We start from the raw sequence: 70260 nt of genomic DNA, 5'->3' as shown, positions 1-70260 counted from the left end.
ACATAAATCCAAAGTATTGTTATTAAATTCCAAATTTAGCCCTTGGGATCAGTGAGTCCTGACGGATCTGAGCTGGGAGCAATCCCAGCTGTGTGGACAGGAAGTTCCTGTAAAACCAGAAGCCATGATGTACAGGCTTTGAGGGTCAAAGGAAACCCTAAAAAATCCCCCCGGCTTACACCTCGCAGAAGGCCCAAAGAGTGTCTATGGCAGGCCCACAAAGGAAGCAGCTAGAATCTGCTTGGAAGCCACCAGTGACAGGAAGCTCACTTCTCACCAAGGCAGCACCTGACTTCTTCCATTAACTGCATTTTAAAAACTTCCTCCTGTCCAACCAAACCATTTCGCCATGTGTTTCCACACTCAGGCACAAATCTCACCCTTTTCCCACAGGGTAGCCCTTCACCAACAGCACCTCTCTCTGCCGTTATCCAGGGAAATATGCCCAGACCTTTCCAACAGGCCTCTCTCATAAGCCATCATCTGAAGGCAGGCCACCATCCTGATGCTCTTTTCTGAAGGGGCTCCACTTCACGGCTTCCCCAAAATGCCATATCGTCCAGGAGTGGTCCGGCAGGGGCAGAACAGTACCCACCATTTTTTCACTCTGGGTGCCCACTTCCTATAAAGGCAGCTGGAGGCAACAATTTGTTTTGTGTTTTAACATCTAAATCACATGGTGAAATTATGTAATCTACATTTAGGTTTCAGGCCGTAACTCCTGCCACACATGCATCTATATGGCTAATCATGGCCTCAAAGAACCCCAGAAATGGCGCCCAAGCTGGTGGGACCTCCAGGAAGCAGAGAACCACAGCAAAGGGACAAGCCCAGGCCTTGGAGCCACACTGACTGAAGTTCAAGGACCAGCTCTGCCACTTACTGAGTGACCCTCAGCGAATGGCTAAACTCCGGAGTTTCAATTTGCTTATCTCTGAGCTGAGGAGAATAATAATTCTTGACAGTAAACCTTGCAAAACCGTTATGAGCACTATATATATCTATATCTATATTCACAATATTAAGCACATTTTATACATATATTTATTTTTATATATATTATATTTATTTATATATATAAAATATAAAATGTGCCTAGTACCATGATAGTAAGTGCTTCATAAAAGACATGATTGTTACATTCAAAGTATCGTGGGAGCCCTGACAGCAGTTTCCAAAGACAAAACACCCAGCAGGTGGCAACACAGTCCCCTAATTTCCCACAAGGATGCCAATACAAATCAGCGGGGAAAGAACAGAACAAGTGGTGCCGGGTCAAGTGAGTAGCCACATGCAGAAGAATGACGTCAGACCTTTCTCACACCATAAACAAACATTAACTCAAAATGAACCACAGACCTAAACATAAGAGCTAAAACTATCAAACTCATAAAATAAAACATAGGTATCTTTGTGACTTTGAGTTAGGCAATAGTTTCTTAGGTAAAACATCAAAAGCACAAGTGATGAAACGTAATTTGGAATTCATCAAAATTTTACACTTTCGCTTTTTAAAGATTACCATCAAGAAAGTGAAAAAACAACTCACAGAATGGGAGAAAATATTTGCAAACCATATATCTGATAAGAGACTAATATCTAGAATATATGAAGAACACTTACAACTCAACAATAAAAAGACAAGGAACCCGATTTTAAAAGAGCAAGAGGCTTAAATAGACATTTTTCTAGAGACATATAAATAGCCAATAAGCACATGAAAAGAAGCTCAACACCATTAATTATTACGACGTGCAAATCAAAACCATAATGAGATACCACTTTATACGCACTTAGATGGCTAAAGTCAAATGTACAGATAATAACAAATGTTGACAAGGATGTGGAAAAATTAGCACCCTCATACATTGCTGGTGGAAACATAAAATGGGACTACCTCTGTGGAAAACAGTTTGGCAATACCTCAAAATGTCGAACACACAGTTGTCATACAACCCAACAATTTCACTCCTAGATATATATCCAAGAGCAACAAAAACATATGTCCACATAAAAACTTCCCCACGAATGTTCATAGCAGCATTATTTTTAATAGCTCAAAAGTAGAAACAATTCAAACGTCCATCAGCTGATCAATGGATAAACATGGTACACCCCTATAATGGAATATTTGACAAAAGAAATGAAGTACTTGAGCATACCACAACATGGATAAACCTAGAAAACATTATTATGCTAAGTGAAAGAAGCCAGGGACAAAATCATACACGTGGTACAATTCCATTTATATACAATGTCCAGAACAGGTTAATCTATAGAGACTTTGAAGCAGATTAGTGGTGCCAGGAGCTGGGGGGAGGGTGAGGGAGGGATGGGACGGGGGAGGGAGAAAGTGCTAATGGGTAGGAGGTTCCTTCTTTGGAGTGATGAAAAAGTTCTAAAATTAGTGGTGCGTGTTACACAACTCTGTGAATATACTAAAAACTATTGATACCCTTGTAGGGTGAATATTATGGTATGTGAATTATATCTCAATAAAACTGTATTTTTAAAAAGTAATGGAGTACTGAAACATATTACATTATAGATGAAGCTTGAAAACATTAAGTGAAAGAATCCAGTCACAAAAGACTATATAGTATATAATTGCACTTATATGAAATAAGTATATCCAGAATGGGCAAATCCATAGGGACAGAGAGAGTCCAGGGTTGGAGGGCAGAGGCTGGAGAAAACCTGGAGTGATTGCTAATGGGCACAGAGTTCTTTTCAGCGTGATAAAAATGTTCAAAAATTGATGGTTGCATTAACTCTGCAAATACACTGAAGCCCACTGAATTGTATACTTGAAAAGGGTGAATATTTTGGTATGTAAATTATATCTCGATTTTTTAAATAAAGTTGATAAAAATTAGTTTGTTTTGTTTTTTAAGTGGCAACCAGTCTGGGAGTGAGGAGAAAAGGCAGAAATCTTAGCAACAGGGGCGGCTGCCGTGGACACGTCAGCAGCCCTCTTTGTCTTCACCCCTTCTCAGCAAGTGCTCCCTCAATCCCAGTTAAATGGAAAGTGGGCTCCGTGAGCTGGCCGGACCAAGAAGGGACCCCTCTCCTGGACTGGGCCAGTCAGTGTCTCCTTCCTGGGGAGTGACAAGTAGGACACAGGGTCTAATTAATGTTGTTGGAGTCTTGGAATGGGAAGTAATGGGAAGCCTGGTGTGGTAGGCGTGGGAAAGGAAGCAAAAGAAGCCAGCCTGCAAAGAAAGAGTGGAATAGCCTGGGCGAGGAGGAAGGAGGCAAGGAGGGAGAGCTGATTTGTTCTGGAATACTTTCCAGTCCCAATCTCAGGGAGGCTGCCAGCATGCCTACATTTTGGTTGTTCAACACCTCCCAGCTTTCTAATAAATTCTCCCGTTTGCTTAAGAGGCTTCTGTTCAAAGGATCCTTATGAAGCATCCATTTGCTTCTTCTTGCTGTGGCAAAGACTGGTAGTTGTCCCCCAAAACCATTCTCGGAACTTTGCCTGGGCTAGAGCTGGCCTACGTTTCCCAGCCCCCCTTGCAGTTAGGTGTGCCAGGAGACTAAGTGGCAGCCAATGGAATACCAGCAGCGACAAGGGCCGACTTCTGGTCAGGCCCACCTCCACCTCGTTTCCATTCTGCCAGACAGATGCAGGTCACCATGAGGCCCTAGAGATGGCAAAGGCACAGGACAGAAGGAGCCTGAATCACCACGTGCAGAGGAAAGCTTCCTGCTGACCATGAATACCCTGCTGTGGACTACTAGGAGAGTTAGGAGTAAATGGGTACCATGTGTGTGCCAGTCGCATTTAGGGGCCTATTTCTTACAGCACTTTTGCCTGCTAGGAGTGAACCAGGGCAGGAGGGCAGTGTCTCTCCCACCAACGTGGAGGAGGGCAGTCAGCCCCAGGGCCAGGACTAGGCTGAGGTACACTGGGGCTCAGGATAGCACTAACCCTGTGCTTTACCAGCCTGAGCGGACGCCTCCTTGGATTTCACGTCCTAGGCCTCTCACTGCCCCCCCTAGTGCCAACCCTGCCAGGCTCCACTGGAACTGGCCACCACCTTACAGAATAGGGCCAACACCATGAGTAGCAGAGCAGAGAGAGAAAATGTCTAGGTTGTGATGACATCTTGAACTGCTGCACGAGTCCCCCGGAAGTCCTCTGTGCATCTAGGTGGCTTCCTACGTAAGGGAACCAATGTCCTCACTATGACGGCAGTTGAAGTTGAGCTCTCACTGACCTGCAGGCTGCAGGTCTCCTACCTCACACGCCATCTAAACCGAAGACAAAGCCTGCTCAAAGAGGACCAGTTGTAGACATGTGAACTCTCGGCCTCCAAGGGACAGTTCTGTCCCAGTGTCATTCCGTGAGACAGCACAGGGGAATGAGGTGAACAGCATGGAAAAATACCCCAGACAACTGCAGGGCTTTGTAACCTTACAAATAGGAGGAAAATGGTGTTAGAAAGCTGGATAGCCACATGCAAAAGAATGAAACTGGACCTCTGGCTTGCACCATACACAAAAATCAACCAAAATGGATTACAGATTTGAACGTAAGACCTGAAACCAGAAAGCTGCTAGAAGAAAGCATAGGGGTAAGCTCCTTGACATCAGTCTTGGTGATTTTTTTTGATTTCACACCAAAAGCGAAGGCAACACAAGGAAAAATAGACAAGTAGGACTACACCAAACTAAAACGCTTCTGCATAGCAAAGGAAACCATCAACAAAATGAAAAAGCAACCTCTCGAATTGGAGAAAATATCTGCAAGCAATATATTGCATAAAGGGTTACTATCTAAAATATATAAACAACTCATACAATTCAATAGCAAAAAACTGAACAATACAATTTTTAAAAAGGGCAGAGGAACTGAATAAACATTCTTCCAAAAGAAGGCATACTGATGGCCAACAGGTACAGGAAAAGGTGCTCAACATCACTAATCAGGGAAACGCAAATCAAAACCACAGTGAGCTATCACTTCAACCTGTTAGCGTGGCCGTCATCAAAAAGACGAGATGACAAGTGTTGGTGAGGATGTGGAGAAAAGGGAACATTTGTGCACTGTTGGCAGGAACAGAAATTCCACTACAGAAAACGGTATGGAGGTTTCCCCCAAAATTAAAAAGTATCGTGTGATCCAGCAATTCCACTCCTGGGTATACATCCAAGGAAATGAAATGACTCTCTCACAGAGACCTGTACTCCCATGTTCATGGCAGCATTATCTACAGTAGCCAAGACATGGAAACCACCTAAGTGTCTGTGAATGGATAAATAGATAATGTGCGCGCGCACACACACACACACACACACACACACACAGAGGAATATTATTCAGACACAAAGAAAGAAATCCTGCCATTTGTGACAACATGGATGGACCTTGAGGGCATTATGCTAAGTAAAATGTCAGAGAGAGAAAGATAAATATTGCATGATCTCACTTATATGTAAGATCTTAAAAAAGAAAAGCAATAGAAACAGAGAACAGAGTAGCAGTTGCCAATTGAGGGTGGAAGGTGGGTGACATGCGTCCAAAGGAACAAACTTCCAGTTATAAGATAAATAAGTTCTGGGGATGTAACGTACAGAATGGTGACTATTATTTAGCAATATTGTGTTGTACATTTGAAAGTTGCTAAGAGAATAGATCTTAAGAGTTCTTCTCACAAGAAAAATGAAAATTTGTAACCATGTGAGGTGATGGATGTTAACTTGACTTACTGTCATAATCATTTCACAATATATACATATATCAAATCATTATGCTACGTACCTTAACCTAATGTCAATTATATCACAATAAAATGAAAACACCTAAGGGTGGAATATTAAAAAAAGAAAACCAAAAAAAAACGGAAATGGCACCTGAGCAGCAAATGACTCACCTGCTGTCAGAAGGGGAGCCAGCTCAAGGTGAAGAGGCTGGAAGCTCAGTCCTCTCCCCACCACTGATGGGCTGAGGTCCTGGGGAAAAGTCAGCTGACCCCCGTGCCTCAGTGGCCTCATATACAAACAGAAAAAACAAAAACAAAAAACCCCAATGCAGTGCTAACTGCATGCAAAATAGCTGTCACATCAACCAGAGAGCTTTTTCTCCTTCCGAGGCCTGAAGGAAAGAGGCATCCTGTTTCACATCTCCTCCACCAAGGAGAGCAGCAGCGTGATCGCATATGCCTGCGGGTTGGGCAGTTTCTAACCAAACTCTCTGAATATCACCGTGGACACTAGGAGCCAGCAGAGGGCTGGACCAGACCCTGTCTCCAACCCCCTCTGGCTCTGCGATGTGGACACCTACAGCTTTCTGAAAACACAATTCCAGAGACTAACTGCCCGGGCAGAGTGGCTCAGCTGGGTGAGCGGTCACCGTGAGGTGTAGGACGCCAATCCTTGGACTGAGGTGAATGCGAAGCCCCCACACCCTCCGTCCAAAGCAATATATTATTACAAGATATATACACTGCAGCTGAGCGAGGGAGAACAGGGTGTAAATCTTTATTTCCTCCCAGCAATGCAGAATAGAAATCCATGGAGGCAAATCCTTGATGTCCAAAGACCTGGACTTTTTTTAAAAATCCAACGTGTGGGTTCCACCTTACTGCCTTGCATCGTCCCTGCCAAGGCTCACTTAAAGGGACACACGAGATGGATGGCACACAGCAGTGCTCACAGCTGCCCGGCAATCTGAGCACCTTGAATAGGACACGTCTGTCTCAACTCCCCAGAGCAGGATTCCACGCGTGGAGAAAGATGCGGAAAGCCACCTTCTCAGTGCCTTTCCCTTATCTTACAGTAGGAAACTGAGGCCCAGAGAAGGAAGGGGACTTGCCTGAGATCACAAAGGACTGTTGGGGAAGAGCTAAGGCTTGAAGATAATCTTGTGACCCAGCACTCTGCCTGCCCCCCCAAACTGTCCAGAGGCATTGCACTAAAGGGAGAACACTAAACCAGAACTGGGCCTCTGGGGTCTAGCAGCCTTCCTCCTGGAGAAACCACAGCCCCTTGGCTGGGCGGCTACAAGAGGAGGCTGTCTGCACAGGTCTGCGGAGACATAGCAGCCCAGATGGGCAGACATGGCCGCGCACATGTGAACAGCAGAAAGCCCTGCCGTTCAGCTTCCCTACAAGGGCCGAATTCTACAAACAAGATAATCACCCCTAGACCTTCTCGGAGAAGAAAGAGTGACCTCTCCAGCTGATGTGGCATCGGGCTTTTTCACACTTCCATAAGGCTGTCAGCCGGAACAACAAAGCAGGCGGCATCCAAGCCTGTGCCCACAGTGCCCTCTCGTGGGAGTCTGTGCGGCTCATCAGACCTCTGTGCCACCACAGGCAAGGCCAGGGATGGGGGTACCGCCATTCCTGGTTCACACAACTATCCCTGCTGGGATGTCTTCCCCTCCCTCCCCCCAGCTCAGTGGTTCTCCAACTTCAACCCCATCAGAATTCCCTGGAGGCGGGGCCCGTTTCTGATTGAGTAGTTCTGGGGCCTGAGAGGTTGCATTTGTAACAAGTTCCTAGATGATGCTGATGTTGCCTATTCAGGACCGCATTGGGAAAACCACCGCCTAGCCTACCTCTCTGCACCCATCAAGGCTCAGTGCAACTTCTCGCTCCTCAGTGAGAAGTTCCACAAATGTCCCCAGACATATCATAGAATGACAAAGCTGTGCAATTCTGACCAAGTTCCTAACCTCTTTGAGCCTCCATCTCTGTCTGTAAAATGGGGATACAGTACCTACCTCATAGTTATAAAAGGTAAATGAGATAAAGTATGCAACATGCTTACTATGTACCTGGCACATAGAAAACTATTCTGCCGTCATTACTATTTTATTAGAATAATAGTGTGTCTGGGGGCTGGCCCGGTGGCTCAGGCGCTTAGAGCTCCGTGCTCCTAACTCTGAAGGCTGCCGGTTTGATTCCCACGTGGGCCAGTGGGCTCTCAACCACAAGGTTGCCAGTTCAACTCCTCGAGTCCCGCAAGGGATGGTGGGCTCCGGCCGCTGCAACTAAGATTGAACACGGCACCTTGAGTTGAGCTGCCGCTGAGCTCCCGGATGGCTCAGTTGGTTGGAGCGCGTCTTCTCAACCACAAGGTTGCCGGTTCAACTCCCGCAAGGGATGGTGGGCTGTGCCCCCTGCAACTAACAACGGCAACTGGACCTGGAGCTGAGCTGCGCCCTCCACAACTAAGATTGAAAGGACAACAACTTGACTTGGAAAACAGGCCTGGAACTACACACTGTTTCCCAATAAAGTCCTGTTCCCCTTCCCCAATAAAATCTTTAAAAAAAAAAAAAAATAGTGTGTCTGTTCACTTGCCAATCATTGAGGCCAGGGACCACGTCTCCTAGTTAGACACACAATTATCAGAGGTCCTTAGGGACTCTCTAGTTCAGTTTCCCTAACCTCGCTGATCGGCCGCAGCATTCAGAAGTTACAACTTCATCGCTTCTCGGCCTTTTGGCTAAGATCGAGTGCAGAAGTTCAAACTTCAGAGGCTTGGGTGCCACCCAGAACTAGTAACTCTGGAAACAGGGGTAAGAGGCCTGGGCGTTTGCATACAGAACAAGCCCCCAAGTGCCAGGCTTGGAAACCACTCGTCCAGCCCTTGCACCTCATCAGACAAAAGGAAATGGAGGCCCACTCATGGCTCCAGCTGGCTGCAGGCTGGGTGTGGGTCATCGTTTCCTCATTCCAGTCTAGTCCTTTCACAAGCTCAACTGCTTGGATGCCATCTTGCCAACCCCTAACTTCCTACACAAATGCCCTCCTACATACATGAGCAGTCCAACCGCTTCAGTGTCTCCCGTGCAGAGGAATTCCGCGTGTGACAAGGACACGTAACCCCTCAGCCTGGCATACGTGGCCCTCCCTGGCCTGTTCCCTGCTGACCTTTCCAATCTCCTTCCCCCTCAGAACCTCATCTGCAGCCATCCACCCAGATCATGGACAGCTTGTTATGGGGGGGGGATGGAGGGGAGGCAGAGGGGGATGGAGGACCTCGCTCCTGCAATGGCTGGCAAACAGGAAGTTCAACGGTGAGTGATGTGGAACAACAAATTCAAGTGTGGAGGTGCGTTTGCTCCCCAGACCCACACTAGAGCTGTGAACTCGGGAAATCCTGGGCTTTGCCTGCATAAATGAATCAGGTGTGGCATGTCTGCTCTTGCAGCCAACTGGTCTATTTTTGAAATGGAATTTCTCCTACCAGCAATGCATTGTGCAAAACTGCTGGAAGCCACCAGTCCCCACAGGGCCTTCCAGCTCACCCATGAAAACGCCTAGCCGCGTTCTGCCCCCGACCTCCCCAATCTGCTCCTTTTCCCCAGAGTGACTGGCCTCCCCCCACCACAGCTGCTTGCTCCTCCCTCCGTGCTCTGGCCCATCATCACAGACCACACCAGGGCCCTGTTCCTCTGCATCCAGACCGCATGTCTTGCCCCAGTTGGTGGTCCTCTCAGAAGCCGGCCAGACCCAGGCTCCCAGCACTGCTGCTCTCACCTCTGGATTCCTACTGTGTAATTCAACACAATTACACTGTCTGCAGGATGAGACTGGGTAAGCTGCTCAACACTGAGCTTTAAGGGCAGGGCCTGCTTCTTCACCCATCTCCCAGGACAGGAACTCACTCGTGCACACAGCAGCTCTGTAACTGGGGGTTTCAGCGGACCATCTAATAACGTTCAGTAATTCCCTGGCAACAGGCACCTTGCTGAGCATAGGTGTACAAATAAAGAGTCCAACACTTATATGCCCAGCAAAAAAACAGCTGCTCAATTACTATTTGCATGCAGTGAAGACTCTGAGTCACACAATTATGTTCCAATCCCAGCCCCACCACTTAGCTGGGTTACCTGGTCTAAAGCCCCTACATGGATCCCGTAAGACTTAGGATCATCGCTTAGTTTAGAATAGCACCAGCTTAGGCTCCAAGAGTACGGTGTATTTAAGATGCTGTCTTTAAAGAGACAAAAGCTGTTGCCTTTAAGGAACCCAAAATAATCAACTTGCCAGGGAACAGAGCATTGTTTAAAGCTGCCTGATTACCTGGGCACCTGAAGCTACAAATGAAACTGTAAGGTGCAGTCTAAGGCAAGCTGTAAACAAGCACCCCAATAGTCACTGGACTTTTTAAAACTGCCCCCTTTTCAGAGATACCTCTAGCTTCTGTTCTTGCTACCGCTCACAAAACCACAGCTCGCCCTCACTCCCAGTACCACGTTCAAGGGCGGGCTGTGTACTTCATCACTGACTCCTTCGTAGTCAGCTTTGCATTTTTATGGCGGCCCTTTCAAAGCCTGTTGACAGCAGTGTGGTCTGCTGTCAGGGCCAAAAGTGCTGACTCCAAGAATCCTGAAGTTCAACAGCACAATTGCCCACAATTTAAAGAGAGTTCCTCCAAGTCCCTGCTTCCTGTCACAGCTGCTTAGCACTTCAGTTTCCAAAATTCTCAGGTGCTACATCATTTGAGCTTCAAAATAGCCTTGAGTCAGGTCAGCAGATCAAGTACCCTTGGGAGCCCCAATGTAAAGTTAGCCAAATCAAGGGACAAAGTAACTTCCCACTCAGTTGGACTAGATGGAAGGCACGGTGTATGCAGAGGGGACACAAGACCAGAGAGCAGGCAGATAAGGGTGCAACAGCACCCCAGCTGTAGGAACAGAGAACAGGACCGACTGGAGAACAAACACCTATCCTGAGGCTCGTGGCCATGGGCCGGCTGGTGCTTACTGATATTTAAGGAGGCTAGAAATCTGGCTCTTTATGGAAGATCCGTCCAGTTTGAAAACGTTTTGCCTGCCCAAGACTGCCACTGTGTGACTTCTGTAACATCCCAGGCCAGGCGGTTACCCTGGAAACACACCCGAGGCTGAATGACCACAAACTGCCCTCCCTGAGCACATCCCAATAGAAAAAGCCTCTGCACCTTGTGACTTTGTGGCCAAACTTCACTTCCATTCAGGCCCCCTGCAGCTGTGCCCTCTGCAAACCACCTGTTACGTGTCAGTTCTTGCTCCACTGCTTCCACTAGCTCTGCTCCTGAACTGCGACCAACTCTTAGGACCTCCCCTTCCAAACCTACTCCCAGCTTCAGCGGCTGCCCGGCCTGGGCCAGCTCCAATACCACCTCTCCCAGTATCTTCCATCTTGCCCATGCACACTGCTCACCTGTCCTCTGCTCCCACACCGACACACGAGACTGCAACATCTGCCACCAAGCATGAATGGCCCCTGTCCTCCATGCACTGCTCTGCTACACATGCCGAAACCCTCAAATCCTCTACTGGACACCCATTCGTCATTTGGGTGAAAACCGAAGCTGGAATGCCTCCATCCCCCACCCCTCCACTCGCCCTACAAGTAGACCATCTGGTATTTCCTGGTCCTTGCAAGGGAACCCAACGGGCCATGGGTCCCACAAACCCAAGTATGTAGCTTCAGCATAACCTCAAATGCTGGCACTACACCCGCCCCGCCCTGGCCAGCAGGTTCAGCCCTCACTTATTCGCATCCTGGCCCTCCCGTTCGTGGCTCCTTCAGTCAGGGCTTCTTACCATCCTTTCCTCTAAAATATACAACCACCATTCCTTCCAGCAATCCTCTGATAGGCTTTTTATTGCCTCAATTCTTGCTTTCATGTCTCTACTAGGTCTTTCAAGTCCTCCACTGTTTCCTGAAGTTTCTCTGGAGCTTTTCATCCACGACCAAGGTTCTTAATAGCATTTATAAGCTTGATTCCCAGATGGACCCACCAAAACTACAAACCAATCAACTTCAGGAAAAAAAAAGCACCCAAAATCCTTAAGCCATTAATACCTCTTGCCCCCACCCCAAGCACTCAAGCTCTCCAACTCACACTTTCTATCCTCTCAAAAGGGACCTCAACCCATACAGTAACCCTAAAACCACCGTTCCTTAAATCTCCCAACCCCAATAACCCACAGTTTGGGCCCTCAACCCTGATGCCTGAAAATACCATCTGAGATTCAGCATCTGGCAAAGAAAAAGCAACACTAGATAACCCTATGTTTCATAAAAAGCATGTACAATCAGTTTCACCAAGCAATTATACACTACACCCGAATAGTCATTACACTAGATAGACCCTGTTTCAAATTCCTACTCATAATAAACCACTCATTTTCCCCCTTAAGCATAAACCTGCAACGCACAAAAAACAGTTGTGAAAGATCCTATATAGGATAAATTATGAAAACGTGACTTAATAGTTTTAATTTCTATTGAAGCCAGCAAATGTTTTCAGTTACAAAAACTAATGGGGTTCTAGAAAGAGCAAAGAGCAATTCAGATTTTAAGTGTCTCTTTTCAGAGACTGACAAACTATCCTGATGGCAAATATTAACATAAGCACCCCAGGCTGGCCCTACTGCTCTCATGTAGCCCATACTCTACACCTGACATCGTCGTGCTATTAAAGGGAAGGACAAACACCAACCACCCCAACATACCAAGTTTTCACTGAATGCCTAATGGAACACCTGAACTTGGGCAGCAATCTGCTAAACAGAAGACAAATGAATTATACTCCCAGTGTAATTTAAAACATATTTCAAACAACCAGACACATAAAAGTTCTTAGTTTATTAGCCCTCTCATGGAAAATCTGCTCAATCACCACAGTCACTGACGAATCTTTACTCCTTCTGTAAATCGAAGAAAAAAAATTTAGTTAGCAAGGGCTGAACTGAACTTTAAAAATTAAAGTTCAAAGTTCAACAAAATGACACTCATGCAAAACAAGTATTAGTAACCTAGAGTTAGGTTAACTTTGTATGATCGTAACATCAAGAAATTAAACATTCAAGCTAAGAATAACACAATAACTAAACATTACTAAATTTTAAAAACAAAACCACGTTGCTTAGTATTTTAGACACTACAACTCTTGAGAGCATTCGTAAATCTACATCTAAATTTATTTCACATGCTCTACTTTTAAATTACTGCATCAGTAAACCAAGGATTCTAGTGATCTAAATGAAAAGCTTGAATTATACCTGTCATCCAATCTCCACCTCACTGAATCAGTGGCAGGGAAGGGAGAAAGGAGGGAAGAAGGAAAAAAACAAACATTTATTAATAGTCCCTTTCCAACCTCCAAAATAATCTACATTTACGTGCATGCAATCAGATACCTTTAAGATGATCGTTCTGTTCTTTGCAATCGTATATAGAGAACTCCTTAGACACACTCACTGATTTTATTACTCCCAATTTTGAGAATACCTTGCCTGATTACCGTGGGTCTTATGCAAACAAGGTGGCCTGAAGCCTTCAAAATGAACAGATCATAATGCCCAACGTAGTGCCAACCGAGGCAAGCCACTGCTTACTTACACGAGTAGGCACAACTGAGCCTTGGTCCCTCTGCTCTGCCCTTGTGCTGGGCACACTGGGACCATCCACAGACCTGGGAATCACCCAAGACTAAAGTCTAACTTAACCACAATGGGTGAGTTCTAAATGATCAGGCAAGTCTTTTAAAACCTGTCTCAGTTCAATACTTTGAAAGCCACCATTCACAGCCAAGAAAAAGAGTGCAAATTAGTATTTAAAAAGAGGCAGGATTTAGCTCCAATAAAAATGCTTCAACAGTTCTTCAAACGTTGAGACTGTTCCTTAATTTAAAATAACTCTTATTGCACCCCAAAGCTAAGAACAAAATATCCACACAAAAACTGAAATAAAAAGAACATTAATATGCCTGACTTCGTTTTGAGCCAAAAAATACATGTGCTCATTATGCATTCATTTTCCAGCCGGCTTTTCAGAGCAGTGCTAGTGAAATGCACCCGTGCAACCTAGAGTAGGGACAGTGATGGCTCAGGTCCCCACAGGTGGCCCCTTTGCACTTGTCACCACTGAGCACTAACGTGAGACTCAACGGATAATGAAGAAAAGAATGTGTTAAAAACATCTTTCAGATCCAGATCAGAAGACAAACACTGCTTCTTTTTCGCAAGCTCCAAAACTGCTGTCAATAGGTATCATCAGCCTCCAACAGGAGAGGCTCCAGCAGAAATAGTTCCTCCAGCAGGCTGGCTGTTACTGGAAGTCCACAGCACTGGGAAGCCAACGTGACGAGTGTTCCGACAGGCAGACCGGGTTTACTGCCTGGCCCAGCGGGAGTCACAGTTAGAGGAACCACACAGGGCAGTGACCACCATTTCAAAACCCTACTCCCCCGAACCCAGGCTCAGCACACTTGACAGTTTAGCCATTTGGGCTGCCAAAATGTGGAAAAATGTGTTTAAAATGGATAGAGGACCATACTGACCAAATATTTATGGGGAAAGCTACTGATATAGGGCTTTAACGTGAATATACAATTATACTGGGAATTTTTCAATTAAAAAAAGGCATCAGATGGAAAGTTACGAGATCAATAAAAAACAGTGGAATGGTAAAGGAGAGGCTAAAAGGTGGCTTTGAGTGGATGATCCCAGGACACAGGCTTTGCCAGATTTCCTGGACTAGTTTATTACCAGAACTGCCAGAGAATGGACCTAAGTCCCCAAAGAAAAGATTGCTCGTAACTGAATGAGGACTCTTCTCAAGCCCCATGTTAACTAAAGCCATTTCCTGAGTACATAACTCTCTGGGACCCAGCGCGTCCCAAGTGTAAGTTAAAAGGTGCCTACTCAGTAGGGTGTCCACCTTCCTCCAGTGGGTCAACTTCACAACATAACATGCATTTCTGAGTTTCCAAAGTAAGTGTGATTGAAAGGTTTGCTCCTCTGTTCATAATATACTATTTTAAAACAGTAGTGGTGTTATAACAGATCGTACTATAAAACTGTCGTTCAAAAGCCAACATGCAAAGCATCAAAGCAAACTTAGGGAGGGTGATGCATCCCCACACCGTGCTCACATCTCAGTACCTGCTAGACACTTCATTTCTGATGAACAAGAAATCCAAGAAAGTAGAGGGAAAAGGCAAAAAAAAAGTTCACAGAACACTTGATTACTTAATTTAACAACCCAACACCTTAATTCCAATTAACTATTTAGTTAGCTAGGCAAAGCTGGTAAAAAGCTGCTTATCATTAGAATCACTTAAGTCTTGGCTAACTGGAGAGGAAAGCGAGTTGAGATTTCAGGGACCTCTCCAGCATGCCAGGAAAACATGGGCCACATTGATTCACCTGCTTCTTAAACCAGTTGTCCATTTTAAAATAAGTCTCGGGGAACTAGCTCTGCGCCCCCTGTAAGTCTATGCCGATTAGCAGTAAAATGAACTCTCCTTGACTGGGCTTGCGAAGCGCCCACCAGGATCACTGAACCAATGTGGCCCCCGTGTTGTGCTAATCTGTGAGCTGCGGCGAAGCTACTGTGGAGAAGCTACTTTACTGAGGTGTTAAGATACTACGTTATGTTGCTTCTCAAAACACGTTACCTTCTGTAATCCAGAAGAAGTGGGAAAAGAAGAAACATTAACAAAGGTTATTAAGAAAACAAAACCCCTCCTTTTCTAGAAACTAAAGACCTGCAGTTGACATTTCTGTCTTTTCCCTGAGGAACCATACCTTTTTGCCAGCACCAACATTGGCCTTTGCAGTCCCCCTAACTTTCTTCATTCTGTTCTTGCGTTCCTTTCGCTGTTTTCTTGAGGTCTTTTTCTTCTCATACAGGCCATGCTGAAGGAGAAAGGAATATATTACATATTTGCAAACATCAACTCATCATTACCCATTAATCTGGTAGGAAAATGAACCGAGTTGGAGCTCAAGAAATGCAGCTTCACAAATCAAAACTTTTCAAGTGTGTTTTTCCAGGACCCATCAGCTTCAAGTCAAGTAGTTGTTTCCATCTAGTTGGGGAGGACACAGCTCACAGTGGCCCATGCAGGGATCGAACTGGCAACCATGTTGTTAAGAGCACCGCGCTCTAACCAACTGAGCTAACCAGCCACCCCTACAAATCAAAACTTTTCAAGTACACTTAATACTTGTTTGAAAGAAAGGATCGTTAAATTAATAAACAGTACGTACAGAATAACAGCACAGGAAACAAATGTCTATTCAACACTCACTGCATGGTAGTTCAGGAGACTGGCTGTTACTGTCCCGCCTTGAACCTACAGCTCACAAGGGCCCCACATTTTGGTTTCCCTTTAGGGTGTCTTCCATTTCCTCTCCAGATTATTCCCAGCGGACCCAGAAGCCTTTCCCAAGGGCTCTACCCACCGCCATGGAGACTGCTATAATCTACTCTTCTTCGCTCTGCCCACCTTCGCACTTGCTGTTCCTGCTGCCTACAGGACTGCTTCCAAATCCTGACCGAGATCTCAGCTTCACTGTCACCTCCTCAGCCTCCGACCACCCAATTAAAACGAGTACAGGTATCACCTACCACATCACTGTGATTTCCCTCACAGCTCTTCTACGGAAAGATTTAGCTAACAGCAGGGAGAAGGGCTAAAAGGACAAACTTAGGTATTTCAAAGTAACAACCCATTTGCTAGTTCACTGCCTAGAATGGAAGCTAGGAAGCTTGCTCAGTCCACTGCCGTGGTTCACTCTACTGCCTCAACAGGCAGTAAATTATAAGAAACCTTTCCTAGTTCCTGGCTACCTATGGGAGGTAAGGCCAAACGCAGACCTCAGGTAGTAAGATCACTTTTTTTAATGCCAACCTACCATTCCAAACTCATCCCTATTTTCAGTTCCTATATCCACAACTACCACTTTACCTGCCCTTCTAGATTCAGCTCCAATGCTGCAGACGCCACTGCTGAAGCCCCGTATCTACCTTTATCAAAGAACCTTTTCTCTGGACCCCAGAAGAGTCTTTAGGTCTGTATGCTGTCCCTCCTCAGACTGCCTGCTCTTGTTCATTCTACTGCACCCACACACAATGCTACTGACAAGTCTCCAGCAGCTGTTAAAATGGGGACACTTACTCTTGCAAGTCTATGTTTGGGCTCATTTTTCTTTGCGTAATCCAAGGAATCATAAATCATGCCAAAGCCAGTTGTCTTGCCACCACCGAAATGGGTTCTGAATCCAAATACAAAGATGACATCTGGTGTGGTCTTGTACATTTTGGCTAGTTTTTCCCGAATTTCTGTCTTCGGTACTGTTGCCTTCCCAGGGTGAAGGACGTCGATGACCTAAAAGGAAAGATCAAGTTTAATGTGACAACGAAACATCTTTAAAAGTGAGTGAAAGTTAACCTTCCATGTGCCCCTTCCTTACCATCTGTTTCCGTTGAAGTAGTCTATTGGTCATGAACTTCCTGGTCCGAATAGTTACTGTGTCGTTCTGAAAACACAACACACCAGTTAATAAAACCACTCAACCTTTTCTTGGCCTTGCGGTGATTTTCCAAGATCTAGAAGTGCTCTGTCCAAATTACGGACACTAACCATGTGGACAAATTAGATGATGTTTAAAACTCAATTCCTCAGCTGCAGGACACTTCCAATATTCAAGAGCCACCCGGACTAGTAGCAGAAAACCTTCAAGAAACAAAGCAAACTGCTTAGCACAAACCACTTAGCACAGCACCGACCTCACACGACACACCTAAGATACACAAACTCTACCAAGAACATGCACTCAACAGCTTTGTGCGCCTCCGGGTTACTTCACTTTGTTACAGGAATCACCATGCATGGTGCAGGATTTCTCAACCTGGGCACTACTGATATTTTGGTCCAGCAAATTCTTTGTTGCAGGGACTGTCCTAAGCATTCTGGGTAGTAGCAGCAACCTTGGCCTCTAACCACTAGATGCTGGTAGCACCCCCACTGCAGTCCTAACCAAAAGTGTCTCCGGACTTTGCCAACTGTCCCCTTTGGGGCAAAAAGAACCCCGAATTAAGAACCACTTCTCTGGAGAACTCCGACTCACACAAACGTTATAGTCCAGCACCGTGTTTAAGCACACTGCACAAAGTTGACACAAACGTTGTGCTACCTGCATGGACACTACCTTTCCTGAAAGACCAACTCTACAGCCCACAGAGCTATTCCCTTCTGAACGGCCCGACAGCTCGCTTACACGGTAAGGACCAAGGAAAGTGGGCATTTAGCGAGTTTACACTGACGAAAGAAAACAATGTTACCAGAAAGACAGAGAATGGCTAGCTTTCATGGCACCGACTGATTGCTGGATTTCAATTTTTTGAAAAACCGCACCAAAATAAGTTCAACAGTACTCAACTCTTGAACATTGAGAATCAGAGGAAGAACTGGCTCAGAAGTGGAGGGCGATTAAAAACGGGTGCTGACCCTTTCAAATGACGGAGCTAACTAGCGACTCGGGAATCCTCTTTCCAGGGCCTCAGTTTCCCCACTGTGAACCAAGAGATTCCAATCAGCTGACAATATTCTAGCTTACACATGGGAACGGTTCCATTCGCTGCAACTCCACCGGGGGCTGCCGGCACTCTCGTCCCCTCCTGGGCTGCCATCACCTGCAAGCCGCCCATCCCAACCGCGACTGCGGGTACGGGGTTTCACCCCACTCCCACCCCACCCCACCCAATCCAATCCACTAGGCTCCATGGAGCCGACAAACGCAACGACCGCTCCCTCAGTCCCCGGGCCCTCGACTCTGAATCCCGGCGTGTCCGGGTCGGGAGCGCAGCCTGGACGCCCCGCCGGCGGCTCCGGAGCCCTCGGAAATCGGTCTGACAGACACGGCCAGGGAAGAACAAAAAGGTTTCGGGCAGACGTAGCACAGACGGCGGGACGGAGGAACGAAGGATGGCTCGGATACGCGGCGGATTACTGCCTAGATGCGGGGAAACTCACCATGATGGCAGCGGGCCTTCAAGCAGCCAGGGGGGAAAAGAGAGCCACTATTCGCCGGCCAATCATATCAACGCGTACGGAAGGACCCCGGGCGGTGCCGGCGTGGGGGCGTGGCCGTGCTGCGAGGCCGACCACGCAAATGCCGGATTGAAAGTGCCTAAGGCCCCGCCTCATCTATCTTTGGCCACACCCCAGCCTGGCCAATCCGGAGGCGGAACAGCTTGAGCGCACCGGGTTTACGCGAGCATATGTTCAATTTCAGTTAAATTTAATTACGTATCTGAATTATCCATACTTAAATTCCGGTAAACCGAATTATAGTTTAAATTGCCTCCATCCGAGTTGAAGCTGGAAGACGTCTTAGAAGTCCCTGTCGATCAGCCTTTTCATTTTACAGCTAAAAAAAAACTGCAGAAACACTGTCAAAACGTTTATTTCAAGTATACAAAACTGACCGTTTTCATTTATTGCTAAGTATTACTTTTCTGATTGATTTCTGATTGATTCTCTGTTGATTTTCTGATTAAAAAAATTATCTTTTTCTGAAAAATCTTAGCCCGTACAAAAACCGAGTTTTTGATAAGTACTTGCTTCATTCAGAAATTTAGTTGTTCACGGTGAAACAGACATGTAAAGATAAAGAACAAAAGTGTGCATGTTCAAAGAGAGACATTAGTAAAGAACTTCCAAAAGATTAGTGTGGACCAAGAGACCAGGGTACAGGCTTTGAGGCCAGCTTTCCTATATTCCTCAGAACAATAAGAATAGTTAATATTCATTGAGTGATTGCTATGTGCCTGTTACATTCTGATTACTTTTACCTTCATTATGCCATTTAACCTTGCCACCAAATGTAAGAAATAGGGCACCTATTACTTCCCACCTTTAATAGATGAGGAAACTAAGACAATGAAATTAAATAACTTTCCCAAGTCACACAACTTTTAAGTGGTGATACCTAAACTGTGGAGGCACCGTGTGGTTCCAGAACCCTCGCCTTTAACCTCTAGTCACACATCAAATCTTGTTGGTATAGTATTGTCGACATTACTCCAAAGATACATTAAGTGATCGACTGCTGACATAGGTTAAGAAAATCTGATTTGCTTTGCTGTTCGTCTGTGACGTTATTGTTTTATTAGTCAGGATCCATGGAGTCTGAAAATGAGATAGCATCCCTTCTTAAAATTCAAAAGTATTGAACCACTGTATTGCGTTTTATTTAGAGTTTCTCACAAACAGTAAAGAAGTTTCAGGTTCTGTAGCGCTGAATCCTATGGTGGTGTAGTTTCCTTGCTAGTCTCGTGCACTAAAATGTCACACTAGGATCACTTCCCACAGGTTGTCACAGATAGTAGGCGAGCAACTTATTTCAATATACGAATCATCTTCACTTCCTAGTCTCCCCTCATCTTGTTTTCCCAGCTCACTACGGCTCACTTTGCACTGTAAACTGACAAGTTCAGCTTCTGTTTTTGTAATCAAGAATATGAATTTAAATCTTTTTCTTTTCAAAATAATTTTGTGAATTGGAAGAGCACGCACGGCTTTCTGCCCTTTTTATTTCTTCCATCCGTTGTCCAGATGGTGGCCCCTGTTCCTTGGGCAGTTTCATTTTAGCCTCCACCTTTCCTTAAACAAGTAGAGGCTCTTAATTAAAATGGTATTATTGTTGATAATAACGACTTTCCAGTTTATGCAATTTTGGGCTCTCTGGTTGTCTAAAAGTCCTGAGGCAATGGGTTGTATTTTCCCTGCAAGTGTCACATAACCTAGAGAAAAGGAGCTGAAATGGGATTTTGAAAATACAGCGCAAGAATTGCTGCAGTTTCAAAGAGGTGCCGCTAGATGGCAGTGTAGGGAGAACGCAAAACGCCGCGTGCCGGAAGCCTCTCTTGACAGATGCTCCGGCGAGTAGCGGAAGAGGAAGTGGCCACGTGAGGCGCTTTACGGTGGCCGAGAGGATGCCGCGGATGTGTTGGTGAGTCCAGAAGCAACTCTCCGAGAAGCAACCCTCCGAGGTGAGGGAGGCATTGGTGTCTCTAATCCAGCTCCCCGAGTCTCGAGGAGGGCAGCCGTCACCATGGTGAAGGAGCAGTTCCGGGAAACGGATGTGGCCAAGAAAATGTAAGCTGGAACAAGAAGGGTCAAAGGGCGGAAAAATTAAGGGCAGGGGCTCCGAGGTCAGGGGTCCCGGCTCTCCAGGCGTCAGAGGTGAGGGTCATTTGTAAGGGGTAGGCCAGGAAGCAGCGGGGGGTGCGGGCAAAGATCAGAAGTACCAGGATAGGTCACAGGACATTGACCAGTCGCTGTTTCAGCCCCTGCGGGACTGCAGGCTGGCATGGTCCCTGGGCTTGCGCGGAGAAGGCGGCATGTGGCGTGAGCCTTGGCGATGCGCACATCGTGGGCCGGAGCTCGAGTTCTCCCGAGGTCACACGATGATCCCTCCCTTTCTTCCCGTGAATTCTTCAACACTGCGGCGTGGGGAGCAGTCGGGGGCAGGGCCCGTCTAATTCTGGTTGTGCTGCGGAGCACAGGACGGGGAGGCAATCTGGCTGAAAAAGGATCGAGTTGCCAGCTAGAAAGTTGTTTCGTTGGCACATGGGTTAGCGGTCTCAGAAGTGACGCTGCCTTCTGCGCCTTCTCCGTCAGCACTTACGCATTAGGCGGTGGCCTCTCCTTACCTCTCCCAGTAGAAAAACGAATTTACTCGTTCTTGCAGTAGACATTTACTGAGGAAGGTACTGTGTGCTAGGCCCAGTGGTAAACCTTGGAAATGCGACATAAGGTTTTTCTGTCCTTATCGAGTTGGAGAAGATAGACCAGTCAGCGTTGGGCATGACAAGTGCAAGGACAAGGGTAGGCGTTCGGGGCTTCTGAGAGCACCAGGTGGGAAACAGGGTCAGGCAGGAAAAAGCAGACCAAACGGCCTTCTTCAAAGAGCGTGCTGGAGGGAAAAAGAAAAGGGGTGGGGGGTGAGAAGGAAGCAGAAGATTTGAACCTGCGTCCGGAGTGATCTTGTAGACGGTGAAGGATTTTAATTAAGCAGGGAGTTGTCCTGCTAAGACTTCTTCTTCTAAAAGATCTGTTTTGATTCTCAGAGGAACAAAGTAAGAGAAAAGGCTTGGAGGCCACTGCTGGGATCCAGGCCGGGGGTGATGGTAGTGTGCACTGGAGGGGTAGTCACTGGAGAGAAGTGGGTTTCAGGAGCTTCGGGTATAAAACTGGTCAGAGTGTGTACGAGAGACAGGAGGTTGGCACACAGAATTTCTTGCTTGGGCAGCTGGGCAGATGGAGACTATTCACTGGAGTGAGGAACTTGTGTCTCACCTGGATGGATCCTCCCAGGTGGTCGCCTTATACCCACCGGGACCGTCACACTCACCCCAGCCCCTGCCTGTATTCACATGTCATCTATTCTCACAAAGCGACCCTAGTGAGTCTGTTATGATGCCAGTTAGATCCTTGACACTTCAACCTAGAATCTAGCAGCTGTCCATTGCACTGGTATTTACGTTTCCTGGTATAAAGTACCCAAGCCCTGCCTGACCTGGCCCCTGCACACCTCACTGACTTCGTCTTGTACCATTAGCTTTCCGGGCTGTGGTATAGGTTTCGTTTGGTTCCTTGAAAATGCCAACCTCGTGCTTGCCCTGGGGCCCTTGCCCTCCTTGTGCTCTACGTCAAATAATCAACCTCCTGGTCATCTTATGACTGGCTACTAACTCAAAATTCAGCTCAAATGTCAGTTTTACCGAGTGACTTTCTGACCACACCACGTAAAGTAGGCTCCTCAGACTCTCTCTACCACTTCACACAATTTTCATTCTCTGCATTTATTCACTATCGTGTATCGATTTCTTTATTGTCTGTCTTTCCCACCCTGAGCTGTGAGCTCCATGTTTTCAGGAACCTTGTCTGTCTTATCTAATCTGTATTCTCAGCCCCTCAGAATGGTGCCTCGCACACAGCAAAGCCCCAATTTGGAGGGGGGAGGGAATGAGTGAAGGGACAGACTTGAGAGAGAGAGTATTGGGTTGTGTTTTAGATGTGTTGTGTTTGCGGTGCCTGTGGAATAGCCAAGTGTAGCTGCCAGAAGAGGTGTGTCTGTACAGTCTCCAGCTGAGTAGAAGTAGCGGGGAGTGGAAGATACAGATTAGACAGACAGCAGCATATACTTGAGTGACGCAATCACTCTGGAGGCAAATTCAGAATGAAAAGAAAAGAGGATGAGGGTTAGAACTCTAAGTAGGGAGAGATGCCAGTATTTAAGGGATGGCAGTAGAAGAAGCAACCACAAAAGAGACTTTAAGAACAACTAGAGTGAGGAAGAAAACTCAGAGTGTATGGTGTCACCAAAGCCATGATAAGAAAATCCTATTTCAAGATCGGGGTGAGGAGGGGGTTACCTGCTAGTGTGACAGCGTAAAAGTGAGAATGTTCTTACTGGACTTCACAGCATCACGTAGACCCGTGAGCACCATTTCATTTGATAGTGAGAGTGGAAATGATTCCAGCAGGATGACGGGATGCCTACCAAGGAAAAATAGGACAGGTTCGAATATATTTAATAATGGGGGAACATAGATATATTGCAGGCCTGTAGAGTTGGAACTGTATGGTTGGTTATGGTGGGTCACACGTGTAATTGCCATTTTTGGTAAGTGGGTTAGATGTAATTGCTCCTGTTTGTTTCCCTTCCAGAAGCCACATCTGTTTTGGAATGAAGTCACCAGAGGAGATGCGCCAGCAGGCGCACATCCAGGTTGTGAGTAAGAACCTGTACAGCCAGGACAACAACCACGCCCCCTTGCTGTATGGGGTACTTGACCATAGGATGGTAAGACCCCGCCCCTTCCCAGGTCCATGCGTTTGGACGTGCTGACGAAGCTGATGGCTTCTCAGATTGTAGAAGCAAGGGCTTTTTTCCATCTCCCTTATTCCCCTGCACATCTCAGGGACTTCGTCCTTCGATCAGTTGGATGTGAATACACTTTAGCTTCCCAGGTGATTCTGAGTCACCTGGCTCCCTGTGAGGAGTGACGGGTCCCACTTTCCTGTCTAGTGGTCTCCATGGATTATTGGGTGTGCTTTTATCCAAAGGGTACGAGTGAGAAGGACCGTCCTTGTGAAACCTGTGGGAAAAATTTGGCTGACTGTCTGGGCCACTACGGGTACATTGACTTGGAACTGCCATGTTTTCACGTGGGGTACTTCAGAGCAGTCATAGGCATCTTACAGGTAAGCGTGTGAGTGTTCATTTCCCAGGCATGACCTTAGGAGTTATCGATCAGGGACGCTGGAGTGAGCTTAGGAATTGTGAGTGGTGGGCAGTATGTCCAGGGAGAATTTTTATACTAAACACTTACTTCACCTTGCAATAAATTAATTTGCTTAAGGATTCTTTATTCCTTTATTTCCACTCAGTGGGTAGTAGATATACACTGTAAAAAAAATAATAATAATTCAAGCAACACAAAACAGCACAAAGAAAGTAAACGAAAGTTAATGAAAACGCTACTGTCCAGCTCCGATGGTGGCTAGCATTCCGGTGAACACGGGCTGCCTCTGTGTGCATCTTTGTGAAGACCTGTGGATGAGGTCACTTGGTTAAGTGACCTGGGCAAGGGGTAGGGATAGTAGCAGTTTCATTCTCTTGCCCTTTTATCTGTTTTAATTTTTAAAAGATGATCTGCAAAGCCTGCTGCCACATCATGCTGTCCCAGGAGGAAAAGAAGCAGTTTCTGGATTATCTAAAGAAGCCCGGCCTAACCTACCTCCAGAAGCGAGGACTGAAGAAGAAAATCTCTGATAAGTGCCGCAAGAAAAGCACCTGCCATCACTGTGGAGCCTTCAATGGTGAGCGGAGTGCGGGAAAGGCTTGGTGCATCCCTTTCTGTTCACTCGCTTCTGTTTAGCTTATTAATATTGTGCAGTGTTTCAGAGTCAACTTTTTTCTTGCAAATTTAGGCGTTAGAGCCTAGCACCTGATGCACTGTTAGGAAATGCACGTCTCACCTTTCATTGCTGTAGTAATTGCAGGCATTTCCTTAACCAGACTGCAACCTCGGGCCGGCCTAGCCAAGAACCTCGTTTCTTTAACCTTGCTAAATACATTAACTCTTACAGGTACTGTAAAGAAATGTGGATTACTAAAGATAATTCATGAGAAATACAAAACCAACAAAAAAGTGGTGGATCCTATAGTATCAAATTTCCTTCATTCTTTTGAAACCGCCATCGAGCATAACAAAGAAGTGGAGCCCCTCCTGGGAAGGGCACAGGTGAGCCTGAGTGCATGGCTGCCCTCGTCCTGCCTCCTCCGACTCCCCCCTAGGTGTCCTCTTTCTCTCTCTCTCTCTCTCTCTCTCTCTCTCTCTCTCTCTCTCTCTCTCTCTCATACACACACTCACACTCTGTCCCTCCCCCCTCTGACATATGCACCTTTTTCCAAAATGAGAAGCCCCATTAAGTTAGATCTCCAGGAATAAATATTTCATGTGACAAGGGTTTATCTAGCACTGAGTTTAATGTGGACTGGCCTTGTAACTAACAAAATTTTTAATTGTACAGGTAACATGTTACATCTTTATTGCAAAAGATTGTAAAATTATAGCTGTATAGAGCATAAATTGAGAGACGCTGTTTCTCCCTTGGATGATGAGACATAAGAAATTGTAGGCAATTCCCATTACTTTACTTTAGTTGGCACAAACTTCACCAATTTCATGAAGTGTCCTGTTTTGTCTCACTCTGAATTTGATTGGTACTTACAGTACTTACTTCACATAGTACATAGTTTAGAATTGACAGTATATACGAAATTGACAAGTTCATTGAGTGGCTAGTGAGTACCAAACTCTTATCAGACCAGGGAGGAGGCATCAGGAACTGCAAGACAGTCTGCTCCCAAGGTCCCACGGTCTAGATAGGTCAGTAGCCACTAATCTGTGAAGAGCTAATACCATAGGGCGGGATGCTGTCACATGAACGGCAAAGACAGTGAGTTCAGTGGGAAATCAGGAGGAGGACGTCACTTTGGGTGTGGTTCGGGAGGACTACGAAGAAAGGTGTGGTTTCATCTGGTCCCGAAACTTGGGTAAAGAGTCGAGGGCAGTGAGCTTGGCATGTCCCCGTGACAGTGCCTGGGCTCATCCCTGAGTGCGGCCTCTGTTTGAAAGACCGGTGAGTGCTGATAAAAGCACCTTGCATGTAGTGGCTGCTGGGACACACGAGCACTGTCTCAGGTCCTTTAGGTGGATTGCCTCATGTCTAATCCTCACAGCACCCTATGAGACAGCATTGTCTAAGACGTCACTGAGTGATGAGCAGGAATGGTAGCCAGCGCAGTTGGTGTGCAGGCCGGTGCTATGGAAAAGACCACTCAGGCTGTGGTGTAGAGGGCGTCCTGCTGTGGGGAGCATGGAGCCACTGAAGGTTCTGCACAGGGAGGCGATGTGATGAGTAAATGGTGACATTTTAGAAAAGCCTGACTGCTCACTAAAAGACATCATGACGAAAGTGAAAAGGCAGGCCCTGAACTGGGAAAAAATAGTCACAATGCATATATCTGACAAGGGACTCTTATATCCAGAATATCGGAAAGAGTTCTTACAAATCAGTAAGGAAAAACCCAATTTTTAAAAGTAGGACTAGACTTCTATTGGAACTTTACAAAAGGATATCTTCTAATGGCCAATAAATAAATGAAAAGTTGCTCGGAGTTGTTGGTCATCAGGGAATTGCTAATTAACCCCCACCCACTGCCAGAAAAATTAAAATGTAAAACTGAAAACCGGTGCTGGCAAAGATTTGAAGCAACTGGTACTCACGTACTGATGGTGGCAGTGTGGAATGGTACCACCATTCTGAACAGTCTGACAGTTTTTATAATGTTAAACCTTCACTTACCGTATGATCTAGCAGGCTACTCTTAGGCATATCCCCAAGAGAAATGAGTGCTTATGTCCACAAAATACTTGTTTAAGAATGTTCATTGCAGCTTTATTAGTAAAAGCCAAAACAGGAAATAGCTCAGATACCTGTCCACGGGAGGATAAACAAATTGTCATAGATCCACACGATGGAAGACTCTCCTGCAGAGAAAGCACTGAACTCCTGACACACAACCTGGCTGAATCTCAGAATCCTGCTGAGAGAAAGAAGCTTTGTACAAAAGAGTACATAGCTTATGATTCCATTTAGATCTAGTTCAAGTACAGGCTGGACTGATCTATGGTAATAGATGACAGGAGAGCTGTTTCCCCGGGGGTGAGAGCTTAGTACTGACTGGAAAAGGGGCGTCGGTACTTTTTGGAGAGGTGGGAATACTCTATGTCTTGATCTGAATCGTGACATATATGTATAGGTGTATACATGTAAAAAATTTCTTAAGATTTGTGTACTTTAGTATATATAAGTTATGCTTTGATTTAGAGGGAGAAAAAGGGTAGGGAGAACCGACCCTGAACCTGGGTAATGGTAGTGGAGCCAGAGTCATTGTATACAGTAAGAAGGGACAGGAACCAATGGCCAGCCACTGTAGGGTTGGGTGTGAGAGGCAGTGATCAGAGGTGAGCGAGTGCCCACGCGTGGGCATTAGGGGAATCGTAGTTCTCTTGGAAATGGGGGGGTGGGGGCAGCAGCAATTCATTCCAGTGGAGACGTCTTCAAGGAACTTGAATGAAGCGGCTGCAGGGGAAGTAAAGGTGGAGGTTAAGGTGAGGAAGTCGGTCCTGTCCTACAGCGTGAAAGTGGGGTGCTGTCCAGGCCAGTGCCACGTAGAAAGCTGGCAGAAGCCTGGCAGACGGCTCTGGTCAGTGAGCAGGAGGGTGCCCGGACTCGCTTGGGTGCAGCCTGGCTGGCAGCCTCCGCTGCACACATCTGCTGCTCTCAGACCAGGCGCCCTGCTTCCCCCGCACTGCCTGCTGGCTCTGTGCCCAGGCCTGTGGCCACTGTCCTGGCTTGCCAAGGGCCGCTTCTCGGACACTCGCCACAGCAGCAGGGCTTCTCCTCTAGGGCCCGGAAGGCATGTTGTGTGCAAACGCCTCCTAAATGACTTGGCTCAGGGGGTAACCCCCTCCCGTTTAAGAGTCACTTAAGTAGCACATGAAGCTGAGCTCTGGGGGTACTCTCCCACTGCCCCCACCCCACTTTACCCAGGTTGACACCCTAAAGGTGATTGGGGTACTGATTAAGAGCTTTGGCTTTGGGGTCAGACAAACCTGAGATTAGAGCCCAGCTCTGCCACTTATTCTGTGACCTTAGACACACGACCCAACCTGGACCTCAGTTTCCTCAGCTGTGAAACGGATTACAGGAGTGTCTGCTTTAGGGCTTCTGTGAGGGTTAAGAGATGAATTCCCAATCAGGTGCTTAGCACGGCGCCTGGCACGGAGCAAGTGCTTAGAGCGTGTTGCCCAATGGCAGTCTGTAGTTACCACTGCTGCTGACGTTTGTATGGTAACAATCATGAAAAATAAGATGAGGTTCCCTCCCACCTCTGCCGTGTGCTCAGACTCAGAGTGTCCCTTCAGCTTAATGAGGCCTCTGCCCCCGACCCTCCCTCACCAGAAACCCCATCCCTTAGCTGCTTCCCTTCAGCCTCCTCTGTTGTTTGGATCCCCTTTGAGATCTCAGCCTTCCCTCAACCGCGTGTCCATTTTCTGTGCCTCGTATAACACTTGTGCTCTGCTTTGTATTCTTGCTGGTTTCCACTTCACGTTTGGTCTATATAACAAGATCCGTTTTTCTGAGGTTCAGTTTGATGCCAGTCCTGGTGCTTGGAGCAGGTCCTCTGAGATCATCAGCCCGTCCTGGTTCATTCCATTTTCAGGAAGGTGGAACCTCATGCCTTTAGGGACAGCACAATATGATTGAGTGGAAGAGACCTGAGAGCAGTGGTGCTTGACCTTTTCTGAGTCACAAACCCTTGTAGGAAAACAGAACCTCCGGACTCTATCCCCAGAAGACTAATATGCATCCACTCCCAATTTTAATACAAATGTAGAGGTCGGTAGATCTGCAGACAAGAGTCCCTCTGTAGATGCCATCAGTGCTGTCCCCCCACCGGGTAGAAATGCCTTCCACAGTGCCCCTGGCCGACTGAGTGACAGGCTGCCCTGGGTGACATCCTTCCAGCCATGTTCCCTCACCACCACCTGAAGCAGCCCACACTCCAGAGCGCTACTTGTTAGGACGTCCGTTAGGATGTTCTGCCCTACAATCAGCCCTTCTTGCTGTCTTTCCATCGATCCCTGATTTCTGTTTCCTGCTGATAGCACAGTAAGTCCGCAGCTTCCCCCACTGCTTCTTGGGGCAGCTGCTCTTGCCAAGGAATGGTTTCCAGACTCTTACCATTACCATGGTACAGGGTCCTCGTCTAGTACTGACTGGTACTGCAGGTGACGTCTGGCCTTCGTCCCCTTTACCCCCTTTCTAGAATTCTATGAACAGTTAGATTTCCTCCCTAGCTGCTTCAGGTGGTAGTGAGGTCCCCATTGCTGGATGCAGGGAAGCTGAGGAAAGGACTTGTGCTCTGGGCAAGGACGTGGACTGGAAAACGTTCTTCTCCCTGACTTCCCTGCCATCTCCGGGATGGGACCACAGAAGCTTTCTCTTGCAGCAGTGTTCTAAGCGCAGTAGACGTTCAGACATGTCTTTCTTAACTTTGTTCTCCCTTTCAATAAGTTACGCATAGCAGATTCGGCTTTTAGCATATATTCTCAATCACAGTCTTTGATTCCAAGAAAATGAATAAGCAGCAGCAAGACAAAAGCTCACCATTCTTACCTTTAATCTTTGAATAGCTCAGATAATTTGCATAGTTCTTAAGAATAAGTTGTTGCAGCATAGCACCTCTATTACATAAAGTTAACACAAGGCCACTGTAAGTTCACTACACCAAATTTAAATGTAAAGACAGAAGCAAAATGATTATAATTACGCTCATCTAAAGACAGCACTTTTAAAACCTTCGTAAATTCTACTATTTTCTCTTTTCTGTATAGATGTCCATCTCCCAAATGAGGTTATATCGTACATACGCTTATTTCATTTACCAGTATTTGGTGAACATCTTCCATGGCAATAGCTCACTTCTGCAGTGTCTCTTTTCTTTAATGGCTTCATAGTTTTCCACGTATGGATATACCATGATTTTCTTTAACTAGTAAGCTGTCAGGTTGTTTCCAACTTCATTATTAAGAACAGCTTTAGTGAACATCCTTATAGCTGAGCCTTTGTGATAATTTCTAAAATTATACCCTTTGGAATAATCATGAGAAGTGGGATTATTGGCTTAAGTAATTGGAATAAAAGGTACGCAAATTTTTAGGGTCTTGCAACATAGCATGTTGACAGAAGTCCCTGCCATCACTTATTCTAAGTGGTGAATAGGCTGGAGAGCAAGGAGAAGTAAGCTTTTGCCCAAACTATGGAAAATTCATACATATCTCTTTTCTTTCCTTTCCATAGGAAAACTTGAATCCCTTAGTAGTCCTGAATTTATTTAAGCGAATCCCAGCTGCAGATGTCCCTCTACTTCTGATGAATCCAGAAGCTGGAAAGCCCTCCGATTTGATTCTCACTCGGCTTTTAGTGCCCCCTTTGTGTATCAGACCCTCCGTCGTGAGCGATCTGAAGTCTGGCACCAATGAAGATGATCTGACAATGAAACTGACAGAGATCATTTTCCTAAATGACGTCATTAAAAAGGTCAGTGCTTCCCATTCGCATTTCCAAGCCCTAAGATTTGGAGTATATCTCTATGCACACATTTGTTGTCAAAAAAGTCAAATTGACCGGGCTTGTTTCTGTTCGCGGTCTGCTCGCTGTTAGCACCGGATATCGGGAGCTAAGACCCAGATGATCATGGAAGACTGGGACTTCCTGCAGCTGCAGTGTGCCCTGTACATCAACAGCGAGCTCTCCGGCATCCCCCTCAACATGGCGCCCAAGAAATGGACCAGGGGTTTCGTCCAGCGCCTGAAGGGCAAACAGGGTATGCTGCCAACCAGATGTGCAAGAGACAGTCTCCTGCCTTTGTTTTTGTTTTTGTTTGTTCTTGTTGTTGTTAATGTACGTTCAGCTTATCTAGTTGAAGATCACAGGCTTTGTCTTTCTGCTTATATTACCCCCAAACAGCACACCTTGTGCCATGTCACCCCTTATGACATATTTTTATTTATGTAGGTCGATTTCGAGGCAATCTCTCAGGAAAGAGGGTGGATTTTTCTGGCAGAACAGTCATATCACCTGACCCCAACCTCCGGATTGATGAGGTAGCTGTTCCAGTTCATGTGGCCAAAATTCTCACGTTTCCTGAGAAGGTAAGTACCTTCAGCTGCTCAATTCTTGGTTTTGAATCCAGTCTTTTACATTATATTTTGAGATTCCAAACACAAGACAGTGGAAAATCCCCAGTAACTCCCCCAACCCACATTTTGGTGTGTGTGAATATGCGTGTCTTTCCAGTTTGTTTCATAAACATATCAGCACATATAATATGCTCAACATATGCTGTCACAGCTGTGTCTGGCTTTCTGTGTGTGTTTATACGTACATTAAATACACCGTTCTGCAACGTTTTTTCCAAGTAATATCATTTTTGACATCTTTCTTTGTTGGTTCATAGCTTATGTTTTAAAGGAACTAAATGATAAACACCACACCCAGTTAATTTTGTTGGAATGGATTTTTATTTTTAAAACCTTAGAATCACTGCGTCAAAGACTGAATATGTTAAGGCTATTGATGCATAACCAGAAAGGCTACAGCACTTTGTACTCAGTTCACACGCGTGATGATTATAAAATGGCGCTTACAACACTCTGTATCCTGAGCTGTACAGGCCTTTCCCAGGCGGGTAGTGATCAGCTTGGCCTTTGAGATTCCTAATTGATCCAGATCATAGATGTGGCTGATGAAGTGTGTGTAAAGTGTCTTCAGTGGAGTTACTAACGACCCCGAGTTTCCTTCTCTGAGGTGATGCTCCATGACACTATTGTCCGAAAGCTTGCAGGGCTCAGCGATGGAGACCAGCATCTGGGGCGCTGGTGGCCCAGCTTTTAAGCCTTAGAATGGAAGCTCATGGTAAATCATTGTAGCTGATGTTGCCACCTGTTCGTAGGACCACAGTCTGTGCTGGAAGGTCTCTACAGTTCAGTCCAGCCCACTTATTATACTGACGGGGATACAAAGCCCAGCAAAGGACTTGTAACCCAGCAAGTGAGTGACCCTGTCAGACTGGCTCCTGGGCTCCTGTGTGTCAGCCCGCTGTCGTTACACTCAGGATTCTCAGCAGCAGGGTGCTTGGGCTCTGCCTCCTTCTCCCAGACTCACCTAGGAAAGGAAAGAGTGACACCCAATTCATATAGCGTACGAGCTTACAGAAACCTAACAGTATCTCATTGTGTTTTTTATTGTGCTCGTGCAGGTAAACAAAGCAAACATTAATTTTTTGAGGAAACTGATTCAAAATGGCCCTGAAGTTCACCCAGGAGCCAATTTCATTCAGCAGAGACACACGCAGATGAAAAGGTAATATTTTCCCAGCCTAGATGGATGCAACTACCGTCTCATGACACCAAGTTCACCGTTGTCATACTTAGCCACAGAATACAGTCCAAAGTACAATTTTTGGGACATTTTAGCACGTGGAAAATACCTGTTTAAATTGCAGTGAGCCTCAGTAACGTCATTTGCTCTGTTTGACAATTGACTATACATGAAATACTAATTTGTTCCCTAGTATTATTGGATCTAGGCGGACAAAACATATCGGGATATGAAAATGGATCATTTTCTGTATCACCTGGGCTCTCTGGGGTTACTTCAATGTACTCATAACCCAGCAGATAGGCACTCATTTTGCCAACTTTGGCTTTTCTCAGCAAAATGAACTGACTGCCAGTGCCTTTTTATCTCGTGAGATACACATGAGATAGAAGCATATTGATAGGGACCTGTGGGAAACGCTGATTTATTACTCTATTTCTGTGATTCTAAGACTTACATTTTTCATATTTTAACATTTCTAAAATTGAGCTGTACCTTACCGTCAATTTGTCATAGTTGAATTGATTGCATGAAATATGATCATTTTAGAGATGAACAGGGAGAAACTTGGTGAGGGAACTTTGTTCTCACGTGTTTATTGTTGTATCTTAAGGTTTTTGAAATACGGAAACAGGGAAAAGATGGCTCACGAGCTCAAGTATGGGGACATCGTGGAGAGACACCTCATAGATGGCGACGTGGTGCTGTTCAATCGGCAGCCCTCGCTGCACAAATTGAGCATCATGGCGCATCTGGTGAGCAGGAGGGGTCTGGTTTCATTTTCTGTCGGGTGGAAACGCTGTGTATGCAATACTCAATTCCAGACTCCTAACATTAAAATTGCCAGTCTTCTCCAATTTTCATAACTTGATTTTCCTCTTCTCTCCCTTTTCAGTTTGAGTAACACTTTTAAATTTCAAGCTTCCCTTCAATGTTTTTAATATTTATAATGTAATACTAACACACAACAGTAAAACAGGAACTAATTGAAAATTAGTGTGAAAGTGACTAGCATGATTTCACTTATAAACAAAAATATATATATACATATACATGTGTGCACAAACTTATGTAAAATAGATGTGGCAGAAAATTGACTTTTGATTTAACTTAGCATATTAACTAAGGAACTAAAATGCTTAAAAGATTTTTCTTTGCAGTAGTCCTCCGACTAAGACCCTAAACCATATTTTTTTGGTGATTCAGTTTTGCAACAGCAGCAGTTCCTTTTTTTCTGGAGATTCCAAATGGAAATGAGATGCAACTTTAACTTGATAAATATTCATAAATTCTCCTATCTGCAAAGCCATTAAATCCATGAGCATTTGCAAACAGTGTTTAAACAGGATCTTAAACTAGTGTTTTTCTAGCTCCAGTTTTCAGTAGTTTATGAACACATTACATCAGTCTTTTTACCTACTGGTGGAAATACCAAAAAAGCAGTTTATGATTATGGAGTCTAGGGGGTGAACCAAAGCCTTTTCTGGAAACTTCTGCTTGGCTTTGGAGCACTGTTTAAACAGAAATGCTTTGTTTGAAAAAATTCAAATATACACAAAACCGGAAAGAATACTATAATGAACTTACATATTCCCATCCTCAATATTCGATAATTTTACAGATTTTGCCTCACTTGTTTTCTCTCTCCCTTTTTTCTTTGATAAACCCAGATGCCATGTCTTTTACCCCAGGTGTGTTCAGTTTACGTCTTTAATACAAGCATCACCACATGCCATTACTCAGCCTATTCTTTGGTATTGTACAGTATCCAGTCCAGACTCCCATTTCCCCAAGTGTCTCAAAAATCTTTTTGCAGCTAGTTTGTTGGAATCAAGATGCAAAGTCTACACATTACATTTAGTTGATACATGTCTTAGGTCTCTAGACCAGAACAGCCCTCCCTCCTTTTTTTAATTTCAACGTCCTTGTGGAAGAAACCAGCTCATTTGTCCTGAATGTCACATGTTCTCAGTTTGCCCGTACATGTATGATGTTTAGTGTTTCTTCGTTCTTCTTATTCCTGTAAACTGGAAATTAGTTCAGAAGGCATGATCAGATTCAGGTTCAGCTCTTTGGCCAGAAGTCATGGTTGGTGCTGGCCCCTTCCTCTTGCCTTATTTCAGGAGGCACATGTTATCTAGACGCCCCACCCTTAGTTATGCTAAAAAGATAGGGGTTCATCTGATACCTTCCTTGAGAGGTCCTTCATCAAACTTGTTTCTAATGGTTTCACCCATTTATGGTCCTTGCCTGTATTCTTTCATTGGGGCTGTACAATGGTGATTCTCTAGTTTTTAGTTCCTTTCACATTTAGTACATAGCATTCTTGTACTGAAAAACGAGGGCTATTTGCTTACCTAGAATTACAATTCATAAAGGAAAGGTAGCCGAAGTGCCTAATTGTTTTGCCTTCATTGTCAGTTTGGGAAGTGAGAAGTAGGTGCTCAGTTACTTTCAACTAGGTTGTTTTAGTTTGTTTATTTATTTATTTATTTGGGGGTTTTTTCAGTGTCATTATAAACTCAGTGGGTTTTTACGTAGGCAGTGTGTTTTAATCAGCTTCTGTCACTGATCTTTTTAATACCAAACTATGACATCCTGGGAGTCCTTTCATGTGGTTTCTGTGTCGGTGTTTGCCTCATAATATCAAAACAAGTTCACTACATTGGTTTGAGCTAATAAAGCTATTGAATGAGTCTACAAGTGACGTGTATCACTTGACAGAACATACTAAAAATTTATTTCTTTCATCTAAATTTTCTAGTTTTCCAGGAATCCATTTTTTAATGTTTCAAAACTAAGAAACTTTTGGATAAATGACTCAGCCCTCCTTTTGTTTTGTTTTGTTTTGTGTCCCACAGGCCAGGGTCAAACCCCACCGGACCTTCAGATTTAACGAGTGTGTGTGTACACCCTACAATGCAGATTTTGATGGTGATGAAATGAATCTTCATCTTCCTCAAACAGAAGAAGCTAAAGCAGAGGCCCTTGTTCTAATGGGGGTACGTAGAGTGGTGCGTCCCAGCTCACAGCTCTTTAAAAGGAGGGAGAAGGGAGCATCCCCTGTTGGAAAACTCTCTGTAGTATATCAGTGAGTCAGTAATAGGTGCTTATTGGGGCCGTGGGTATTTTCTGACCCATAATATGGGTTCCTGAGAAAAAATGGATACACAAGCACCAGTTATAAAGAGACAAGAGTGAGCAATACCTTGACTGTTGGGTATCATGAGAAAAGATGTTCTATATAAGTACATTTTCCAGTAGCTAAAGATTCTCTAAGCACCAGTACATTTCATTGAACATGCTGAGTGGAAACCTTTCCAAAACGTATTCCGTACTTCTTTGTCTTCTAACGTGCACACTAAGCAGTCCTTTTTGTAGTGACTCTTACCACCATTTTATTTTACAAATGGTTATGAAGTTCCCGTTAGATGCTAGAGGAGTTCGGGGATGAGCGAGGCATATGCCTTTCTTGAGGAGCTCACAGTTGGGCTCTGACGTTACACCGTGTGTACTGTTCCCTCCTGAACCATCTGTAGCCCAGTGGTGCACGGTGCCGGCTCTTTAGGGCACGTCCCTCCTAAATGTACTGGCCCCAAACTGTACAGGTTTTAGAGCTTAGGCCTTTTCTATTTTCCTGTGTTATAAAGTGATGTGTCTTGGTTGTAAGTGTTCCTGCTCCAAAAACACTTTACCATTTCTGATCTAATGCTTCTTGTCTGTTTTGGTTTGGGCTGTTTGCATTGATTCTACAGTTGCAAGCAAATGTGTTCGAGTCCCTGAGGAGTTTGGTGGGAATGGGGAGGAGGGGCCGCAGTCATGGCCCTTGCCTGGGTCCTGCATGACAGAGGTTGGCATCTTTTCTGATAAGTGAAGTGTTTAGCATGTGTTTTGTATACATGTTTTATCTTTTGGCAAATTTAATAATTCTAAGTGACTCATGTTCTAAAATAGACTGAGGTCTTCGACTTTTTAAAAACATTGATTCTTATTTATTGAAACGTTTTAGCATGATAATGGAAGTTACTTAAATAAGGTAAAGTTTCTACACATCACAGTTTTTCTTTATTCCCATTTCTTTAATCTGTTCTTCACGAATTTAGATGGTGGTTGTCATGGTTTTTACTAATAGCTTTTGTTTTTCTTATTTCTGCTTAACAGGTTATCAATACCCCATTTGTTTTAGAGCCTTCATAATTATTGATTAAAATGGCTTTGCAGTATTTCCCCAAGGTAGCACACCAGCATGCATCTAACCTATGTTGTTGAAAATTTAAGGTGTTTTTCTTGTTTTGCTTTGTGAACTAATTCTTCAAGGGCTGTCTTTGTGCATTTAGAATCTTCTTTTGAATTATTTCTTCAGACTTTTTGGCCTTTGAAAATGATTTGATTGATGCTTATTGAGCACTGCTGTGTGCCAAGCACTGCTCTAGGAACACAGCAGTGAATAAGGAAGTCAGATTCTTGCTTTCATCCCTACTTGAGAGGGGAGAGGTGGAGAATAAACAAATGTAAAATACATCAGGTGGCAATACGTGCTGGGAAGAAAAGACTCAAGCAGGGTAAGGAAGAAAGAGAAGGAAAATGGGTCCTGTTTTACATGAGGGTGGCTGGGCGGGCCACAGGCAAGGTAGCATGTGAGCCGAGTTCTGAAAGAAGTGGGAGAATGTGCAGTGGGACTTACAGTGCGAGAACAGTCCAGCTGGAGGAGTAGCAGGTGCAAAGACCCTGGGGTGCGGTCATACCTCCCTTAACAAGAACCTAGCCTGTCTTCTCCTACGCCTCACTGTCTGTAGCAGTTGTGATGAGTGCCGTGTTGGGTGTTGGTGGGCAGTGAGAGACGAGAAGATGGTTGATGAAGGATGGATAGCCACGAACGAGTTCTTGTTCTGCGCTCCTGTAGTGAGAGGGTGACTAGATGAGGACAGTCATTCTTCCAGACTCACACTCTCATTGGTCATAAGCTCTCCAGGGGAAATAATCAGAGTTGCAAAATTACTTGTAATAGTAAAGCACAGGCAATAGCCACCAATAAGAAATTGGTTAAATTAAATTATGTCACATCTCTACAGCAAAATTCTGTGTGGCCCATAAAATGGCATAATTGTACCCTTTTTGGCATGAAAGCTATTTATGATTTATTTTTTATTAAAAAGCAGGTTGTATGACATGACCCTATTTTGTTTGGTAATTAGATGCTTCTGTGTTTATAAAAATGTTTACAGCAAAAAGTTGGAAGGGTAATATACCCAAGTCTTAAAAACAGTAGGTCTTTTTGCTTGGCAGTTCTATGTGTTGGGGCCTTTGAGGTTCTATGTATTGGGGCTTTTTGAGGGGAATTTCAGCTGTCTATATTTTTAGATTTTTTTTATATAATGAATATATATTATTTTGGTAATTAAAAAGGTATTTAGAAAACCTTCTGATAATAACAGCTGTCAGTCTGCAGCCAACCAATTAGACTTTGCCACTGACTTTCTTATTAAGGATCCATTTTGTTAAACATTTCGTTGTGACAACATATTCCATTGGCTGAAAATGACAATAAAAACAGGCTCCAAGGATGTTGGGATGGAAGAATCCACAGTGACTGTCTGGACAAATCCCCTCAATGTCTTGTGAGAAACTTACCCCCTGTACTGGCTCAGCAGGCCTGTCTCAGTGGAGCAGGTTGGGTTTTAGCTTGACTGTGACCCAAATTGCTCAGGAGACTTTTCCAAAACATGCAGATCTCAGGTTCATCCACTCTGTTCTCACTCCCACACCACTTGCTGTGCCACCCCAGAGAGATTCTCTAAACCAGGTGTGAATAGATCGTTCTCCCTGCCCAGTTGGAGGCTCGCTACTCTGGGTCATGGTGCAGAAGCAGACAAAACCAAGCCTCTGTCTTGGACGGCCTTTCGTTCTGGCTGAGGAGGCCCAGAAAACCCACGAATGCACATGAGCACCTCCACTTCGAGATTTGAGCAGAAGCAGTCTGCTGCACAGAACCTTCTTTAAATTGACCCATGCAGTGAACAACTAGCATCCTTTTTTCCCATCACGTTACTCATTAAATTTTGGTTAAATCGTGTTGTTGAATTGTTTGTTGTTAGAACTTAATGTCTTAAAAAAAATTGAACACTTCTGCCATCATTGTGGAGAAGCGTTGAAATAATTCACTTCAGAGATAATAGTACTTCTCATTCATAGAAGTGAATTTTCTTGGGAGAAGTACATTTATTAATAACAATAGTCTTGCACGGTGGAGTTCTTTACAGGAATCCAAAATAGCTTCACTCCGTATTTTATTTTGGTGTTGGTAGGGACCTCTACGGTTGGTCTTGCTGGTTCTTTCTTTTTACCCTTGACAGATGACGGACCCACAAGTTAGTGACGTAGCTGGGATTAACACCCCTGACCTCTGCTTTTCAGCCTCATCTCTCTGCTACTCTCTTTTTATTTGTAAGAGTTCAAAATCTTTGCCGTGCACATGTTTGGTCTACATCGTGCTTCGAAGGATGGCTAACTTACCGTGTTTATTTTTCCTTCAGACTAAAGCAAATCTTGTCACCCCAAGGAATGGAGAACCACTGATTGCTGCTATTCAGGATTTCCTAACAGGTAGGTTTGTGAAATTCACTTGAAAGGAGACTGGAGCACAGTGATTCTCATTCACAGTGGTTTCATGTGAGGACTTGAGAAGCTATTTAATTGTCTGTGTTTGATTCTGTTGTTTGTTTACGAAGTTTAACTGTGAACCTACTTGAGATATCCAGTATTGGTTGATTATTCAATTGACTCAACAAGCATTTATTGAGTTCCTATCACAAACCAGACAGTTTTGTAAGCACTGGAGATACAGCAGTGAGTAAACCAAAGTCCCCTTAGTTGTGGAGTTTGGATTCTCGTTGGAAGAGAGAGCCCATAGAAACTGTACCGTTTTAGTCACTTTTTTAGTGATAGTACAGATTGATTTTCAAATTGAAATGTGATTTCCTCAGTTTCATTCCTTGCGTATGTGTTGTTTCTTAACATTCTTAGGGGCCTACCTCCTCACTTTTAAGGACACTTTCTTTGACCGCGCCAAGGCTTGCCAAATCATTGCTTCAATATTGGTTGGCAAGGATGAGAAAATTAAAGTTCGCCTCCCACCTCCTACAATATTAAAGGTTTGTGCAGGAGCTGTGTGTGTGTGTGTGTGTGTGTGTGTGTGCGTGCGCGTATGCACAGGTGTGTGTGTGCACAGGTGTACGTGTGTACACATGTGTGTCCTTGCACTTGTACCTGTGCTGGTGCTGGGTGTGGGTGTGATCGCCATACAGTCCTGCCCTATTTGTGTGAAGCGAGGTTGCCCCAGGCTTGGCCAGCTGATGCTCTGGCTTCCGTTCCTCCTCCAGCCTGTCACCCTGTGGACGGGAAAGCAGATCTTCAGTGTTATCCTCAGACCGAGTGCTGACAATCCAGTGAGGGCCAACCTCCGGACCAAGGGCAAGCAGTACTGTGGCAAAGGAGAAGACCTCTGTGTCAACGATTCCTGTGAGTGAGCGCGTCGGGATGGGGTAGGGGGCAAGAGGCGAGCGACCGATAACTAACCTTCTTCACCTAGTGAGCAATTCCGTGTTTCTCTAAGGCCTTAGTCTTAGGTAGGAAGTCCCTTCTTCAGGGAGACGTAGCTGATGTTTCTCCTCTCAGATGTGATTCTCCGTTTCTCTAAAAGGTAGAGATTCCGTAGACACGTGATCCATTTGTTAAAACATTCTACTCCAAATGTGTTTTGTCTTAAGTGACTAGTTTCTGTCCTTTAATGCAATTGCTTTCTTCCTGCCTTCTTTTGTTTTTCGGGGTATTTTCCCCCATCAACAAAAGTCTCATTATTTAAGACATACAATTTATGTTGTGTTCAAAAACTTGTTCGTTGACTAAGAGTATGACTAAAAAATATAACTAAAAAGTCTAATTTTTTTACCTGTCTCACTTGGTCAGTGGACTTTATGAGAACATGAAGATCAAGGGTAACAGAGTATTTGAATGCAAGCCTTCTTAGGCATCTAAACTAATCCAACCCAGGGTGTGGTCCACAGACCAATGCCATTCAGCCAGCATTTACTTTCTGGCATGCGCACCTTAGTTCATCCCAGACTGCTGGCGAGCAGATCCCTAACAGGCGACTTTGAGTAGCACTTTCAGAATGGGCTTTGCTAGCAAGGCCTTGTGACGGGAAGTGGATCTCCAGGACCCTGCACTGACAACTGAACTGCAGTCTCTCTGAAGGTCAAGGTTCCTGCTGTCTTGTAATGAACATTAAATGTTTTTGAAGAGCACTGGTTTTTCTCCGGTTTATAGCATTTCTTTGAAAACATACTCTCTGGTCCTTTAGATATTTTAAATTCTTGTTTTAGATCGTGTTTTGTTTCTTTTTAGAGGTGAATTTCATTTTGTTGTTGGTGCCACTGTTAGTTTTCAATTTCTTAGGTGAATAACATAGTGCTTTACACTTTGTTTATAAAGCCCTTTACTGTGCATGATTTCATTGATGCCCAAAATATTCCCACGATGTAAAGATGGCAGGTGCTTAACGCTGTCATCCACAGTTTACAGATGAAGAGAACGATGGCCAACTAGTACGTTTCAGAGTTAGGGCTATAAGGTAACTAACTGGGCCTTTGTACTTTTTAAAAATCCCCTAGATTTCTCTTCCCCGCCCTCAAAAATTTGTTTAAGGAAAATTTCTATTTGCTCTGCTTTAACTTTCAATGTGGGAATAAATTTTCTCAACTAAAATTTATTTTGGGATGAGGCAGAGTAATAAATAATTATTTGTTTAAATGCATAGTCATTGTTATCCTTCCAGACGTTACTATCCAGAACAGCGAGTTGATGAGTGGCAGCATGGACAAAGGAACGCTGGGATCAGGATCCAAGAACAATATTTTTTACATTTTGCTGCGAGACTGGGGGCAGAACGAAGCTGCCGATGCCATGTCACGGCTTGCCAGGCTGGCTCCTGTCTACCTCTGTGAGTATCTCAGCATCCTCATTTTATTGCTGTAGTTGTTGGAGTTTTAGGGGTTCCTTCTGCTATTGTTTTATACACCCCACTCCAAACAGATACGCAGAGAAAAGATTACTTATTCTAAGCTAAATCATTTATGCTTTTCTTTTTCTTTTTTTTTTTTTAATTTTTATTGGGAATATTGGGGAACAGTGTGTTTTTCCAGGGCCCATCAGCTCCAAGTCAAGTCCTTGTCCTTCAGTCCAGTTGAGGAGGGCGCAGCTCAGTGGCCCATGTGGGAATCGAACCAGCAACCTTGTTAAGAGCATGCGCTGTAACCAACTGAACCATCCAGCCACCCCCATTTATGCTTTTCTTAATGAAATTAACTCGATACTGACTAGTTTGTCTGAAGATTTGAATTTGCTTTTCACTGCTTGTCTCAAAATCTACAGTAGCTCCCTGTTGCCTACCAGATTGTGTTACATAACGGGCCCTTCGTGGGCTACTTCCAAGGTAGCTATGCAGTCACTGTAGCCCTCTAGGCCTTCCTTGATACAGCCTTACCAGGTTATTCAGTATCTCCCTACTATCCTTGCACTGTTCTGTTTCCTTTGTTTGCTCATGCTTTGGGCGTGCCATGGGTCAAGAGTTTCTTTGCATGCCTGAAAACATCTTTAGTCTGCTCTTACACTTGATTGATTCTTTGTCTGGGTATAGAATTCTAGACTGAAAATGATCAGAATTTTGAAGGTATTGTTCTACTCTATTCTAGCTTTCAGAGTTTCTGTTCATGTGTGTTTCCATTCTTATTCCCAAGTTTTTATATTTCCATTGTTTTATTCTGAAAGCTTTGAAAATCCTCTCTGTTTTTGGCATTCTGCAAGTCCACAGTGGTACATCTTTGGCATGGGTCTTTCATCATTCATTGTGCTGAGCATTCTGTAAACTCTCTTAATCTGCAAGTATGGGTCCTTAAGTTCTGGAAAGTTTCTTGTATTGCTTTTCTGATAATTTTCCCTCCTTTATTTTTTCTGTTCTTTCCTTTTTTGGAATTTCTGTTAATTGCCTACTAGAGCTCCTGGATTGATTCTCTCGTTTTATCTTTTTTTCCCTGTTGTCCACTTCTTTGTTTCTGGATTCACTTTATCTTTTAACATTTCTATTGATTTTAAACTATTTTTCACTATCATATATTTAATTTCCAAGCACTGTTCTTATTCTCAGGTAATTCTTTTTTTCTTTTGTGTTTTTCTTTTTTTTTGAGGCTTCCTGTTCTTGATCTCCAGATACATCTTCTCTGTCACTGAGAGAGTATTACTCACTTTTATTTGCTCCCTGAATTTTCTCTTTCCTTTTTAGTTTCTTTTTTCTGTGCATTTGTTGTCTTCTTTTTTTCATGGTGGTCCCTGGCTAGCTCATATTTTACGAGCAAGACACTCAAATACTGATTGGAAATAAAGTTGATTGGCTGATGGACCTCAGTTCCTTGACTGAAATGCAAGGCAGCTTTTTGATCAAGGAACCACCCAATGACCCTATCAGTAACGTTTTTCTCTGGGGAGGCTTGGAGTCTCTAGCGGTATCTTCCAATCTCTTCTTCCCAAGGATGGAGACCTGCCTACCAGACTTCTGGGAACTGGACAGGGAACAGGATTGTCTGCACCTAGTATCCCTCAATCCAGAGTCTCTCTACTTCCGTTTCTTGGGTAGTAAACTCATCTCCAGAAGGGTAAGAGCCTGGGGCCTGTTTCTTTCACAGACTTTATACCAGGTTTTCTTATTTCCAACACATACATCATCTCCAGCATCTACAGAACCTGGTGATCTAGTTTGTGCACCTTTCCGCTGGTCCTCATTCCCATAGACACTTTTAGGCATCTCTTTCCCCTCCCTACTTAGCCCGTCGCCTCTCATCTGCCCACTTTCTACATCAGTTAGGATCAGGATTATTGATGGTACATAGTTCCATGAAGGTGGAGTTTGCATTTGTTTCTTATTCTCTGTGTTTTGGAATGATGTCTGACAAGAGAAACTCGGGTTTGGGGGTGTAAGGCATAAAGGCCCCTGTGATGATGGCTTAGAACCAGGCAAGTCAGACGGCTCATTCTCCATAGCTGGCTTTCTCAGCCTGCTCTCCAGTGGTTAATGGTAGTCCGCTTTAAAGTATCGTTAGTGGGGTATCACTGTGCTCCCCACTCAGTTGTAAAGCCTCTGAGTGGAGTTAGTGTGAGTCGTTTTTTATAACTCCCTAGGGACAGATACGGTAATTTGTATTGAATTGCATTGTGACAGATTCTCTGAAGGTATCAACGTGTTTCCACTTAGTGGGTTGACTAACATCCATGCCTCTCTCTCCCTGCTCTACCTGCTAACTGTTCTGCAGCTAACCGTGGATTCTCAATCGGGATTGGTGACGTCACACCCGGTCAAGGACTGCTAAAGGCCAAGTATGAGTTACTGAATGCTGGCTACAAAAAATGTGATGAGTACATTGAAGCCCTGAACACGGGCAAGCTGCAGCAGCAGCCTGGCTGCACTGCCGAGGAGACCCTAGAGGTGAGCACGGCTGTCTGGGTCAGGGCAGCCACGTCGTGCTCACAGGCTTGTGCTGTGAGCTGCACAGAGACGGTGGCAGAGAGCTGTGGGAAGTAAAGGCCGTGGCTTGAGTCTCTTGTCAGCCCTGTGCTCCTTGTTTGTGTGTGTTCTTCTTTGCTTCATGAGGAAAGGGCTCGGATCTGGTTCTGTACCCCTTCCAGCTTTCGCATTCTAGGTGGTGAAAACACAACCCAGTCTGTTCATTGGGCCACGTGGGGCTGCTCTTGTTTCGACATCATGCCTGGGCCCCTTCTGTAACTGGTACTTAGTGCTTCTGCCCTTTCTATTCCTGGCATCCTTCAACTAGGCTGGCACCGCAGCTCTTTGAATGGATGGTCTTTGAGAGAGACTTGGGTACAAAAAAGGGAATTTCATGTCTAGGAGCCACGTACCAGTCTGCTGCCCCCCTCACATTTGAAACTAGGTTACCTGAGAACTGGACCAGCACATGTCAGAATCCCACCAGCCCCAGTGAGCCCTGCATTTTCGCTGAAGCAGCCCGGGTCAGCCCAGGGTTTTGCCTGGCTCTCTTCTGCCTCCCTGGTAGCCTGGGGCTCAGAGCTTTAACTCATCTCAGTACGGAAGAGAGGCTGTTTAAGCAGTAAGAAATTTTCTGATGAAGTGAAATTTTTAAAACAGTTGTGTGAGGTATTCACCATTAGCTTAGTTTTAATCTCACTTACATCTTAGAGCGGGGGAAGAGTGGATGTTTCTCACCTAGAGGCCTCAGCAGCACTTGTTTTTAATGGAAACATGACTCCTAAGTGATTCAGCATCCTCAATTGTGAGCTGAGATATGACAATCTGTGGATGAGCTCATGGACTAGAATATTCTTGTCAGAGTCACCTCATCACACGCTTAACTTGTGGAAATTCAAATGCGTGCTCAGCAAGAAAATATAGACAAATCTTATAAATAGTACCAGTATTATCTTGCGCTTTATACATTTATTTAGGCACGAGTGTTTATATACAACAGTATAGATGCAGATCCATCATTGTGTGGGTTCCTCTGCACAAAGCCATGTGCTTTCTGCTTTATTGCCATTTCAAGGATTTTTCAGGGTTTTGTCACTGCTCATTTGCACCTTACACACTGGGTTTGGAACCTTGTAGAAGATGTGGGTCTGTACACATAGGGCATCCTGGTCTCCTAAGGCTCTGAAACCTCTATCTTTTGGAAATCTGACATCTTGCATGAATGTTTTCAAATCTCGGGTGGTAAACGGGGCATGTGTCAGCAGCAGAGCCCGCGAGGACGACCCCACCACACGTGTCCCCTCCCCCACCAGGCCCTGATCCTCAGGGAGCTGTCTGTGATCCGCGACCACGCGGGCAGCGCCTGCCTCCGGGAGCTGGACAAGAGCAACAGCCCCCTCACCATGGCTCTGTGCGGCTCCAAAGGTGAGTGTGCGCCTGTCCGGCCGCTGCCGGCGCCCTGTTCCCGTCGGGCCGGCCGCTCTGCTTCCGGAAAGCGTAGGAAGCATGACGCCTCACAGGCCTTTGTTTGTACGGGCATCTTCTTAAATCGTATGCAGTGGACCCGACAACACAGGTTTCAGTTGCGTGGGTTCACTGACACGCCCGTCTTTTAAATATCAGCTGTACTTTCAACCCGCGGTGGGGAATCCACATATGCAGAGGGCTGACTTAAGTTATACGTGAATTCTCGACTACCGGCAGCCATGGCCCTTCACCCCCGCATTGTTCAAGGGTCAACTGTAGATGGAAAAAGAATTACTGGCATTTTGGGGGGTTTTAACTCTTCTAGAGGAGCTTGGTAATGTGTGTGGATTTCTGAGTTTGAGGGTATTTTGAGCCACTTTGAAACAACTTGGAAAAAAAAGAGCTAGGGATTTTTAAAATAACACATTTAGTGATGAGGCAAAATGCTTTATTTTCATAGCTACCCAGGACCTTAAAGCTTAAGTTTTCAGGATACTGTGCTCAAATTCAAAACCCCCATGTGTCTTCTATTTCTGTAAATTTTTTACACATCAAGTCCAACCTCTTGAACTTCGCCTTTCACCCCAATATTCTCCTACTTCCTGCTCCTGGTACGTGCCCCACACCTTTCGCATTCCTATGTCTTTGCTTCCCACTTCTCCACCCACTTTGGAACTCCTCCCCTTCCTTTCATGTCCAAGTCACGATGTCCTGCAACGGTCCAGCCTGGTGCTGCCGTCTGCTGGAAGACCCCTGGAGGTGTTGCCTCCATCCCCGAGGTGCATAGCTGCTCCAGCACGTCCAGCCCTCGCTCTGCCTTCCCTGTGTTACCGACAGCTGTGCCCTGCATTCTTCCCGTTCTGCCTCACAGTCCCTACGCCATGAACTCGTTCAGGATAAGAGATTGTGCTGCATTGCGTTCCCATTTGATCCCACAGATCTGCTCGCACATCCATTCGTTTTATTTCGGTGAATGAATATCATTCCTGACCTTCCCCAGGTTCCTTCATTAACATATCACAGATGATTGCCTGCGTGGGACAGCAAGCCATCAGTGGCTCCCGAGTGCCAGATGGTTTTGAAAACAGGTCCTTGCCTCACTTTGAAAAACACTCAAAGGTAAGCAGTAGTGGGTCAGGCAGAACTTTGAAGGACGACCGTCAGTGCAGAAGAGGGTAACGGAAGCTCTGTGGCTGCCAACCGAGCGACTCCTGGAGGTGGTGTAAAAGGGCAGGCGCTCAGGGTTATTATTCCATCTTCAGCCCCATGTGAGTCCTGTGGGAGGAGCCTTGTTCAACCCAGATCTATAGAACTTGGACCACTGCCCTCTTCTATGTTTTCTCTGAAAGGAGGAGGATATCACATTCCCATCCAACTTAGCTCAAGTAATGGAAACGTATAGTTACTTTATATATACAAGATAGTCATAGTATGAACCACCCTGAGACCAGGAAACCCTAGAGTCTGCTCTCTGGAATTCTCAAACTCAGCTTTCGAATGACTTCTGAGTGCCACTGGCCCTTGTGGTTAGGGCGCTAGTGTAAGCAGAGAGAGGGAGGCAGACCCATGCTGGGGTGGTTCTGGAATTCCGGGGCAGACGACTATTAAATCTGTAGTTAAGGAACTTGGAATAGATTTGTCATTCAGTAAATTCTGGGTTTGGAGTCAGCTGTTATTCCCATTAAAGCACAGGTGCCCAGCTGTTCCTGCCCCGTGGAACTGCAGGATTTCTGTCTGGCCCCTCCTGGGGAGAAAGGACTGCTGCACTGAGAGTATATGGCTGGGCTCTGCATCAGGCAGCCCCAGAACAATTCAGGTCGTCTGCCCAAGACCGGAATTGACTGGAGGTCAGGCAGATAAATGGTCACTGGGATGGCACCTGCCTGTACTTGTCCAGCTCAGAGTTCTAAGGCAGCCTGACCCACCGAGAGGAGAGGCCAGGGGCAGCCCGACTTCCCAGGCCCTAACCAGTGTTAGGTTTGAGAGAGCTGTGCTTGCCTATGAGTGTACCGGCTGGGCCTTAAACAAAAGAGGGAAGCTGGAGGTCGGCCTGTGCATCTGGATTGTGGTCTCAGGAACATAGAGCTATCCAGATCAAAGGCCATTTGCCCATTTCACATGCTGCTTTATAGACGTATGTGTTTCTTTTGCAGTGTTTTTGAAATACATTTTACATATCATAATCATCCATTTAAAGTGTGTAGTTCACTGACTTGTATATTGACAAAGTTGTGTGATCATCACCATAATCTAATTTTAGAACCTTTCCATTGTCCCAAAATGAAACCCCATAAACATTAGAAGTACACGGTTATGTTTTGGAGGTGGGCAGGCCTGGCCCGGAGGAAGGATGTCTTAAGGGGGTCGTTCCCTAGGGAACGGGCAGGGCAGGCTGCTTAGTCAGCAGGTGCCCTGTGAGGTCCTTGACCGCTTGCCTGCTCTATGGATAACAGCCCAGACTTTGGTTTCCCTCTCCTGAGCCACTTGCCTGCCACTGGCATCAGTGCCAGCCCCAGCTGGAACCTCACCCTCCTTGTCTCTGGTAAGGATGGGTTGTGCCAAATTAGTTCTCTAAGAAAGGGCATATAAAGCCTGCCACTTCATGAGAGTGCACTGGCCAGGTACTTACAGCCTAAAGGTGGGGCACTTTCTGATTTGAATGGGTTTTGGAATCACGGACCTTGAACTTTTTCTTTTGTTTGATTTTTCTTTTTTTTTTTCAATCTCTCTTTAGCTCCCAGCTGCCAAAGGCTTTGTGGCTAATAGCTTTTATTCCGGTTTAACACCAACGGAGTTCTTTTTCCACACAATGGCTGGCCGGGAAGGTCTCGTGGACACAGCCGTAAAGACAGCTGAAACAGGATACATGCAGGTAACCTGAAGCAACGTAGGCCGTTAGCAACAGAGTGGGGCAGGGCTCTGTGGTTTTTGACTGCTGACTGTTTAAATATTTTGAGCAATAATTTATCTGGTCCTGATATTTAAAAGGAAAAATGAAGAGACATAGGTGCCCTAGAAATAAACAATACAAAAGGGTAAAGTTAATGTTCTAAATTCTGTGTACCTCGAATGATTAAGCCCAGGCAAGCCTCTCAGAGGAGAACATGGGCTGGAGATGCATCCTGGGACACACCATTGAACCTCACCGAGCCTGTTTCCTAATACATGAAAAGGGGGCGGGGGGTGACAAGACACCTCCTAATTATTGAGAGGACTCTGCTTCTCACTGTGCAACTATTTATGTAACTTGTTTTTGGTATCATTCTAATTGGCTCCAAGAACCTATTCCAGTGCCCACAAAAAGGCTCTTTCTCCACTGTACAGTTCTAGGATAGGAGGTTCAAGTGGACAGGGCTAAACTAGAGGGTGTCCTGTTCCTGTCCTAGGGACCCGTAAAGCAGAGGAGTGAAAACTCATTCTGTAGAACTGCAAGCAAAGCATTTTCTTTGCAGTCCAATTTTCACTTCTACTCTGCGTACTCCATAGCCTATGTTTTTTGTTATTTTTATTTCAATTTTTTTTTTAAAGATTTTATTGGGGAAGGGGAATAGGACTTTATTGGGGAACAGTGTGTACTTCCAGACCTTTTTTCCAAGTCAAGTTGTTGTCCTTTCAATCCTAGTTGTGGAGGGTGCCGTTCAGCTTCAAGTTGTCCTTTCAGTCTTAGTTGTGGAGGGCGCAGCTCAGCTCCAGATCCAATTGCAGGGGCGCAGCCCACCATCCCTTGTGGGAGTCGTACCGGCAACCTTGTGGTTGAGAGGACACACTCCAACCAACTGAGCCATCTGGGAGCTCAGTGGCAGCTCAGCTCCAGGTGCCATGTTCAATCTTAGTTGCAGAGGGCGGAGCCCACCATCCCTTGCGGGACTCGAGGAGTTGAACCGACAACCTTGTGGTTGAGAGCCCACTGGCCCACGTGGGAATCGAACCGGCAGCCTTTGGAGTTAGGAGCATGGAGCTCTAACCGCCTGAGCCACCGGGACGGCCCCTATTTCAATGTTTTTATCTACTTCCAATACCAGATAAAATGAACACTCCACAAGTTGCTGGGCCATGAACTTGCTGTGGCTCTGTGTCCTCTTTCTCCCCACTGTGGCTCCCAGTTTGAGAAGCATGGCCCTTTGCAAGCTGGGAAATCAGGATTGATCCAGAAATATGAATGAATGGGCCAGAGCAAACAAGGTTGATGAGGGTGAAAATGGACTTTAGTCGGTAGACACCTATTTCCGTAACCTCTTCTGTACCTTATGTGTCATTACTGATACCTCCCTTTTAATCACCTTTTGATGGGAAATTGCCCTTCAGTTTTGGAGTGTGTTGCTCTTGTCAAAAACCCAACAGACTAAAATACTTTAACCACTCTTGCCAAAATGTCATCTGACTTTATATTTTGTCTTTACCTTTTTGGAGTAGAGAGTATGACTTTCCCAAGTAGTGTGTTAACCTAGAACAAATTAGTTGTAGCATAAGGGATTTTTGTCTTGAAGCTGCCTGGAGGAAGACTTCTTTCTCTTTAAGTCACTGAGCCACCATCACGTTGCTGGCTGGAGTGTGTTCTGCTGGTGGAAGGTTTTTCCCTCAGCAGGTTTGAGAAATGGCTGCTGCCTGCTGCTTCACACACAATGCTGTCCCTGTTCTCTCTTTCCCCTGTGTCCCAGAAGAGGGTCTGCACCTGATCCTCTGTAATTCATTTTGAAGTCCACAGGGGTCCTAGATTAAGTTGTGTTTAGAAATGCAAAACTATTGCATTATTTTATACCTCAGGGAAAAGAAGAGGGAAGGCAAAGCAGGCTAGGAAAACAGTGTTTGCATAGTCCTTTGGGGGTGATGGGTTTAAGTTGCATGTATTCTAAAACACACTAAAGTGCTGGAGGTGGGAGCATATTCTAAATCCCACTGGACAGGTTAGTGAGGTTAGTGTTCTTGGCGTCAGGGGAATCTTTTTAAGGGATTTCTAATAGAGTGTTTTTGTGTGATTGAAGTACTAGTAACCTTGAAACTTACAGTTGCAAATCTCACCCTCTGCACACGAAGCTGGTCTCCTCAGAGCAGCTGAGCTGTTTCCCCTTTCTCTCCCTGTAGAGAAGGCTTGTAAAGTCCCTTGAAGATCTTTGCTCACAGTATGATCTGACAGTGCGAAGCTCTACGGGTGACATTATCCAATTCATTTACGGAGGAGATGGCCTAGATCCTGCCGCTATGGAGGGAAAAGATGAGCCCTTGGAGTTTAAAAGGGTTCTGGACAACATCAAAGTAAGATTTAGTATTCTATCTGGGGTCAGAGTGTTTTCCAGAACATTTTTAGAATGGAAGTACCTTTTGGAATATCATACACAGTTAATGCTCAGTCATATGTACCCAACCACTGGGTTAGTATTTTTCTTTTTGTGCTACTCCACATAATTTTCCCAAATCTTAAAGGAAAAATACTCTCTCAATTTCCAAGTCTAGTGTTGGTAGTGATCGAATACCAATAGAAGAGGGCTTTGGTTTCTGTGTCTGGTGACGTGTAATAGGAGAGAGGTCAGTGTTGTAAGTCACCGGTATTGAGAAGCAGCCACATTTCACATACTTTAACTGGGGGTATAATTGAGAACACTCGTTTGGAAGGTAGAGTGATAATACTGATGTGAATTTAAATGTGGCTGCCTTTTGAGCCAACAGTTCTCCTTACTGGAGTCTGCCCCACAGAAATGATCCAAATGTGCAGAAGGGTTTTTCCAGCATTGTTTATAGTGGAGGCAAACCATGAGTGAAGGATAGCTCAGGTACATCGTGGTCTGCCTGTACGTTAGTGTGATACGCGGCCATCACAACTGGGGAAATCCCGTGAGCTTGGGGTGCCAGGAGTATTTTCACTCTTGAAATGTTTGGGGTTTTTTAAAACAGCAATTTGTATTTGCAATGCCAGTCTGGGGTGGGATGAAGGTCGGGTAGTAATGGAACAACACCCACTGAATAGCCCAGAAGCCTTTGTATAAGATGGAGCGTCAGTTTCCTCCGTTTTCACCTTCATATTAAAGGCAGTCTCAAATTTGATTTGAAGAGAAAGAAACCTCACAGGTTGCTCCAAGCCCCCTCTGCGTCAGGTCACTTGTTTCTCACAAGCCCTGTCAGTTAGTACTGCCCCCCCTGCCCGTGCCCGCCGACATCACGCTGTTTCCTTTTAATACTCGAGGCAGTGTTCCCGTGTCAGAGCGAGCCAGCCCTCAGCAAAAACGAGCTGATCCTGACCTCTGAGTCGATCATGAAGAAGAACGAGTTCCTCGGCTGCCAGGACAGCTTCCTGCAGGTACGCTCCGCAGTGCTGCTGGTCCCGGCGTGGCTGTCCCCCAAAAAGTGTTGGCCAGGTGCCGGCCGGTGGATTTGTACCAGCCAACTGAAATGAATGTGTGTCATGTCTGTCTTAGTTTCTGTCTTTCTTTCACACAAGTGTTTCCCTCTTATAAGAAAACGTTTTAGCCAGAGGACTAATTCTGAAGGCCTGTCCCTGTGAGCGCACTCTGCGGTCGTCTTGTGGACCAGCTCTGTCTTCAGTCATTCTGAATCGCAGTCATTTGTATCAGTGCTGCTATTGTTTTAATACCATCTCTTTTAAATCACTCTTTCTCTTACCATAGTGTGGATCAGAAATCCGGGGGGTCAGCCTTCCTTTTTCTTCCAGGGAGCTGTTACCTTGATATCCTCTTGAGGTTTTTTACTTTGTTTCTATTGTATTTATCTCACTGACCCACTCAAGCAGCTCCTTTCTGTGGCTATAATCGTGGTTATGATCAAAAGCAAAGGGATACAGAAATCAGTAAATGGTTTCCTTTGTGTACTGATTGGTAATTCAGATGCAGCACAAAATCAGGACTGTGTCCCTTTCAGTATCTCAAAAATAAATAGCGCAAAGTGAAACTTGAAGATCGCTTTTAAGTAAGGGAGCTCTTTCATATGGTGAGGCGTGAAAGGTGAAAAAGAGATGCTTCCAGACTTTAATATGTTTAAAATCAAGAGTGTAACTAGGCTGAGTGCCTTTGTTTTGATTTTGTTTTCCCCACAGATTTTCCTTTTTTTAAAAAAAAACTAACAAATTAGAATTGTAATTTTGTTTTTCCGCATAACTATATTTACTTATTTATGTCTCTGTTCATCCTTGAAGACCCTAACTGAGACAGGCTATGAGAAATACAATGAGGTAACGTACTTCGCATGCTGTGCGGTGCCAAGCGTAGCGGTGCGGACGCGAGCAGCACCCCAGCTGTCTGCCAGCCCTGGGGACAGCAGGTTTCCGTCCCAGTGCTGGCAGACCCAGCTTCCTCGGTCATCACTTTGGCCTGGTTCCTTTCTTGCCTTTGACAAGCTTTCACGGGTGACCCACTGACCGGCAGTGTTTATTTATTCGGCGAGCACTGGTTCATCCATCGCTGTGTCCCACGCCGTGCAGATCCCGGGAACGTGCTACATATAATTTAGAACAATAAAGATGCCTAAACGTGTCCTTGCCCTTCAGTGGCTCACAATCTGATGGACTCAGATTTGCCAAGAGGATCCAAAATCCTCTAGCCAGACATTCACCTGAGCCCCTGAAATGTTCTCTGGCCGTAGCCTGCGCCAGAGAGGAGGCAGCAGAGGCAGCTCCTGGGTGGCGCTGAGCCCTGGCCCAGCCAGAGGCCGACGCCTGCTCACAGATGCACTGTGGAGTGAGTGTGAGAATTTAACTGCTGGTTCATCGTGTGATTAATTGCCTGCCGATTGCTCTGTTCATGTGAGTTCCCTGTAGTATGCATGGGTTGATTCAGCTGAATCCTTAGTACTAGCTTAATTCAGTTTTCATTTCTGCAAAATGAGCTTCCCCCCACCCCCCACCTCCAGAATATCTAACTTTTGTGTAAGGAAAGTGATTCCTTTCAGCAAAGGCACTGGAAGTGGGCCCCTGTGGGTGGCAGCTGAAAGATCTCATTTCCAGTGCTTAAGCTGGGGAATGGTTTTAGCTGTGTGCTCTCTACTTCTCTGTGTGCAAAGTTCCTCACAGATGAAAATCCCCTGGGTCTGCTCAGCCTTACGCTTGTTCCGGTTTCCCTGCGCCGACAGGTAGGGCAGCCTTTAACACCTGGCGATCGAATGGCAGCAACTGAGCCAAGAGGGCTTTCAGGACACAGCGACAGCCTGACAAGTAGGCTGCGGGAGGAAATTACCAGTGTGAAAGAGGCTCTTTACACTGCATGATATAGAAGAAAAATTAAGTGCCAGCCAGTATCAAGGCCTTTGAGGATTCCCACTGTTAGGCAGAGTGTCACCAGGATAGGTTGCTCCACTGCCCTCTCCAGCTCTCGTTTCCCCCTCTGGTTTGCAGTAACTGTCTCTGAAAATGCAGTCTCAAACTCATAATTAGTAAGTAAGCCTGGCGATTTTCTCTTTAAAAAGAGTCTCCTGAGAATTTTCAAGTTCTTGCAAACTAATAAAAGTCCTTTCTGTATAGAACGATGGCTGAGTGGCGCAGTAACCCTCTTTGTATTGTCACGCTTTCTCACTGAGCAGGCGAGCTGGCCAACAGGGCAGTCAGGAGAAAGCCGTGTTCATGAACAAGGGATAGCCAGGGTGTGATGGACCCTCCTCCCCCGCCAGGTAGACCCTTGGTCACGTGGGCTCCTAAGAGACAGACTGAAATTCCTAGTTGGCAGAGACGGCATTGCAGAAAGCCCTGCCCTGAGAGCAGACTTTGGAGACAGCTCCGACTTCGAGGAGAGGCCTGTCGCTTTGGCCAAGCCCCTGACCTCGCTCAGACCCGGTGCCTTATGCTCTGGAGCGATGGGACTGGTGAGATCTCATAGGGAGGGCTCATTGCGCCAGGCAGCAGCTGACTGGGAGCAGCCATGAGATGAGCCATGCTGGGTTTTACTTTCACAAAAGGTAGTAACTAGAAATTGCTAGGTAGTCTATGGGAGGCTAAAGAAATGTACTTTTGCAGGGTTAGGATAGAGCTGGGTTAGTTAGGTGTTAAGCACTCTATATGTGCCTTGTAGGGTTTATGTTTGCAAAAGTGGACTTCTGATTCAGTCTGCTTTTCAAACATTTGTTTTAGACTCCAGGTGTTTTCAGCTATGTGACATTAACGGAGCAGACTTGGGGCAGGGCATGCTGGCTTTCTCCTTGGGGGCCCCTCGGCCAGCCTTAGAATGGAGAAATAAGACCGCATGAGGCTTTGCAATCACCACAGATTCAGTGCCCCCTTGGGCCAGCGCACGGGTCATCCATGTGTGTGGATCCGTCCTCAGCCAGCCACACAGAGCTGCTGGATGCCTGCAGTTAGCCAGAGTACCATTCGTGCTCACTGTCACTGATTTATCCAAAGTCACTGCGGGAAATTATATTTCCCAGAGGGCTGCTGAGGAGGAAGTATAATCTGTCCACTCTCCTCATATTCTCAAAAATGGCCCTGGATCAAAAACAGCCAATTGCTGTCCCCAGGACTGCATTACAGTGACCTCTGAAGGATGCGGCTACTGCATGATGTGTGCCATCAGCTTACCTGAGAAGTGCTCTAAGAGTCAATCCCGTAGCGCTTAATGTGTGACCCCCTGGAGCAGGACTTGGATAGGTGTAGCTCACACCACACCCCGTCTGTAAGCACTCCCCGAGAGGAGGTACTGGCAGATCCTGGTTCTAGGAGTGACCACGAGGCTGGTTTTATTTCACAGACACACAATCAATTGTAGAGCAGATGGGTTTTCCCCTTTGGTTGCTAGAAAACTTCGAGTCAGGTCTGTAGTCTCTATCCCTGCCCTATGGACCCTCCACATGATGTATTTTTCACTTTCCTTGCTCCATTTTATTGCCATCCTGGGGCTCAAAGTACCGTTTTAAAGTACAACAAGAATAGCAAATATACTGGTGTTTCACTTCTCGCTTCAAGAGCGGCTTCCAGGAATCTTCCAAAGTTCTAATTGTGTATGGGAAGGAAGCATGAGACTGGGGCAGTGAAGCAGAGGTGAGAGTCACAAGAAAGAGAAGCTGGGTTCGGGAGTATTTCCTTTGAAATGAAGGCAAGCTGAAAGCAGATGTTAGAAATGTGTGTATGTCTATGAAGCTGTGTGTTAGCTTGTAAGTATTTAAGTTGATCGTAATGGCTTCAGAAGAAATTCTCAGAAATGAATCAGTCCAGACACTAAAAGTATACATGGTACGCTTCTACCTGTTCTGAGCTGTGTGGCTGTAGGCAACACGGTACAGCAGGAGCACGGAAGAGAAAGCGACAGGTATAAAGGCTTATCCGGGCGTCACTCCCATGTGCTGTGGGGGGCGGCACGGCGGGACGGAGAGGGCCTGAGGTGTGCCCTGGCCGAGTCCATGTTGGAGTAAAAGGCCTTAGAAACACCCAAACCACTGAGCGATGTGGCCAGGGTGTGGATGCTGTATTCCATGGAAAAACGTTTTGTTCTAGAACTTGTATCTACATTGTGTCCCTTATAGTATATATTTAGCTATCACTAAAATATGATGGGATTACTTTATTATTGAAGTTTATAACACACATCATGTCATCCAGATTACTGAGAAACATGCAACTGATGTTTGCTCTGTAACCTTTCAGGAAATAAAAAAATTCATTAAGGGGGTTTCTGAGAAGATCAAGAAAACCAGAGATAAATATGGCATCAACGATAACGGCACAACAGAGGTAACCGCCTTCCCCGACGGGTTAGGAAGGACACTCCGGAATGTTCAGGTGCTTCCAGCTCTAACTCTGCACTTGGTTTCGTTCTTCCAGCCCCGTGTGCTGTACCAGTTGGACCGGATCACTCCCACCCAAATAGAAAAGTTTCTGGAGACCTGTAGGGACAAGTACATGAGGTAGGGATGCTGATTGTCTTGGGCTGCCGGGAGGTCACATGGGCCTCTCGTATCCTGTTTCCCCACGGAAATAAAATCCGCAGCAGCACCACTTAGTGACAGCCAGCAGTTGAGCAGGTTCTGTCACCTCTTATCTAGGGATTCCAGCGGGTAGATAAACTGGAGTCACCAAGGTGTGGAAATAACTGCAAAGACATTTCCCAGTGTCCTCCCACAGAAGAACTGCCGTGTGGTTGGTGGGTGCCAGCTACTGTGTCTGCGTTCGGGACCGTTTGTTAGCAGAGCTTAGGTCTTCTCCAGGCACTAGGTGTTCGGTCCCAGCCATCGCACGCTGACCGCAAGTAGCCACACAGTGTCCACTGTCATTACTGGACGCCTGTCACGAGCACAGCCCGGCTCGTTGCCAGCTCCTTCCTGACTAATGGCATCTGCGTGTTTTCGCATGAAAGGAGATAACCAGAAGCCCCGCCCCAGCAGTTTGCTGTACCTGCATCCGCATCTTTTCCTTCTAGGGCACAGATGGAGCCGGGTTCTGCGGTCGGCGCGCTCTGCGCCCAGAGCATTGGCGAACCGGGCACCCAGATGACCCTGAAGACGTTCCACTTCGCGGGCGTGGCCTCCATGAACATCACGCTGGGCGTGCCCCGGATCAAAGAGATTATCAACGCTTCTAAGGCCATCAGGTGCCCGCCTTCATTTCCCTTCTGTTCCCATCTCCTGTCACGTTTCTTGAGAAACAGCAATTCTCTCGTCATAGGGGATACTCAGATGGGCGGTATCCCAAACATCGGTGGAATGCTTGTGTTAATCACATTTTAGTTTTTAAAAAATCCACTTGGGAAAAAAATAAGTTGAAACTGGAGACAAAGTGGAAAAAGCGGTTCTTTATGGCCACAGTTCACGTGAAAGAGAAACAAAAAATCAACTGGAAAAATTGTAGCATTGTGTCGCTGTAGATTTTAAGCTTTTGATGTCATGTTCCTAGCCTAATTAGGCCTGGCTGATGTGTCTACCACTTGGGCTATGGTCGCATTCTATGACTCCTGCATGATTTCATGATAGGATTCGCAGGTGATCTGAGACTAGAAAAGGGAGAAATACGTTACAGTGCATTTGATGACAAAATGATGATTCATCTATGATCTGAATCTAACAAAGTGACAAATAGCAGTAAGTGAAAGAAAGCTGTGCTTGGTTCTAGAACAGTACCTGTGGGCGTCCAGGGCGGCAGGAGCTTTGCCTGCTTCCTCTGGGCTGGTCAGAGTGTTCAGGGGCCACCGTCCAGGACAGTGCGGACAGATGCTGATTGCTAGTGGTTGAAGGAGCTGGAGGTGTCGTGGAGAGGAAGTAATGAGGGCGGGGGAAGGGTGGGAGAAGCTATAATGCATGAAGTTCACTCAAGGAACAGAACTAAAATAACTACTTATCAGGACCGAAGAGGAAGAGGTAGGTTCACTGGGCCAGGGAGAATTTTCTGAAAGCCATTTCATTCACTCATAGAGTGGGTTGCCCCGGGAGCTCCCAAAATAGTAAATCTAAATGAGAATGTGTGAAGGAGCGTGCCTGACACACAGTGAATGCTCCATAAATTGCAGTTGCTTTTAGCATCACGTGTCTAAATGGGCGGATTCCACCGGCGGCGGCGGCCGTCCTCCTTGTGCTCTAGTCGGTTTTCCTTTTCGTAGCACTCCAATCATCACAGCCCAGCTGGACAAGGACGACGATGCAGATTACGCTCGCCTCGTGAAAGGCAGAATTGAGAAAACCCTCTTGGGAGAGGTAAGGAGAAGTCCCTCTTAGGAACAAGGAAACGACCAGTGGCGTTGCAAGGGGGTATAGAAAGCAATGGCAGTGGGTATACCGCTCAGTGTGTCTATACTGCTCGGTGTCTAAAAACACAGCGAGCAGCGATGCCCTCGGGAGAGGGGAAAGGGACTAACATTGTGATCTTCCCTCGCTACAGATTTCCGAGTACATTGAAGAAGTCTTTCTTCCTGATGATTGCTTTATTCTCGTCAAGCTCTCCCTGGAACGGATTCGACTTCTGAGACTGGAAGTGAGTCACGTAATTAAATGTGTTGAGGCCGTCATCCCCTGTGAGTCCCAAGACAGGTGCTGATAAAGTAGGGCAGGCGTGAATCAAGACGCCAAGAGCACGGCCGAGGCTTTCTTGGTCGCTGTTCCTGTGCGAGTCTGTTGTTCCTCCACATTCTCTCTTTTTGAACCTGACACAGACATTGCCATTGAAAGACACAGGATATCAGTTGAAATTCTGTGCAGGCCATAATAGTCACTCACCGTGACAAAGTAGTACAATGACTGGTCTCCTTGTCTGTCTTCCCGATGTCTGGGAGAAGCCATAGAGCCGGCAGTGTCGTGTGTGGCCGCAGCACCCAGCGCAGCGCCCAGCTAGCTCAGTAAATAGTTTCGCATGGGCAGGTGAAGCTGGCGTTTACGTAGAGATGACAGGTGCAAGAGTATCAGCATTTCTCAGGGACGCACTGAGGTGGGGATGCAACTCTGTGACTTCCTGGTGCCTTCCTCCTTCTCTCAGGTCGTTGAAATGAATACTAATCGTACAGCCCATTCTCTCAGGTACCAAGTTCATGTGTTTTCCATGTAATGACCCAAATTGAGCAGCCAGTTCTCCAAGTTGGGGAATTCTTTAGTCTGGCTCTGGCTGCCTGCCTTGTGGCTGTTTTACCAGAAGAGCCGAGTAGCTCTGAGGAATGTAACACTCCAGCAGTTGTGGCGAGGTCAGTAAAGGGGAGGCTTCACCGATGCTTTTGAATTGTCCTGGTCTCCGACCTCCTGCCTCCCCTGACTCCCCCGGAGCCCATGGTTGTTGCCGTGAACGGAGCATGCAGTGTTAATGAAGGTGGAGGAGAAGGGGTAAAAAACTTTGTGTTCTCTTTTTGAATAAAGTACAAATATACATGCAGCACATAAACCAGTGCACTATGTCTCTGGTATTAAAATTTCATGGTAGGGAAAGACGTTGGGGAAAAAAATGACTGAAAAGTTTTCTTAGAGGAGCAATGATGAAAAAAGACTAGGAAACACGAGGCGTAGGCGCCTAGGCCGTCAGTAATGTCGCCGCCTCGCAGGTAAACGCCGAGACGGTGCGGTATTCCATCTGCACATCCAAGCTCCGCGTGAAGCCAGGCGACGTGGCCGTTCACGGTGAGGCTGTGGTGTGCGTCACCCCCAGGGAGAACAGCAAGAGCTCCATGTATTATGTTCTGCAGTTCCTGAAAGAGGACCTCCCCAAGGTGAGACAAAGCTCGTGCCTTCAGGGCCCGCGCAGCCCAGCGCCTGGGGCTTCGGAAAGGGAGACACCGCACTTGCCTTGAGCATGAATATCCAGGTGTCAGGGAACCCTAAGGACTCTGTCCTGCTGAGACTGAGGGTGGCACCCCATTTCTTCACTTCATCTTTGCCACGTCCCTAAGGAATCAGTCAGATTCTTCACGTTCTTAGCTCTGCCACACCAGCTCGGCCTGTCAGGGTCCTCTCTATTCTCTCCTAAAACTGAAGGTAGAATGAGGCAAGTCCCCTGAACTTCTGCTTTTCTCCCTAATCCCCAAAACAGGACACTTGTAGGTTTGCTATGTAACCAATAATCACTGAAAAACGGGGACAATCCAGGTAACAGGCCCAGGGCGTGACGTTCCAAGTTGTCACAGCCGCGGTGCTTTCTGTGGCCACCAGGTTGGTGGGGCCTGTGGGGACTGCAGGGTCTCAAGCCTTTGTGTCTCTGAGTGCAGGTGGTGGTGCAGGGCATCCCAGAGGTGTCCAGAGCTGTCATCCACATCGATGAGCAGAGTGGAAAGGAGAAGTACAAGCTCCTGGTGGAGGGTGACAACCTGCGGGCAGTCATGGCCACCCACGGTGTGAAAGGCACCCGAACCACCTCCAATAATACATATGAGGTACTGCTCACACCAGGTCACCTCCCTCGGTGCCCCCTCCAGGCCCTCAGTTGGGTCCTGGTGCACTTCTCGGACCCTGCCGTTTGCTCTGGGTTCACCACTAAAGACCCATTTTGAGAAAAGGGGGTGTGTGGGGCTTGCCGGGAGCCTGTAAGGCAGAGGAGGACGTAGAAGTAGGGTCGCCTCCAGGAAGTGGCTGCTTCCATTCACCCTGGCTCTCTGTAGGTGGAGAAAACTCTGGGCATAGAAGCTGCCCGGACGACTATCATCAACGAAATCCAGTACACGATGGTCAACCATGGCATGAGCATTGACAGGAGGCACGTGATGCTGCTGTCCGACCTGATGACCTACAAGGTGCGTGGAGGGGCCCGGCCTCCGCACAGCAAAGCTGTGCAGCTCGTAGAACACACAGCTGCAGTGAGCACCTGTCGGGAAATAAGACGTCAACATCACGGGAAAACCAACGCGTGGTGGTTGAGCTAGGTGCTCTGGTAAAATGTCAGTATGAAAACTGCCACCCCATGGCATGAGGTGGGACGTGGTTCTGTCCTCATGAGAATTATATCTGAGAGCAAAGCGAGCCGTTGCCAAAAGCCCAGGACTTCCTGGCAAACCCAGGGGTTTCTTCCTTATTAAACCCGTTCATCACACTTCTCCTGTAGCAATGTCCAGGAAAAGACTGTTAGCCTGATCTCGTTGGGGGGCTGACGGGGGCTGGTTGGTGACGTATTTTTTTCTTTTCCCAAAAAACATCTTCCCTCTAGCAGTCCAGCAGTGCCATAGGACACCACCAGGTTTTCATAATCCTCCCCGTTCAAACCTGCACTGGATTGCAGAACGTCCAGAAACTGGGTGGGAGAAAGGGCCCGTCCCCACCACTTGTAATAAAGGCTGTCACGTTTAGGTCTTCTCTTCTAGTCTTACTCTATGTACATGTATGACGTTTCTGTAATAGTGGGGGTGCCCTTTTCTTCTGGCTTTTTAGTTAAGGTTATGTTTTCCACATTGTTGCACAGTTTTTGTAAGTGTACTTTTTTAATGATGCTGAATATTCCTTTGAATGAAAGCGCCTCAGTGTACTTAACTCTATCCTTGCTTTGAGGCTTTAAAATTGAGTTTTGAGTTCTTTGAGCCATCATAAGCATCTCCAGAAGTGCTCTCTTTTTCTGAAAGGTAGATTTTTAATTGTAGTTCTCAGTTCTTCATTCTGTGTTCCAACGGCCCCTGGTTGTGAGTGGAAGGATCCATGTTGTCAGTGACTAATGGCGTTTATGGGACACAGGTGGGACAGGCAGCTGTGAGGATCCTGTTCAAACCCGAGGTTGTGACCTGAACAACTACTTGGCTGGTTTTTGCTTATTCTGTTGAGTGGACGTGGTGTGGTGTTGAGCTTTCATCCGTGGCATGGGTACCAGTCTGACACGCTGTCCCATGACGCAGGGTGAAGTCCTGGGCATTACTCGGTTTGGCCTGGCCAAGATGAAGGAGAGCGTGCTGATGCTGGCCTCCTTCGAGAAGACAGCTGACCACCTCTTCGACGCTGCCTACTTTGGCCAGAAGGACTCGGTGTGCGGTAGGTTTGGTGTTTCTAGGGGCATTGCCAGAGGCCTTGCTCGTTTGTGTCTTAGATCCTAGCAAGGGCTTCTTGGGAGGTGAGCAAACTGAGTAGGCAGAGCTTTTCTTTTTTAAGAATAAAGTCACAGATCATGGAATTGGAACCAACCTTTTGTCTCCAAAGCCTGACTGGAGCATCCTGCACCCCCACATCTGTTAGCAGGCTGACAGTTTCTGGGTCCAAGAAGAAAAGATTGACCCTGGGCATGTAGGAACTTTTCTAGCCCATGGAGTTGTAGTCGGCTATACCAGTCTTGCACCCTCTGTGGTGCCAAGGCTGGCAGGAGAGGGGCAGTGCCAGGTGTCCCTGCTGTCCTTTCACGTTCATTGAGCCCCTGTGCCAGGTACCTTATATACTGGTGTCTCAACACCTTGCGGTATAGTTATTACACCCTTGCACAAGTGCGAAGAGTCTGACTGCAGTCTCGCCCTGCACTGGCCCTATCCCTCACCACACAGCGCATCTCTGATGGGCCTGGTGAGAGGGAGCGTGAGCAGGAGCTGTCACAACAGTGCCTGCTGCCCGCCAGCTCTTCCCTGAGTCCTGTACAGAGTCCCGCTGTCTAGCCTTTCTCATGCCAAATCCCTGCAGGCCCAAGGGGACGGCCTGTGAGGGGTTGGGGCACAGGAAGCGCAGTAGCCTGCCAAAGTCACACGCTTGTCAGCCCAAGCAGGGAGTCCAGGCCTGGCCGCCATTCTCACCGCCAGAGCTCTGCTTCCTGGTGGCCATTTCCCATCTCACCTCCAACTCTTATGTGGATTTGCCAAACACGTGATAGGTGGGACCCCAGTCGGTATACGCCTGTTTTGGGCTCCGAAGGTTAAGTTAAGTCTTCCTCCTTTCAGGAGGCATAGGTTGCAGATGAAGGGAAAGCAGAATTACGTACTTCTTGAAGGTAAGTGGTGAAAGGAAAGAAAAGGGAGCAGAGATGGGGGCAGGAGAAGACCAACGCTGAGGTAAAGGTACGAGCGAGACTGCTTGACGGGCCAGCAGGGTGGAGGGCCCTGGGCTTGGCTGCAGCCCTGCCGCCCTCTCCCTCCGTGTCATGGACGAGGAGGCCAGGTGACCCGCGCAGTTCAGCCCGCTGGTGTGTAGTGGAACTGGGCCTCCAATCCCAGTGTGACTCCCCAGTCGGCAGCTGTCCTGTCCTGACAGCCCCTCCGGGGCCAAGGAGCTCTCTGATCTCCTTTCTCATTGGTTTCAGGGGTGTCCGAATGCATCATCATGGGGATCCCCATGAACATCGGCACCGGGCTCTTCAAGCTGCTCCACAAGGCCGACAGGGACCCGAGCCCGCCTCGGAGGGCCCTCATCTTCGACACGGATGAATTCCACATCCCCCTTGTCACATAGTCCAGGGGAGGGGACCATGGCCCCTTGTCCTGTCTCCAAGGGGCTCAAGACCCGCAGCTGCCGCCTGTGCTCTAGGACAGAGGCTCCATCCATGTCTCCACCGTGCCAGAAGGCCCCGTGTCCCTGGGAGCCGCCCACCCGGTGACCCTGACCACACCACAGTGCTTGGTCGGGACAACTGTTGTGTCTATCGTCTGAAACCTAATCTGGAGACAGCTCCACACCTCCTGCCCGCCCGCCTCCCCAGCCAGGCGTCCTTGCTCATTCCCACTCGCCCGTCCACCCACCGGCCCCCAGCGGGTCTCACCTGCCCGGAAGCCAGGTCTGAGCCCCAGGGCCAGGCACAGTCCTGAGTTTTCCATTCCTCAGTCATGCTGGAATCTCGCAATGTGACATACTTGTGTAAATATTGTTACTATTATTTATTTGTTTAGTTTGAAAATTTTGAAGTGTTTGTTACTTGATTTTACTTTTGAAACCAAGAAGCTATAGAAACCAAGAAAGCCAGCATTGAAGCGTCACTGGAAAAACTGGTTAAGCAAATGGGACCGTCTAGGATTTGTAATTGAGCTGAGACTGTCGTGAGGCCCAAGCTGCTCTGAAATGCCTTTCACAGACACCCTGGCCACCCCGTTGTTTTCATCCACCTCCAGTCCCCTCATTGTGACACTGCCTTGTCATTCTGCCTTGTGACAAGAGTCAAACCCATTCTTCACGGCCTGCAGAAGCCTTGCTGGCGTTTGGGACCTGCTGGGATGGGCACTGTCAGTGTGCAGAGATGATGAGTGAGGCTGGCCCACGCTGCCTGCCAGTGCACGGGACAACTGCGGAAACGGTGGCCTAAGAAGTGCCCCAGGGGCAGTGGTGGGAGAGGGCCCTCCTGGTTACAGACCAACGATACGGGGTGAAAGGGCCTCCTGGACAGGAAGGGAAGGGCCCATGAGGGTAGGATGTCAGCTGGAGCTGGGGACCCGCTTCAGTTGGCAATAGCAGGCTCCTTGAAGAGTAAATCTACTGTGACAATAGGAAGCACATGTCCGGCTCTGAGGAGAACACCAGCAGGGTATCCCAGAAAGAACCGCGTTTAATCCCCTGCTCAGGCTTCTGCCAGTGCGTCGTCACTGGTGGGGTTTTCAAGGCTTCTGAGGGGGGTTTGTGCAATAGGAAAGAAATGGACATAGCTTGTTTTCTAGAGGGCAGAAAGGGTTTGCTCCTGAACAGTTTTCTTTGTACTGAATTTGCTCCTTAGGATGTGCCCAGGGCCACGGAGAAGAAATGGCAGTGGCTGCAGCCCCGCCACCCCCCGTCTCTGGAGAAGATTCTGTGGAGCCTGTCCTTCCCTGCCCAGAACCGAGGCCCACTGTTCTGACTCTTCCTTCTCAGTGGGGCCTTGGAAAACCAAGGCTGCTTAGCTGGGAATGAGGTGATCGTGAAGTGGGGCTTTGACGCTAGTTGCTGGCTTCGTGCCCTTGAGGAAGGGAAACGGCACAGCCGATGCGTCTTGCTGTGTAAAGCCACGGGAAGAAACAGCAGCCCAGACTGAAAAGACGGGGGTTTCTTGTTGAGCGAAAAGATGGTTTGGATGATTAAAGAGATGGATGTGGTAAAAGAAAAAGTAGGGGAGACTCAAAGAATTCAAGTGGTGTTTTATGGACCTTTGCTTACATTCTTTGGCCGTTCCCTGGTTGGTTTCCCACGTTCTGAGTCAAGGCTGCTAAGGTACTTAGTGCAACCATTGGTTCTTGGGTCTGTTAGAATGAGTGCGTTCTCTTCCGTGCTGATGGGATTCTGAGTTAGGAATTCTTGACTCAAGTTATTTTTGACCAAGGCTCAGGTTTAAACTTCTATTAAAATTTGTAGTTTGGCCTGATGACCCACTTGTACCCAGGAGGCTGACTGACAGACTTCTCTTAGGGTATCAGTGAAAAAAATGCCGGTTTTCTTCACAGTCAGCCCCCTGTATCTTTAAACGAGCCAGCCTGTTCAGGACAAAGGAGTAAGTCTGTTAACACACTTACTCAGGCTGCCACTGGAGACTTCCCTACAGGCACTGCTTCTCTCACGACCTGCAAAGAAGCCCAGACGGCAGACAGCTCAGGCCCATCTGACCCAGGTCTGCTGGGGACCCAGGGCCGGGGAGGGTAGACTGGATAGAGAGGGGAACACCAGCGCTCCCTTTCCTCCGGGGCGGTGTAACTGGAAGTGGGGGAGGAGAGACACCCCCGGGAGCCGGTCCTGCCTGAGTGCTCAGCGGGTGCTGAGTCCATGCGTGTGATTGCAGTGGGTACAGGCGCGAGTCGGGTTTAGATCAGCGCGTGGCACTGGGAGCAAGGGCGGCGAGGGAGCTCACCTCCCAGTGAGAAGCGGTGTCCTGGAGGCACTGCCAGCCCTGCTGGGACCACTGGCATAGGCAGTGCTGGCTGCTGAATCCTACTCTGTGCTTTCCACTGTGTCCCACGGGTGCGTGTAAAATTCTCCCTCGTGTGCTCGGTCCTGGCACTGGGCTTTATAGCACACAGAAGGTTAGGGGTTTCCTCAGCCTGATGGGAAGAAATAAGAACATTTTAAATTCTGTCTTACCCACAAATGGGTATGTATTTCTGACTAGCAATCTGTCCAGTCCTTTGCCCTTTTTCTGTCTTTTGTACAAGGGGTTAAAAATAGCTCGACTCCGGTCTAGCCCCCTGCTTTGCTCAGCACTTGGAGGCTAAGAGACGTTCTGGAGTCTTGAGTGTGTCAGTTAAATGATGGTGGTGTGTTTCTCTTTCAGGGTTTATCCATGTGTATTCACATTGATTCAGGTCTGATTGAACCTGACACTGTATAATGATTATTTTTCTTAAATGTTTGCTGTCTCCTCACAGAACTCATTTTTCTACCAAAGGTCAGAAGAGGAAAAATTCGCTGTACAAAAACTAGCAGTTCATTCCTGTGGGTTGTAAAACAGGGGGCTTGGGCTACGTGTGGGCTCTGACTCCTAAAATAACGTCCCCTGCAGCAAGCTCGGGTGCTGACGCCCGCCCCCGCCCCTGTGATGGAGCTCTCGCAAACCCAGTGGAGGCGGTACAGTGTCTCCTAAGCCCGTGCACTTGGGAGTACCTGCCGTCTGCCTGGGATCAGGTCCTTTCATTCGTTCAACAAGTAAGAGCCTACTGTGCCCAAAGCACTGTTCCACGTCCTAGAAGTACAGCAGTAAACAGAACAGGTGAATTACTCATTAATGCATCCAAAAAGAGTTCTTCAGCAGAAGTGGGTGGAGCAAAGGTTCTGGATTAACCTTGGCCAATAGGTGGCCACCAGTCTAGGGCCAGCACATCGGCCCTCATCAGGGCAAAGAGGGCTCCCTCTGAGCCGGAGTAGGCCCCCTGGTCCCAGCCCTCCCTTCAGGGCCCTTCGAGCCCCTTGTTTGGACTCCTTCCCTTGAGCTTGGATTCCAGACAGTGTCCTGATCAGACAGACACAAGCCTGCAGTCACTGGGAAAGGATGCTACCGTCCTCTCCCCAACCTTAGCATACTTGAGCTGCTGCTGCCTGCTCAGCAGTGTGCTGGGCCCCTGGGAAGGTCCCCGCATGCGTGGGGCTCACCTGGTCGGGGTCATCTTGTGGTTAAGAGCCTGGGTACTATGACCAGACTTCAAATTTGGAAGGTAAATCCCAATATCCCCTTTGAATCTGGTGACTTGGAATGAATGACACAACCTCTCTTTGCCTCACTCATTTATACGATTGGAATATGTAGTGGTACCTAACTCTAGGGTCATTGTGAGGTTTCAGTGTGATTATGCACGTCAATTATTAGTACAGTGCCTGCCACAGGGCACACACTCATGAAGTATGTTCGCATTCACAGTGACTGTCACTGTTTTACTGAAAGACGTGGTCTGGGAATTCACAACGAAAAGCCCAATCCTCTCACCCTTTTGGATTCACCGAGATGGAGCTGTCCTTGGCGGCCTTGCGGGTCAGACCTCTCTAGACATCTCCTGCCCCAGTGCCTGCTCAGTAAATCTCCGTTTTACACCATGGAGAAAGAAGGCTGGGGCAAAGGGCTGGGCAGCCATGTGGCTGAGGGTTTGAACATTTTAATTTGGCCCACAAAATACACGTGCTCTCAGTTGAAGAGTTGTGATAGTAAGATCAAAATAACTCAGATATTTTTATAGAGAGATGGATGTTGATAAATAGGTTTATTATGTAACGGTGTCTTGAGGTAGAACGTAACTTTTTTCTCTTTCAAAAGGCTGCCATTGAAATCATCAGTAGAGAATCTTAAGAAGCTGGTAATAATGGTTGCCTCTGGGAAACTAGAGGACTGAAGGGGACTTATTTTTCTCTTGTGCCTTTCTAACTTTGTTACCTTCTGAAAGTATTGCCAGTTTTTTAAAAATCAATATCTGATGGTAAAGAAATCCAGTCATCTTGGAGCTGACTTTGTTCTGGAAAGTACTTCAGTGTTCTGTGCTGAAAGTAGTTGAGTGGTCCCTTCCAGTTATATAAACAGATCAAGTAAGCACCAATTATTCGGGGGGAGGGATATTGTTATCAGAATAAGGTAACCAAAAAGTCTAACAGCCTTAAATACCTAAGATTTTCTTTTCTGACATAAGCCAATAGGGGGCATTCCGGGGCCAATACGGCAGTTTTACAAAGCTGTCAGGGACCCAGCTCCCTCTCAGCCTCACCTTTCACCACCCCTAGGGTCTGGTCCAGTCCTCGTTCCTCATGGTCCAAGGTGGCTGATGGAGCCCCAGGCATTCCAGCCAGAACAAGGGGGGGAAAGAAAGCCATATGCAGGCACTTCCCTTTAAGGAAAGTTCCCCAAAGTTACTTGTCATTTCTGTTTATATCCCCTCAGCCAGAACTAGCCAAACCCAGCTCCAAGGGAGGCTGAGAAATGTTTGCATTCTGGGTGGCCATGTGCCCAGTCAAAAGGAGGGATTTCTGTTAGCAAAGGAAAAGGAAGGAACAATTGTGTCTCAGCTGCTGGTGTATCAGGTGTTTGTTTGTTTGTTTGTTTGTTTGTTTGTTTGTTTGTTTTTTAAACAAACGTCCAACTATCCCCCCCAAACTCCTTGGAACTGGAATATTGCTGGGGTGGGTGGGACCAAGAAACCTCTTCCTCTTCAGAAAAAGACTTGAGACCATGATCACTTCACTCTTCCTTTTTTTTCCCTTTCTTGCAAATTTTATGCCTGAGGATTTTGTGTTTTGTTTTGTTTTTGTGTAATAAACCGACATTTAATTTTGATCACATTCCCTTAGCAGGCTGTTGAAAATATCCCCGGGCTGATGGAAAATATAACTTGTCAAACTCATTTAATAACACTGTTTATTGCTCACCTACTATGTCCTGGCCCCAACTCCAGGGCTGGGTATAGAGAGGTCCATGGTCCCTTTCCTTGTGGAATTCATCTAGTCCCAGCACTGTCCAACAGAAAGACGAGACACATACGAGATTTCAATTTTTCTAGCATCCACATTGAAAAACCTGCTGAACTTAATGTGAACAACGTCCTTTATTTAACTCAACATATCCAGAATATCATTTCATCGTGTGCTCAATATAAAACTTATGAATGAGCTACTTCACATTCTTCATACTGAGTTTTCACAATCCAGTGTATGTTGTACACTGCACAGCACATCTCAAGTGTCAAGTGCTCAGTAGTCACATGGAGCTAGCAGCTAGCGTCACTGTCAGGTTGGAATGCACAGATTCGTGGAAGAGAGAGCAAGCGAATACGTAATTACAAACTAGAAAGAAAGACAAGGAAGAGATGGCTACAGTGATGAAGAAGGGAGCCTGCTTCTGATGGGTGGTCTGGGAGGGGCTCTGTGAGGACGTGACCTTGAAGCTGATAGCTGAAGGATGGGGAGAGCAAGGAGACGGCCATTCCAGGCAGAGACGAGTGAGCAGGAAGCCCCTGTGGAAGGGGAGAGCCTGGCACCTTCAAGGCCATGGGCCACCAGCAGGAGACCAATCATATCCTGTCCAGAAACTTGGAGCTGCTGTCTGAGCTGAACTCAGGCCCCTGAGCGTATGTATGTCCAGGGCCTCCTGCACCTTCTGAAGCTGGCTGCTCAGCTTCTCTCACTTCCCAAGGAATTTTCCAACACTTCTTGGGGCTGAAACTGGCCAGAAATCATTTTCTGTTGCCTGTTAACCTGGCCCCAAACCCAAGGACTATCTGAAGGTGGATAGTCCGCACTCATAAAAGGGGGAGAGAGCTTGGTGTGGAAAGACTTGAGTCTCGCTGCCTTCTTAGGAAGCCGTTTGGCAGAGTCCACACTTTGTGCACACTGTGTGCTGTGGGCCTGTACTTCCAAACTTCTCCATTTCCTGGAGGAGGTATTCCCTCCAGGGGAAGCCAGGGGTTAGAAGAATCATGCCCTAGGTGTGTTTCACCACCAAAGAAAGGATGTGACCAATTTATCACATACCAATCAGGGAGCATGTCATAACCACCTGAGGATGACTTTAGAAATAAACCAGATCCCCCAGAAACACTGCAGCAGTCGCCCAGTTGGACAAGACAAGCCATGTTTTCAGCCTTCTGTAAAACAGCGCTCGCGGTAGGCATGAATTGGCAGACTTGGCGATAAGTGCATTGGTCCAGCAGAAATGGTCCTGGACTAAGATGGCCAAGACTCGGGTTCTGGTCGTCACCCTGCCTGCCGTTAGCTGCTTTGCCTCAGGCATGCTGCCTCCCTGCCCCTGCTGTCAGTTCCCAGTCTGTACCATGGAAACGAAACAGCCATGTCTGTCTACTTCAGCGTGTCTTGTGAGGTGTCCAGGAAGCTGGAAGACTGTAAACTGCTTAGTTATGTTGCCAGAACTTGCGAAAGAGCCAGACACTGCTGATTGAGTCTCTGATCTTCAGCAATTCCTCTCACACCTCACCCTCCTCCCTTTTAGGAATTGTCCCAAGAGTGGAGCTCCATGACTGCCCAGGAACCCACGCCCCTCCGGGAGTATGTGCTATAGCGTATCCCACAATCCCTAGCCCCTTCCCTAGCACCTAAACAGCCATCTGGCCTACATGTTTCATTATTCATTGTGCTGATTGTATCTCCCGAGTAAAATGTAAGCTCCACGGGGACAGGTATTTTTGTTTGTTTTATTCACTGCTGCATCCACAGTGCTTAGCACAGTTCCAGGCATGTAGTAG

The 70260-nt window shown here is 46.5% G+C and overlaps 2 protein-coding genes across 7 annotated transcripts; one reads left to right on the top strand and one right to left on the bottom strand.

Annotated features, from left to right (window-relative positions):
• Window positions 1-12578: 12578 nt before the first annotated feature.
• RPS24 (ribosomal protein S24) lies at window positions 12579-18872 on the bottom strand. Of its 5 annotated transcripts, XM_033131163.1 has the most exons (8): window positions 18778-18872; window positions 17216-17281; window positions 16921-17130; window positions 15545-15655; window positions 15415-15417; window positions 14900-14917; window positions 13016-13037; window positions 12579-12661 (listed from the first exon to the last, which is right to left on the bottom strand). In XM_033131163.1, the coding sequence occupies exons 1-6, from the start codon at window positions 18778-18780 to the stop codon at window positions 14912-14914; spliced, it is 399 nt and encodes a 132-aa protein (XP_032987054.1). In that variant the 5' UTR covers window positions 18781-18872; the 3' UTR covers window positions 12579-12661; window positions 13016-13037; window positions 14900-14911. The 5 variants fall into 5 exon arrangements, with proteins under 5 accessions (XP_032987054.1, XP_032987056.1, XP_032987055.1 ...); XM_033131165.1 differs by lacking the exon at window positions 14900-14917; XM_033131164.1 differs by lacking the exon at window positions 15415-15417.
• A 1849-nt stretch (window positions 18873-20721) lies between these two features.
• On the top strand, window positions 20722-63118 carry POLR3A (RNA polymerase III subunit A). Of its 2 annotated transcripts, XM_033130566.1 has the most exons (31): window positions 20722-20904; window positions 23482-23617; window positions 23881-24018; window positions 24465-24636; window positions 24907-25061; window positions 30253-30492; window positions 30616-30778; window positions 30970-31106; window positions 32213-32316; window positions 32948-33089; window positions 35196-35336; window positions 38868-38937; window positions 39358-39485; window positions 39714-39852; window positions 41168-41332; window positions 43695-43867; window positions 45199-45310; window positions 46353-46471; window positions 48087-48224; window positions 50435-50605; window positions 51531-51644; window positions 55929-56015; window positions 56106-56188; window positions 56701-56871; window positions 57874-57967; window positions 58152-58244; window positions 59296-59460; window positions 59956-60120; window positions 60346-60477; window positions 61564-61696; window positions 62943-63118. In XM_033130566.1, the coding sequence occupies exons 1-31, from the start codon at window positions 20861-20863 to the stop codon at window positions 63089-63091; spliced, it is 4173 nt and encodes a 1390-aa protein (XP_032986457.1). In that variant the 5' UTR covers window positions 20722-20860; the 3' UTR covers window positions 63092-63118. The 2 variants fall into 2 exon arrangements, with proteins under 2 accessions (XP_032986457.1, XP_032986458.1); XM_033130567.1 differs by lacking the exons at window positions 59296-59460; window positions 59956-60120; window positions 60346-60477; window positions 61564-61696; window positions 62943-63118 and adding an exon at window positions 58743-59280.
• The last annotated feature ends 7142 nt before the right edge of the window (window positions 63119-70260 follow it).

The sequence above is a fragment of the Rhinolophus ferrumequinum genome, chromosome 16 (genome assembly GCF_004115265.2).
Source record: "Rhinolophus ferrumequinum isolate MPI-CBG mRhiFer1 chromosome 16, mRhiFer1_v1.p, whole genome shotgun sequence".
Taxonomy (NCBI): domain Eukaryota; kingdom Metazoa; phylum Chordata; class Mammalia; order Chiroptera; family Rhinolophidae; genus Rhinolophus; species Rhinolophus ferrumequinum.
This window is presented reverse-complemented; position numbering and strand designations above follow the sequence as displayed.

Bases quoted from the DNA above. Each gene is read 5' to 3' on its own strand.
- RPS24 (XM_033131163.1), bottom strand. The intron at 17,131-17,215 runs GTAAGGAAGGGG...CTTTCCTTTTAG, and splicing joins TACTTCAACGGAAACAGATG to GTCATCGACGTCCTTCACCC. The intron at 15,656-16,920 runs GTAAGTGTCCCC...TTTCTCCTTCAG, and splicing joins CCAAACATAGACTTGCAAGA to CATGGCCTGTATGAGAAGAA.
- POLR3A (XM_033130566.1), top strand. From the start codon at position 20,861: ATGGTGAAGGAGCAGTTCCGGGAAACGGATGTGGCCAAGAAAAT. The intron at 20,905-23,481 runs GTAAGCTGGAAC...TTTCCCTTCCAG, and splicing joins ACGGATGTGGCCAAGAAAAT to AAGCCACATCTGTTTTGGAA. The intron at 30,493-30,615 runs GTCAGTGCTTCC...GCTCGCTGTTAG, and splicing joins TAAATGACGTCATTAAAAAG to CACCGGATATCGGGAGCTAA.